At 46.9% G+C, this 72,089-nt stretch overlaps 2 protein-coding genes across 2 annotated transcripts; both read right to left on the bottom strand.

Annotated features, from left to right (window-relative positions):
• Positions 1-4,866: 4,866 nt before the first annotated feature.
• LOC144123157 (E3 ubiquitin-protein ligase Siah1-like) lies at positions 4,867-22,906 on the bottom strand. Its single transcript, XM_077656040.1, has 4 exons — positions 22,837-22,906; positions 13,029-13,158; positions 10,574-10,677; positions 4,867-7,097 (listed from the first exon to the last, which is right to left on the bottom strand). Exons 2-4 carry the CDS (start codon positions 13,136-13,138, stop codon positions 6,709-6,711), a joined length of 603 nt encoding a protein of 200 aa, XP_077512166.1. The 5' UTR covers positions 13,139-13,158; positions 22,837-22,906; the 3' UTR covers positions 4,867-6,708.
• Positions 22,907-27,007: 4,101 nt separating this feature from the next.
• On the bottom strand, positions 27,008-28,083 carry LOC144123914 (uncharacterized). Its single transcript, XM_077656626.1, has 2 exons — positions 27,844-28,083; positions 27,008-27,457 (listed from the first exon to the last, which is right to left on the bottom strand). Exons 1-2 carry the CDS (start codon positions 28,081-28,083, stop codon positions 27,008-27,010), a joined length of 690 nt encoding a protein of 229 aa, XP_077512752.1.
• Between the last annotated feature and the right edge of the window lie 44,006 nt (positions 28,084-72,089).

Here is a 72,089-nt window from a genome sequence, read left to right on the forward strand (position 1 = left end):
AGATTAGCCGGAGGTTGTCGGTGTTGAGAGCTTTGCCTAGTTTAGGTATGAATGTGACGAGAGCAGTCTTCCAATCCACCGGGAAGGCGTACCTCCCGTCCAGATGGTAGTGAAACATACGAGCAGCCGCTCGTAGGCCGTTTCGTGGAGGTTAGCGAGAAGTTTCACCGTCACCTTGTCTCGGAGCTGTCCCTCGTTTCATTTTGGCCAGGGCCGCTTTGAGGTCGTGAAACTTGAACGTTTGATCCAGCTCTGCGTTCTAAGAACCTGCATACGAGTACGCCGGACCACGCGAGTCCTGGTCTGTGTACAGATATTTATCTCGGAGCGCGTCAGGCAGTTTGGCTGTGTCTTCGTTGAAGGTGTGAATTGTTCGTTGCAGATGTTTTTGGGTTTCGGTGCGGGTTTGGGTCGGACCAATGCACGTTCTCCGGTTCGACATTTGTCGAGCAGCGGCCTACAAATTTCGAGTCGGCAGTTGGGCCGCGTATCTGCCGCTTGTTGGGTGAGTCCCGCGAAGCGGATTTTGAGTTGCCGATTATGCTTCGGCCGGCCTCATCAGCAGATGAGGCTGTACTGGGCCTCTCAGAGGTGAAGGAGGTGGTTCTCTACCGCCTGGTTCTCCTCAGAGAGCTGAACGTGCTGTTCGGGAATCTTTGAGTTGGCAGATGAGGTGTTGTGACCAGGTAGCGGAACTTTGATCCACTATAGGGGTAGGGTAAGTGTTATTTGATCTGAATTTGGTCCATTCAGGAAAGGTTGCTTTATTGCGAGGTCTTGTAAGGGGTTTGGTGCGGATTGTGGCCGCAAGAATGCAGTGGTCGCTGCCCAACGTTTCCTCGCTGTTGTGCCATTCTGCATATCTAATACGTTTGGCAAAGGTGAGATCTCGGCATGTGTCGCGTGCCACGGGGCTCCCAATGCGAGTGCGTTGTGCAGGGTCCATGTGAAGAGTAAGGCCCAACGTTGACGCAAGTTCCGACAGCTTGCGTTTTCGTTTTTCTTCATGTATGTACCCCCCTAAGGGGCTGGATCATTAAAGTCTCATTGATTATGAGCGGGTCCCTGTTCGCCACCTTTTACGCGCGACTGAATAAGTCTGCAAATGTGACGTTTGGAAGTTTGGGAGAGCTGTAAACGTTGAGTACGCCTGATGGGGGTCCTGTTTGGATAGCGGAAGGACCATCACCATCACAAACGAGAAAATCGCTTTGTAATCCAGGTCCACCGGGGAGGCCGTATAATTTTTATGTACGCAGAGGCAGCACTGCGCATCCTGCTGATATACTGAGTAATTTTTGAGAGTGGCTGCGTCCCCTGCTCTTGGAAGGCCACTACAGCAGGAAGAGTTAGGAACGTTGTTAGGAAAAGCCGGAGGTCAGACCGCTTAGTGCGGGCCTTGAAACCTTTGCAGCTCCAATGTAAAGTTTGTACGAGGGCCGAATTGCTGCGTGAGTACCATCGCGGTTTAGGAGTAGTCGCCATGGTTATAACCAGATTTTATGCTTACTAGGAAGGGGCCCACCTCTGACTCGGGTGCCCCAATGACAGCAGGTTCCGTCACGCTGGGCAGGCTGAGGGCAGGCTCCTGTTTCTTATGTGCGACTTTTGGTCTACCAGCCTTAATATTGTGGCTCCTTATACGATTGAGAGGGCCGGAGCACCTGGTAGTTAGAGTTTGCTTGGTCATGTGTGCGACTTTAAAGGTCGGAATTTTGTCTATAGCCGCCATGATGGTGGCTGCTTTTTGCATTTCTAAGGCGGAGAATGCGGAGTTAATCTGGGGCTCCAATGCCGAGCCCTTGCCTCAAGCGCACACTGCACCATTGCAGCCTGCGCGTTCGCCGGTGTGTCGTTGTGCATTTCCTCCGCCGCGGGGGGAGCGGGGCCTCTAGGCAGAAAAATTTTGGCGCGCCTCAGTTAGGGCAAGACGCTTCTGTAGGCTAGTGATTTCGTCTTTGAAGGCGGAAATTTCGGATAGCTCGGCCGCTTTCATCGACGGTTTGGAACGGGGGGTGGATGAGGAGGATCTGCCCTGCTCTTGCCGCTCACCTGGGATCCCTGGATCATGGCTGCGCCCCCGTCCGCGAAGACCCTGGTGGGGGAGCACCCGTTCGTTTCTCCACGTCGCTCGGGGCGGTGGTGGTACTGTTTGAAGCAACTCCGTCTTGCCTGCAGATGGACCGCCTGGCTTGTTCGGGGGCTGGACGGCTCCCTTGTCCTTCGTTTGGCGGGACCGCCGTTTCCGACATTTACGGCGGCCCTTCTTTGGCCTCGGTGCCTGCTCCGGAAGCAGGGGCTGGGGGGTTTGGTACTTTGCAACGCACGCGCTGGCCCTCGTCGTATGGGCTCCACCGCACAGAGAGCATTTCGGAACACACTCGTGAGGGACCCGTACCGCCTCAGCGAGCTGGGCTTGCTGGCCGCACACTCCATATGTGTCCGGTCTGGGGCCAGGGCAGTTGTCCATGCGGTGACCGACAACACCGCAATGACCGCAGGCCGGGATGGTGCGCTGATATTCATGGACTTGAACGAGCATCAACTCGTAGTGAACGTAGCCCGGCTTCTGCTTCCCGGAAAAGGTGATTTGCGCTTAATTCGACGTCCTGAGCTTGCGTACCTAAAGAATTTCGCCATGGCGCCACTAGAGAGTTCAGCGGAGGCATTCCGCTGTGTCTGAGTTGCGAAACAGTGACCACGCCGCAGCAGACGTTGCCTCCGTCTTGCCTCAGGTGGCCCGTAAGTGGGACTCTATTATTCTGCATACTGATGTCGAAGTCCACGATAATCTTGTCTGCAATTTCGTCTTTCGTGTTTGGATGAGAATCAAGTTCTGCTCCCGTACCGGGAGAACTGTGATGAATTGCGAGGAGTCCGGTCCGAGGTGCGCTATGAACGCCGGCCCATATCCGTTCTCCTGAAATACCTCGCGCAAGGATACTCGAGTTCTCGGCTTGATGACAACCACTAAGTCTTCGGGTGCCGGTTTGGGTAATGGCCGAGGCATCCACGTCGTAACAAGCCGGTCTGTGCGGTCCGCTGTGCGTTGAGAGGGCGCCGGCGTGTTGTCGGATCGGGCGCCGGCGGAGGGGGCGGCAGGGGAGGCCGCGTCGACGGACGCCGTTGTTAGGGCATGGCCCTGCCGTCGGCGAGCTACCGCGGCAGCGAGCACGGTGCTCTTGAAGCTTGCTGCTATCGGCTCACTCACATTCTGGGGATGAACGGTGCCATCGCCTCCGGGTCATATCCCTGGCTGGCTGCAAGGCCATATCGTCGCAGAGCTGCAGGGGCCCCGCCGGCCAGCGTGGTCGAAACTTCATAAAAGGGTGATCCCACCTCTTAAAAAGTTATACGCTGATCCCCTGTGACATCCGTCGAGCGGTGGTGCCGGTCTTGTTGGCCTGGGGTGGAAAAAATCCGCGGCTCCAGCACACAATCGGCAGAGCCGATGCGCACCTGCTGAACGCTCCCCAAGAACTTTTCCACTCGCGCGCGCTGCAGCAATAGGCCGCAGCGCTCATTGGGTAACCTACCACTCGCGATCAACCATTAACTGCCAGGGAAAACGCGCTGCCTAGCCAGTGTACCGATTGCGCTCAACTTTAGAAACGCCAATTCGCCTCTACATTCCCGATACACCACAGCTATCGCTCTCTATCTACGTTCAGCAGCAGTTAACTCGCAGTGTGTCACCTAATCTTTTTTTTTTGGTCAAAAGCGAAGCAGGTGTCCCGGCTGGCACTCGTTGCGGTGGGTAAGTGGTGAGAGCACTCAGCTATTTATCCGGAGGACCCAGGTTTGAACACCGGTCGCGGCGCCTGCATTTCTGTGGAGGCCAAACGCAAAGGAGCCCGTTTGTTGTGCAATGTCAGTGCACGTTAAAGGCCTTCAGGTGGGCGAACTTTTTCCGGAGCCCTCCACTACGGCACCTCTTTCTTCCTTTATCCCTTCCCTTAGGGCGCGGTTTAGATGTCCCTCGAGATGTGATGCAGATATTGCGCCATTTTATTTCCTCAAAAACTAATTTCCTTATTTTTCTGCCCGCCTAAAACCTCTTGCGCGACCGCAGTAATGACGAACTGCTTGCTGACATGTCATCTTTCATCGTTCATAGGCTCGATACGGCTGGTCGTAGCGGCGGTGCGTTTCTCGTGCTTATAAAATCGGGTTCACCGTCCATCCCTCTGGATATTGGCGATCACCGTGAAATCCTCTGTGTAAATGTTTCGCCTCCCGCAAGCACAAATGTACTGACTGCCCGGTACCGCCCACCGGATTGTGATACCTCTTTTACCCACGATCTGCACTAGGTCCCTATTGAATTTAATTTTCGCCTTCCCCACACCAATTATATAATTTGTGGCGATTTTAGCTTTCCTGATGTTGATTGGACCAGCTTATCTGCATCCTCCTGCCCCTCCAAAGAATTTATTGACCTGCCTCTGATGTTTAACATGCCAAAACAGTCAGCATGCCAACTCGCAATAATCACAAACTGAATTCATTTTTTTCCACCGATAGATATTTGATACAGTCAGTGCAAATGGTCAGTGGTGTGAGCGATCACAAAATGCTGTTATCCGACTTTTCCTTCCACACCCCTGTCCGAACACCATCCATCAAATATATACGAGACTGCAAACCGGCAGGCATTTTGGTATCAACAAACAGAAATATTTTATTATTCCTTTCGCGAATCTCGCACTTTAAAATCTGTGAACAAAAACTGGTTTTATATGCACAAACTTTTATCTCTGATTAAGAAGTAGGTTCCTCTCGTTTCTTCCGTGGCAATGCATGAAAACACTGGTATTCAAACGCTTTGAGAAAGCTATCCCGAAAGAAAAAATGCCTTTTTCTTGCATCTAGGACATCACATTCTGAACTTAAATGGAAAAAATACTTTACTTGCCTGAGGCAGTACACAAAACTTTTGAGACGCTCAAAGAAAAAGTTTCCTCAGCAGGACCTACTCTGCATCCTCCGCACCAACCCCCAAAAATTTTAGAATATATTTACTCCTCGCGAAGTAAAAGCCACAACATTTACTTATTTAATTTGGGCAGGTCCCCTGTGCCGACTGATCAGCGTTCTGATGTCATGAATTCATATTTTTATTCTATTTTCACATGTGTACCAGCCTTGAGCACACATACGCTACCTCCTGTAAACATGTCCAGATGCCCCGCCATTCACATCAGTTCTGAAGCAGTCGTAAAACCCATTTAGAACCTTAAACTCTCAAGAAGCCCTGGCCCCGACAATATCCCTGCAAAGGTACTTCAGTCCACTAATATTATTTCAAGCCTTATCTTAAAGATCATATCCACCCTGTCCTTGGCTAGCAGTTCGTTTCCGGATTACTGGAAAATAGGCAGTGTAGGCTCAGTGTTCTAATCAGGAAACCGCTCCAATCCATCCAATCATCACTCTGATTCATTAACTTGTCTGTAAGATCATGGAACACGTCATTTACTCCGAAGTTGCAAGCCACCTTGATAGTTTTTTAACGAGTCAGCATGGTTTCAATCCTGGCCTTTTATGCGAGACCCAACTTATTAAATTCACTTCTGACCTTCGCTTTAACCTTGACTCGTCTTTCCAGCATGGCGTCATTTTTCTCGATTTCTCCAAAGCATTCGATCACGTCCTCCACCAAAGAATAATATTTAAATTGCCTGTGTATTATTTAAATGTCTGTGTATTGGTCCGCTGATTTTATCCTGGATTAACTGTTTCCTCACAAGCTACTTTCAATACACAGTCATCCAAGGGTATCATTCCGCCACTCACCAAGTAATCTCGGGCCGTTGCTTTTCCTAATCTTAGTAAATGACCTCCCTTCTGGCATAGCATCATCCAGTCGTCTGTTCGCCGAAAGCTGCATGCTATAGTGCCGCATTTCTTCTCACGTTCACCAGCTAACCCTTTAAAACGATTTACGCAGAATTGAAAATTGGTGCTCAGATTGGATGATGAAACAGAGCATAACTAAATGCAAATTGCCGCACGTCTCACGTAAAGGTTCCAACATTTCCAATGCATATTCCCTCAACTCAACTATCATATCATAACTTGAGTCCAGGCGACGTGCTGATTAGTTAACTAACATGGAATGTGCATGTTACACGCTAGCTGCTGACACTTCAAGAACGCTGGGCTTCATTAGAAGGTCACTTTCACTATCACCCCATCCATTGGTAAACTTGCGTACGAAACTGTCATTCTCCCGAAGCTCGAATACGCATCGGCAATTTCGTCCCCTCATCAGGCGCACCTAGTTAACGAATTTGAATCCATACAGATACCCGCTGTCTGTTTTATGTTTTTCAAATTATGACTTTCGCTACAGCATCAGCAGTATTAAGACATCTCTCTGTATCAGCCCACTAGCCCTAAGATGCATAATTTCCTGCCTTTGTCTGTTCCATAAACATTACCAGACTGCGCAAATCTCCATGATTCTCTACTGTAGTGCCACCAGTTCACACATCATCTTGTCTGTTCAACTTGAACACCATCCGGCGCTTACATGGATCTACTAATGCATTTAACGGATATTTTTTTAACAGCCGCAATTGGCGACTGGAAAGAGATTTCTGAAAATGTAATCGAGCTTGACCCTGATAGATTTAAACAATGTCTGACATGTCGTCTGACTTCATAATTTGTTACTTCCTCTTTCTTTTCATCGTGGCGCCTGTATCATTCAGTGTGATTTTGTACAGACAAGGAGATGGTCACTTCGATGACCAGGTTTCCGCTGTAGGCGAAAAGCTGGGCCATGCTGCTGTCAAAGACGAGGCAGTCGCTGTTCACGATGACAGCCTGGACACCCGTTCGGATGATGCGTGGCGGGGCCTCCCAGGTGAGCCGCCGTTTGTGGCCGTTGAGCTCGAGCCGGTAGATGAATTTGTCTGCCTGTGCTTGGGACCCCATGAGCTGGACCATGGCGAAGAACTGCTGGTAGCCGTCGTACTTCTCCTGCTTCTTCAGCACCACCATGAAGTGGTGGCCAAAGCAAGACTGTACCATTACCCAGTTGAGGGCGTCCGGCACGTTGATGTCTGTCGCCTGGAGCACAATGTGCTCACCTGGCAGAAAGATGGACAGGAGAACACATTGTGGTGCATCATATTCTCTTAATTTCTGACTTGCTAGCACACGCTTCAGATCTTATGGGTGTTCACAGACTGAAGCCCAACTTCTAGAGCAAGACATTTGTCAATGTCCACATTAGAGCACTGCACGGCCCACATTGCGAGGCCCGAGGTCGCGACTCAAAGCTTGAGCCCTGCCCGAGCCCGTGGCATCAAGCCCGGGCCCAGGACGGGCCCGCTACATTAACACTTTACTGAGCCTAGGCCCGGGTCACCAGGCTCGATGCAAAGCCTGGGCCAGCCCGGGCCTGTTCCCTGAGCAATCGTAAATTGTTCACCTAGTGCGGATAGTAGACAGTGGTAGCGTAGTTAGACAGCCGTCCGGTGAATTCAGCAAAGCGTTGACGTTGCCCAGCCACAATTTGCGTACGGCAGCAGTTGCGGTGTTTACGGTACGGTGGTGTTAAACTTCGCCTATCTCAGGCTTCGCGAGTAAAAAAGCGGCGAGCAAGGGCGCTAAAACCGCTGTGACCATGAATAATAATGTCTAGGCAAATACAAAAAGAGAACATAAAGGCGGGCTCGCCCGCTTTGTCTTTTGAACAGTAGTTTTTTTTTTCTGTGGATAGCGCCGAACTTAAGAGAGTCAAATGAAAAAGTTTGCATAAACGCGCAGTTAATTTTGCATTATGTCCAGATTTTTCATCAGTCATTTTTAATTGCCCGGGACGTCTAAATAATAAAACGATCTCAAAACCGTAGCAATGACATTTCCTTTTTAATGAGCACGATTTCGTGTGCTGAATAAAGACCACGCTGGGCGCTTTTCTATCATGAAGAAAAGTAATAAAATCGCCTCTTTATTGGGTAGTAGGTTTGTATAGCCGATGTTCCCTAAACCAATATACTCTCCTCAATGGCGTTTCTCGTAGGGTAGAGATGTGGTTTTTGGGAGGCGACAATCGAAGATCATCTTGGGACAGCCACCCGTCGACTGTCGAACGAAAGCCCTTTCCAGCGCTTCTTATGAGACTTGAATTGCTCAAACGTGAGCAATAACACAAAAATGAACCGACGGAGAGCACCTTCTGACAGATCTGATGGCGTCTGCTACTGGTAGCTGAAAGAGCCAAGTCAGCGGTATTCGGAACTTCAGTAGGCGAGCGCATTCGTGCGATGAGCTGTCAGTCACGCGTTAGAAAGCTTCGACAAGAGCGCCGCTTAGTGCAGCCCACTGCTGGGTTTTGTAATTTATATTCTTATCTTTTGTATCGTTCAATGTGGCAAGACATGCGCGTCCGAAATTCTTTAGGCATAGCACAGTGAGTGACGCTGATAAAAGTCTACATACGAGCTGAGCTTTCTCTCCTTCCGCGTGGGCAAAAGAAAAAAGGAATAGCAATAGAACAGCACTCGGCAGCTTGATATATCCGTTTTACGGCAAAACCGCGTCCGATATATAAAGAAAGAATTGAATATGTTTGTTACATCGAGGTTTGACTATACCTGGCGGCTGCTTTTATTGGAAAAGAAGGAAAGGCTACAGGGGTGAAGCATCCGAACTGTGTCATTCCATCCAACAGTTCGGCCACAGAAAGGTGCGTGTAGCTGCCTGGCGCGTTGTTCTCTCCTCCACACAACTTTAGCATCATCGGTGGGGCAGCTGGCGCCATCAACGGAGGCTTTTTGTAACTATTGTGCGTAGCAAAATTCCTAAGATATCAAAAACATCTTTCTTCCTTGGCTTTCAGCATTGAAAGCTGGCAGTTGCATAAGAAATATTGTAGAAACGCATGTAAAGGCCGGAACCTGTATTCCCGAAGGAAATATTTAAAAAAAATATCCCTGTAAGCGCCACACCCAAACTTTTCACAACCCACACGGAAATAGCCTTTGAATTGCACAGGCAATGGCTTCCGCGATCAGCTCCGGCTGCGAGGAACGGTCCGCCCGCATTCTGGCCGCGAGCTCCCCCTATCTACAATGGCATTGGTATCACCAGATCAAGCTTTTTGTGGTTGCCAAAGGCACGGGAGTTGTGGTAACATGTTAGTTCAACGTAGTTGTGGCTTTTGCATGCTGCCGCCCAGCGTCACAATTTAACATAAAAGGCAAGCCCATCAATAGCTACACGGCTGGAAATTTGCTCTCGAAGACGGCAAGCGTGAGGCGGGCAGAAAATTTGACGTGGCCGAGAAGTGCGTCCGACGATGGTGCAATCAAAAGGTTGCATTGAGGAACACAAAATGCTAAGAATGCACGTTCCGAGGCAAGCCGTGCAAGTTTCCCTAAATGGAAGAAACAGCTACGCGTTGACAACAGACATGCTGCGCGACTTCTCGTGGGATGAGCGTACACCAGAGTTCAGCGCCAGCTCAGGGTCTGAAGACTCCGCGAGCGACGACTGAACGTATAATAAATGCCGCTCATTCCCCGAGTGGTGTGTTTTTACTTTTAAAAAAGTTCTGAACATCGCGTGTATGGTTCGCGCCTCGAAATTGGCCCTCGAATCTGGGGAAAAAAAGTGCGGCCCTTACACTCCTTTGTACGGCAAGCCTTAAATAATGAACATTGAAAATACAAAGCAATCCACTTATAACGATACCAGATATAACTATATATCACTTCAAGAGAAAGGTAGCGCGAACACAAGACGATGGACGAAGACAGAACCCACTGCACGAGCGCTCGCGGTGTGTGTTCTGTGCTCATCCATCGTCTTGTGCTCGCGCTCTTTTTCTCATGAATCGATACCGCCTCGCCCAACTTTGGTACCAACTTGGGTACCAAGCGCTGTCGTAGTCACAATTGCTTTAGGGAGCAGCTTGCTTGGCCACTGCTGAGCAGCCGTCTAACACAAACGTACTAGTTTATGACCGACATGGCTGAGAATTTACTTTCTTTTAAGTGTTCGCTTTTGCGCGTTCCCGCGTTTCGCTCAGTCCGCATCGCAGTCCTTGGCAGCGCGCCAAGATGCTCTAGGCCGATAACATCGCGGCCTATTTATCTGTTGATGGGAGCTTCGGGGGAGGTGGAGGTGGCTCGCTCACCGAACTTGGCAGAGCGCCAAGACGCTGTGCGCCCTTGACAGGAGCACAGGTGGTGGTGGCTACATGCATGGGCCAATGTCTACATGCATGGGCGAATACCAGGGTGTGTTCCTTCTGCTTTTTTTCTGCTGGTCCAGATAAAACGATAATCGGTTACAACGATCGGATTTTCCGGTTTTCTCAATATCGTTACAAGTGTATTGCACTATATACCGTGTTTTAAGAGGAGAGCAATAAGCAAGGATTATATTTCGCTCCGTAGGAAGAGAAAATGAATTTTGTGCTCAGTGGTTCCCACTCCACAACCCGAAAAAGTTGTCGTGGAGCATAGCTGCCGACGATTTCCACTAAAGTGACAAACCTAGTCAACAGTTTCTAGCCATGCAGGCATGATGAATGTAGCTGGTTCTACTCACTCACCTTCACATATCGGGGACTCGTGCCAGTGGACGAGGTGTGACGTCACTTGGTCGAGCGAGCCTTGCCACTTACATGATCCACCGGGGAAGGGGCACACGTACGGCCTGCGTCCGCATAAGGACAGAAACAGTAGAAGAAAGAACATGATCAGTTTAATGTCAAAGATGAGCCTTTGCAAGTTGTGACTGGTTCGTCATGTGCTGCTTCATGGTCATATGCAGCTCAGCCATAGTGATGCAGAGAAAGCAGACTATAAAACGAATTCCGCAGAGAAGGAAACAGAAGTGCCTTGCCTTTAGGCAAATTTTATTTTGTGTGTTCAACAGTGAAATAGTATGAGGCCACTAATGAATTCAAAAAGTCTGACATTTCAAATTACATACCGGTACCTACTTTGCAATAACAAAAAATGAAAAAAACTCAATCCTCAATCTTGACAAAGTAGAAAGTGTAAACGTTCTCCTCTGTGAACATATAAAAAAACATATGCAGGTTTACAAACATCAAGCAAATTGCTGGCTTCGTGATGTCAGATTTTACTAGCATGTTAGCATCTGACCAGGCTGAAAAAGAGAAGGATAATCAAAATACATTTGAGTGATGTGATTGGATGAGGTCCCTTTGCAGCAGCTTTTGGAGCAAGCAAAAGTGCCTTTTGGAGCAGAAAATTGAGCATTTGGTGCAGATATATGCAGAATTTTCTGGTGTATAAGTTGCGTTATTTGTTAGCTATTGCATCGGTGCGACTCACGTACAGAGAAAAATAACACGCACAGTTTTTCGCCGTTCAGTATCTGTGTTTGAAAAGAAAATCGGTCTGTACAAGAGAAGAAGCTTGTTTAGGTTTAAGGGGGTTTAACGCCCCAAAGCGAATCAGGCTATGAGGGACGCCGTAGTGAAGGGCTCCGGAAATATCGACCGCCTGGGGTTCTTTAACGTGCACTGCCATCGCACGGTACACAGGCCTTTAGAATTTCGCCTCCATCGAAATTCGACCGCCGCGGCCGAGATCGAGCTCGCGTCTTTCAGGTCAGCAGCCGAGCGCCATAACCACTGAGCCACCGCGGCGGCTAAAAAAGAGAAGAATCGAGTTGTTAGTTTTAGCACAGCGTAATCCGTTACCGTGATCCGAATCGACGGTGAGTTGAGGACCCAACTACGTTTGTGCAATGGTCGGTGTGTGTTCCTCAGCGCCATCTGCGCATGTGCATATAGCTAACCGTGGATGCTGTTAACAGTAGTGGAACGTATATTGCGCTATGCTAAAACATTTTTAGGTATTATCCTTCGGCTAGAATCACATAATTTCGCAATCTCCGGACGGAATTTGGCAGCGTAACAAAGTGCAAGGCAGTAATTACTCATGGGTATCTACCGAAGTGCAGCCTTACGGCTACAAAGGAAAGCTAGGCAGCTTTCTCAGGAACTTATAGTTAAAAAAATTTGTCCTGGTCCAGGATTCCAACCTGGGGCCACCATTTCACCGGAGCATTCGCTCTACCAACTGAGCTAACCGGGACAGCAAGCCTATGGTAGGGCGAGAGAGAATTGATCAATAACTCGAATTCGGAACAGAGTTACAAATCTACTCCACCTAGGGGTATTTCCTTAAACAATTGACCAGAACAAAGTGTGTGATGCTGCTGTATCTAGTCCAGTTAGAGTCTCAAAAGTTTCGAATTCAGCGTCGCATCCGTATGGCTTCGCGCACATTAGGAGTTGTTCTTACTAACACGATGATGCCTGTGAGGCAAGGAAGCTCCGATGTAAAACTGAAGTTGAGTGCCGTTGATTAAGAGAACAACGCAGCAGGGATACAGTTTGAGGTGAGTGAGAAAAAACTTACCCGGACTATCCACCTCTATTTTATAGAGCAACAAAGCGAACCCTAGAATCGGCGCCCACTGACAACTCCGCGGTAGCGTGCTGTTTCCCCACTTCAGCCAAGCGTGGAAGTCAAGACCGGCGCTGTTTGTACATGTCTCTGGAATGCGCATTTTGAGCACGGCCTCCACAACAGAGGATAACCATACTAAATTCTTGCGAGCAGCAAGCCTATTTCACTTCTCTGTTGGTCTGGCCAGCATGACATGCAGCATGAGTACGTACGTTCACGTAGGGTCACACGTGGCGCCCGATAAGTTTGTTCTTAAGGAAATACAGAACATTGGCAAAGGCTAGGCGCAGATTACTCGTAGTTTGTCATAATGTAGCAGCATGTAGCAGGCTTTGTCTTCCAGCACAATGGGCACAGGAATAACGCTACTGAAGGCATGCCTACCAGCTGTTGGCTACCTGAGCTCATTAACAGATGCTGTGAAGCCTGGCAGCTGTTTCCGCCACTCGAACCCTGACCAGCCACCTGGTTGCACCATGTGTGCACAAGTCAAGGCAAACATCTACTCCTGGAGAACAATGGCGGCCACAAGAACAAAAAGTTGGAGGTGAAACAGACCTGAACTCGCAGGCCTGCTCGTGTTCGGGCTTGTCGATGTATGAGAGCAGGGCAGCGCAGCCCTTCAGGGAGAATTTGCAAGGAAAGACCTTTCTTGCCAATCTGTCCATGGCCCGGTTGGGAATGTTGCCTGCACAGAAAACAGTTATACAGAAAAAGGGGGACAATTTTATTTTATTTATTTATTTTCGGCCCTCGTCACGAGGGTATTACATAGGGGTCGGTAAAACTTCGAACATGAAGATACACGAAGGAACATATAACATGAGGAACAGAACAAAAAACGAAAAACGCAATAACTGATAGTCAGAAAGTACCAAATTTGGCAGAACAACCAAACGAAAAATGGCCGACCCCAATGGCCGACAAATGATGCCTAGTGACAAGTCACGGCGAAGCACTTGATTTTCTCCTGCAATAACAACCGTGCGCACACACCAAAACATACAACATGTAGAGTCTTTGTCAAAAATAAACGGGCAATGATGAAAAAAAGAAGCAACCGTTTCAGCATGTTACAATGGGTCTCCTACTGCATTACAGTGGGTCTCCTGTTACAGTGGGTCTCGTACTTCTCCACACACACAAATGGCGGCCACCAAAAGTAGACAGGGCACATGGTATACGAGCAAAATCAATGCTATCACTATGCCTAGAAGTGGGTGTGCGGCTGCGTTTCTGCACTGCACAGACAGCGAACAGTCTCTGTATATAGCGCTGCAGCATGCAAGCAGCAACACTTCCCAGCTGAACAATCCTGCCATGCTTACTAAACATGCATGCTGTTTATGTGGCGGCCAGAGTGGCTGTAGTTCTCGTCGCCATGCTTTCAGCCGAGAAGCAGCAGTAAGACCACAATGGTTTGTAATGCAGAGCATTACCTGACAACTTTCAAAGCACTGCTACAAGACTGAAAAAGGCAGTCAGTGTCTCCTGCACGATTCCGTACTTTAAAAGGCATCAGAAAAGGAGGCCATAATTGCGTATCTACTGCTTATGGTCATTAAACCCATCGTTACTAAGAAAAACACATTTCCACGCACAGTTTCCAGTTGACATGTATCAATTAATACAATTACTGGCGTTCTCTGTGGCAGGCTAGCGTAGGTAAAAATGCGATTGGATTGGTATATTAGCACCTTCAGTCGAACGGATGTTTAGCCTTTACTAAAGCACTACACATCATCACGTGCAGATGAAACTAGTCAGAAGAAGTCAATGCAGAACTATTTTTGACATACAAGCTCACAAAAAAAAAACCAGCTTCGCCAACATTTCAAGACATTAACATAAGTAACAAAGAAAAAGATTACTTGGCACCACGGCCTATATTTTTGAAGTTGTTTCTCAGCTGCTTGTGAGGATTTATACAAAAAATTAATACGAAACATAATCTAGTCACGTTACAAGAAATATTTTATAGTCGTAGCTGTATTCGGGACTGTCTTTGGGGTTGGAAACGATGTAACGAGTATTAACTGAAAACACAAGGTGCTGCGTTTCACCCAGGGGCATTATTGTGCAGGCTAGAGACAGATACAGATTACAAATAGATGTGCCTAGAGATAAATACAAGACTAGAGATAGAAGAAAGATCGACCCGACAGCGGCGGCCACCTGTGCGTATGGACTTGTAAGAGGGGGAGAGTTGAAATATCTGCAACTTCATCATCAACTCCTTCGTGCCTTCATCGGCAATATCACTGTGCCACGTCAGTGGCCGGGTTGTATAAAATCCAGCCCGTAATAAGGCGTTCGTTCTGTAGACAGGCTGATGATAATTTGCTGGTAATCTGCCCAAGCATTTCAATGTATTCGACAAATGCTCCCACTTTCGGGTCAGATGACGTCTTTTTATTGACTTCACGTGCAAGAGCAGCAAGCTCAATGTCAATACCTGCGAACATATTTGAGTCTACTGAATCATGTCAACTTGAATGCTAATAGCGTCTCAGGCCCTTTCGCAAAGGAATGAATCGTCATCTGCAGTTGTGTTCAGTAATGCGGCTTACCAAAGCTAATGTTCGGTTATAAGGCTTACCAAAGCGAATCTGGCTATGTGAGACGCGTATAGGCCTCTGATAATTACTATCCAAGTGGTTTTTGACGTGCACGCGCATCGCACAGCCCTTAGGCATAACGGCATTGCATCATCCATCGAAATGCAGTACCCTCTCGCCGATCAGCAACCTCAGTTTCGGGGACTGCTGGCTTCGCTCTTTTATATTATCCGGAATCAGAGCGGATCCAGCACCAGAAAAAGCGACCAGCCTGGCAGGCTATTACAACGCTCTATGAATAGGGTCCTGTGAGTGATCGCTTGAGCTTCCAAATGCATCGTCACACAGCCCGCTTAATGCTGGAGTCAATGACATCGATATAAAGCAAAATTTCGTGATGAGTTAAACATATTCTGATTTCTTTCTAACTTATGCCAAGTGTTGATGATGTTTATCAGTTTTTTAATAAAAATGGATGTAGAGTGGCGCAGTCTGCGAACAGTTTCCCGCGAGACTCATTATGAGAGAACTGTGGTCAAGAAGAATGACATTGATTTTATCGGTCTCCACATAGATTAGCAGCTGCAGCAAAGTATCTAATCCGCCTCACACCGCACGCACATAAAATGAAGTCGTTCTCCGCTATCCACGTCAGTTGCATGGGGTCATTGCACGCCAAACATCCCTGACGTTGCGCTCGACCATCTCCAATTTGTTCTAAAAAATCATAGAAACTTATCCTAATGTGCGTAATGAAACTCTGAAACACTTTTGCCGAAAAAAAAAATTTCTTGAGGTGAGGGCGGTGTGAATATTTAGAAAAGGCGACAAAGCAGGCGCTGCTCAATAATTACTAAAAAATTGAAAATTTTATAAAACACTTAACAATTGTTTTCATTGACATTTGCACAGATCCTGGCTTTCGATATAATTCAATACATGCAGTTTATACGGTATATTTAAAAATCGAAGTAAGAAAATGCACCATTTTCGTCGTTTTTTGTTATAAATATCAGCTTGCTCTCGAAAATTCAGAAACCGCCGTTTTAATTCTCTAGATGTCTGGTATCTGTATTAAATGTTACAAGGATTAAACTGCGTACATCGAAGTAAAAAAAATAATAAAGTTGCACAAAGTGCGTTTTCAGCCAAACAGTCGTTACTTTCACCCTTAGGTGTTCTAAGTAAAAATACAAACGATAGCGGTTTACGTAGAACAGTTTATTGCCATTCATTTGTGAAATTTTTATCGAGATTTTATTTTAAGGCGAAAATTTTTTTTTGAATTTCAACTCTCTAGCCGTATTTTGCTTCGCCTTTCAACGCCTCTTCATAGCAGAACACGCCACGTGGTATGGCACGACACTTACCGCCAGAGAGCATCTTCAGTTTTCCGTCGTTCGCTGTCGTGCATTTTTAGGTCTGGAGGTAAAGAAGATATCTCGTGACATTCGGCGGATGGTATGCAATAAACGAGATCGTTATTGCTTTCGAAGTTCGAACAGACCTGCTTTTGTACGGGGCTGTCAAGAAAAGAAAAAATGCTGGTAGTTCAGGTCCGGTTAACCCTGGTCGAAAGCGCAAAGCTGCATCTCCCTGGCTACGTTTGTGGACGAGCGATTGGCGGTTTTCACATTTTTTTATTTGTTAAGCATCTTCTTTTCATCCAAACGACATTGAAGGCGCTCACACAAGACAGCATAAATATTTAATATAGCTTCGGTGATATTTACAACTGTATTAGTGCTCGTTGTATGCGGAGATATGGAACCAAATCCGATTGCAAACGACGCCCAAAGCCTGCCGAAAATTTCAGACAGCCAAATTGAAAAATTCGCTTTTTTTGGTGGGGGGAGGGGGGTAGATGTGGCGCAATGTGAGGCAGGCGTCATTTTCGTTTCTTAAAACCAACCTTGATTTTACTTCGCTTACGGCGCAGTTCGCGTGCCCACCAGGATACGTGAAACAGGCGTAAATTCCTTGTTTGACCTCTAGCTACAATCAAGGTCATGTTTGCGGCCCCGCTTGCGTCTCAAAAATCGGGCTAAGTAAAGCTTTTCGCTTCAAAACAAGGATATTCCGCGTGCTGTCTCGCATGGAAAACGTGGAGGGATGGCGAGCTGGCATTGCAGCCGTATCACAAGTCCTTTAGTTATACCCGAAAAATATCGCGAAGAGCGCGCTCCTCGGTCGGCACGTGAAGGAGCGAAGTGCAAAGCTGTGGCGAGTAAAGCCCCAACTCGATGGACACATCCTAAGGGTACGGCCTAGCGCACCTCCATGCACCCTCTGCTGGCGCGTTCACCCTCTCGAGCCGACCGAAGGAGTTTCAAGCGTGAAGAAAGAGGATTTGGGGGGCGATGAAAGGACCACTTAAACCGCGAAGTTCCAGGAACCTGAGAGAGCTTCAAGCCATGATGAAAAGAGTCCCCGAGAGCCTCGCTATCCTCCTATTGTTGTAAAAATTGAAAATTGGTTTTTGTGGAATGAAATGGCGCAGTAACTGTCTCTGATAACTCGGTGGACACCGGAACCGCGCCGTAAGAGAAGGAATAAAGGAGGGAGTGAAAGAAGAAAGGAAGAAAGAGGTACCGCAATAGAGGGCTCCTTAATAATTTCAACCTCCTGGGGATCCTCAACATGCACTGACATTGCACAGCACACGCGCTCAGCGTTTGGCCTCCATCGAAATGCTGCCGTGTTCCACTACTACCTTTTCGCATGCTCACCTCATGATCCGGCTCGCTTCTTTGTCTCCCCTTTGTAGACGGAGAGAGCGAATAACTTTTATCGAAGAAAACAAAAGAAAGTGTGGTGGGGGCCTAAGCCCTCAAAGGGAGGGAGACAAAGCTCACTGGTCGAGTGGTAGAAGAAAGAACGCTTATTAGGCGAAGACACCCATATTTAGTCTCATGACACCTATATAGGCCAATTACAAAGTGCACACCTAAAAAGGCAAAACAATCCACTCAACTTAATCAAGAATGGAAACCATCTAAACCACACATACTGATTTGGTTGCAGTTGTTCTGTTGCCTTGACTATGTCTGCTGACTTGTCGCCAGACGCACTTCTGATGCGGACGGCGTTGCATATGTCCTCTCAACAAGATTGTACTACTGAGTCAAACACCGGAGCGTCCGCCACTGTTTATACTGCCTCGCAAAGCGGACACCCGTCTATAACATCACTGATTATCCCGGTACCAATAGAGTTTCACGGACTCTCAAAGACGCCACTCCCATAATGAACTGGTCGCAAGGTCAGACGCGGCATAGTATCACGCGTTCACTAAGTCCCGCAGAGCTGTAACATACTCAGAAATTGCCCCCCCCCCCCCCCCCCCTGGCTCTTGCCATTTGCGTTTAAAACGGTGGCACTCATGATGAAATGTGACGATAGGGAACATATCTGCTTCAGTATGGTGATCGTAGGTCTTCGTCTGTGGCGTCCGGGCTTGTTGCGTTAGTCGTCGTTACAGGTGGCTGAGTAGCTTTTTGTGCATAATAATTGACACCACCCTAATCATCGAGGGGATAAATGAGGAGTGCACCTTAGTGCTCTGCTGGCAGTCGTGACCCTCCTTAGAGCGACGTTTGGTACCAACTGATGAGAAGGCCGGCCCCGCTTCAGTATGAACGCAGGTGGCGGCTACTTGTTGAGTTTCGGTTTTACCGCGTGGTGAGACATTTCCAGAAAACTCTGGAGTATTCCTCGAAGAAAAAAAAATGAAAAGTTACGGTTTTTATGAACGCTGACTTCCCAGTCTACAATGAAGCGTAAAACTCTTTTGGTTCCGTTAGGCCTCGCGTCTGACCGTTGCCGAAATGCGCTCTCTGCCCGTCGGGGAAGTGGACGCCGCTGTCCACTGTCCAAAGATATTTTTTGTTCCCCACAAAACTACTATGTTCTTGGCCCTATCCTTCTACTTGTCCCTCCATCATGCCATGAATTAGGACCGCTTGGCTGTATTTTGTGTCGATGAGAATGGATTGTAGAACTGGGATATCGTAAGCCCGTTCTAAGGAGACACCATATTGTGCGCAGTGAAGAAAACGTGTCCACGGACGACAGCTATTGGAATGAAGCACTCAACATTAATTTCGAGGTTTCCATTCAAAATACTCGTAGCTAGACAGTATAGGCTTTCTATATATTCATTAGATTATTCAATTTATGCTGTAATTCGGATCTACTTCCCGATGTTCATCGATTTCGAAGTGATGCCTTCGCACCGTGGTTACCACCGAGTACGAACTGTGCTCGCCAAGGCAACCATGAAAATTTGAAGAAAAAAAACTCCATCAAAAGAACAATGCCGATGAGCATGCCACATGAAACGGAACATCGCTGTAATGAATCATTTTGATTCCTGCTGGAGGGCGACGCTCAGTCCAGTCGAACAAAGGAAATAGACGTTAAGGACTCACATTAGCTGGAGTTGTGTCGACGAAGCTTGAAGTGGCACCCCAAGACTACGGACCCAAGGAATACGTTGCCATTATTTTGCAGCGGCTTGTGCAGTACGACCAAATTATATAATTCGGGGCCAACGACGAGATTTTGAACGCAGGCCTTCGTGGTTAACGCGCTTTAGATGTGCGCTGCGTTGTTCGCCACTCACTGCCTGATTACTGCGTGCCCCGCCATCCGCAGACAAAATTTAATTTCAAAATTGGTTTTTGTGGAAAGGAAATGACGCAGTAACTGTCTCTCATAACTCAGTGGACACCGGAACCGCGCCGTAATGGAAGGGATAAAGGAGGGACTAAATAAGGAAGAAAGGTGTCGTGGTGGAGGGCTCCGGAATAATTTCAACCACCTGGGGATCATTAAAGTGCATTGAAATCGCACAGCACGTGGCGCATTTGCGTTTCGCCTATATCGAAATGCGCCCGCCGCGGTCGGGTTTAAACCCGGGTACTCCGGCTCAGTATAGCCGCGCCTTAACCATTGAGCTGCCGCGGCGGGTGGCAAAATTTAGAAACTAATCAAAAATAAATGCTAAGCGTTCTACAGCGGTCATCGAATATGATGAGCTGAGCCGCGTCCGCGTGTATTTTTCGAGCGGCGCGTTTCTCAAACGGCCGCTCCTCAAGAACACGTTAAGCATTCGCGGAAAGCGTTTGTACCTGAACAAATCTTGAGCGCTTCTGCTATAAACGCCGAACCAGCGCCTCCTTTATCCTTTCAGAGGAGGCGCTGGCCGAGCACGATCAGGTTAACAGACAAGAGAAACGGCGATAAAATACACAGCACGCGTTACTTTTGCTCAACACGCTCACCGGAAGCGTTCCCTAGAGCAACAACATCGTTGGAAAAGAAAAACACTGTGAATTCAATCATGGGGTTTTAAGGTTTTAACATCCCCAGCGACACATGGGCTACAAAGGATCCACGTGAAAGGCTCCGGATTAATTTAGACCATGCACCTAGGGATACGTGCACCGACATACGTGCCTTGCGCGTTTCGGCCACAACGGCACGTAGTGACCCTGTTCCTCCAGCTAAAAAAAATAACAAAGTAAAAAATTCATGTGGATTAGCTCAGCTAATCCAGGATATACGAAGCGAAAGATGTCTGCGTTCACTGTGTTCATTGGCGTTGACAATGTTCTAGACGGCGATGTCTTTGAGGAAAGGAAGGGCGCATGACTGGCTCCTGGATATGCGGACTCCTCATTCGTGCTTTGATACAAGGTCGAGCTCACTCACCAGTAGTAGTTGTCTATCAGCGGCAGACTAACATCCCTGCGGGAAGAATATGAACCTAGGAAGGGACGCATTGAAGGACCCGAGCCAATGGCACAATGACGGGACACGCGCGGGCTGCGGCTCCTATTTTGCGGGAAAAAATTACAAGAAGCCGATAAATAAACCTGGAACTGATTTCGCAGCAATCGCTGTAGCGGAAAGTCGATCTGTTAATTTGCGGGTGAAATGTGCTAATAGTTATCGAGGCAAACAGGTCAAGCTCACTCACCAGTAGTTGCTGTCTGTCGGCGGGACACCAACATGGCTGCCGGGAGAACCCGAACGTAAGACAGATGGATGTATTCGAAGGACCCGAGACGGCGCGGTTCGGGTGTGCACCGAGGTATGTGAGACAGTTACTGTGCCATTTCCTTTCCTCAAAAACCAAACAAAACAAGTGAGCCGACGGCGTTCATTGGCGTTGACAACTATGCAAAGGCCGTTAATTTTCACAAAAGGATAGGCGCACAACCGGCACCGTGAGCACGTGAAAACCTCAATCACGCTTTTATGTACATGGCGTTGGTGTCCACATGCAACAGCCTGCTTTGATTGCGTTCCGTACACATTGGATAGGCAGCGCGCCCTCCCTGCCACCCTGGGAGTAGGCTTGCAGTTAATGGTTGATCGCGAGAGATTGATCACTAAATGAACGCCGCGGCCTAGCTATTGCTGCAGTGCCGTATGTCAGCCACAACGCAGTCAGTGCTAATGTATTCAGGCCACAGCTCGCTCTCACCACCGCCACATGTTTCAAAGCACGAATGTGGCGTCCGCATATCCAGGGTACAGCTATGTGCCTTTCCTTTCCTCAAAGACATCGCCGTCTAGACCATTGTCAACGCCAACGCCAATGAACACAGTGAACGCTGACTTCTTTCGCTTTGTATATCCTGGATTGGGTGAGCTAATACACATTTTTTTTTATTTTTGCCGATGTGACCAGGGACGCAAGCTGCATGGTAGCTCCCGAACGCAGCCATCGAAGGCAAGCCGCTAGCACTTTCACGTCGTTTTTTTTGCGAGGAGCAATATTGGCGCTTGGTAATATTGTTTAAAATAAGGTTATACAGCTAGTGGATTTTCGCCTCGCTATCGGTGAAGTACCTATCTGTCCATCACCAAAACAGTGCAGGTCTGGTAGTGGTGACGGAGATCGACTTGATGACGCGCACGCTGACAAAGCCATCAGTGTACGTAGCAGCAATTAATTCCTGCAGTTGACAAGCATACAGATGGTTTTGACTTTTTCTGGAAAAAATGGTTGACACCATCTAGAATGCTAGGTGTTGCAGGCTGCCAGGAAACTTGTGAGGAAGTCGCACGCGCTGTATCGCTGTCTGACAAGCGATAGCAATTGCTTTAAAGTTTTCCATACCAGAGTTTAGAGGGTGCAAATTCGCATGCACTCATTTCTTTTACTGTACTGCAAGTCGTACTAATAAAAGCCCAGACCACACATATGTGTGGGTTCAGGTTGAACATAACGAAGTAAATATTTTCATTCTTTGATCATGGAGGTTAGTTCCGAGGCCCACACAAAAAAAAATACTCCCAGGAAAAAAATGTCATTTCTCCGGCTGTTTTTGCACCAGCAGGAAAGGGTTTTAAGTTTCCAGCAACACATATATTTCACCAGCATCGTGGCACTGAGAAAACAGGCCACTGAGTTGCAGGCCGAAGCGAAGACAACGCGCTGCAATGAGATAAGTGCGCTTTCCCTCAACGCCGTATCGGTGGGCTCGGACGCTGTCTCCACACAGTCTGGTGCGCTTCACTGCAATGCAAGCACAGTGCTCTTCTTCACCGTCGCAGACGACACGAAACACTCCTCAGGGCCTCTGAGCGCCTGCACCGCTTTGTTTAGACGCTCTGACGCTCCGCAGAGCGCGGCCACGCGGGGCCGCATTCGCAAATATGTTTGACGACCCTGTGCAACACATGCACACCTTGTGCCGGCTTCTCTACTACCGCACATTATTACAACCTCTTGACACAAAACCCTGAGGGCCTTTTTGCTACACAAGATGAAAATTACGTTGATTATAGCTTACCTTCTAGAAGGAGGGAACTTGAGCTTGATGATGTGTATCCTCGGCCACGTTGTGACAGCTCGCACACAGATCGAGGTGTCGGACAGTACTAACACCAAACGCTACCTTCACGGCCTTTTTATAAGCACGGGCAAGGGGGGAGAAGGTTACACCGAACGCCATCAGCAACGCGGTCTGAAACGCGAGCGCTGCAACCGGCGTCGCATAAAACGCTCAGTAGCGTTCCACCGAACGCGTGTAGACCGCAAAGCGCGGATGCAGCATATGTACCTCAGCACAAACTCGTGGAGCAGCTCGTGGTTCTGCAATAGGCCACCACGGTGGAGAAGCGGAACATTAGAGCACACGCCATATCCCAGTAAACCTTGAATATTCAGAGGATATCAACAAATGGTCCTAACGTCCATTGTCCATGTATCGATATCCTCTGCATCTTAAGGCGACTATTGGACTCAAATATCCTCTGCATGCTAAGTGGAGAGGATATTCAAATATGCATGATGTTCTTACAGCCCATTGAAAGTTTTGTAAATGTGCTAACAAATTACCAGAAACAGATGTGTTTGTTTTTGAGGGTATGAACAAACTGAAATTGTTACCTTTGGATTTTATTTATTCCTGCGTTCGCAGTCCTGCATTTTCAGGAAGGAATTATTTCAAGCAGTCAACTATTACACGCTTTCATCCCATTTTATATGTGTGCGAATGCATGTACGACACGATTATTTGAATAATGTTCTCAATTTAGACCCACAGCCACAAGCGCGGCGATTTCAAAGCCAGAACAATAAAACACTAGAACATCTGCTCCTTCGCTGTTCCGCGTTCGCCGATGCTCGTCGCGATATGCTCGCGGCCTATAGGGCGCAGGGCATACTACCAGACTCCATCAAGACGCTATTGTGGCCGCAGGGCAGTGCGCGCACTCGTGAGCGAACTTTGGTGAGCCTCTTTGCATTCCTCGAACACACGGGCTTGACGTCCCGTCTGTTCTCCGTCAGGTAGTTACACGCAGTGACCGAACGCTCCGCGAGTTATACCTTGAACGATTAATAACTGGACGCCCCACTCTAGTTGTAACCAACACAGTGCTGTGCGCGTGTGTGATTTAATTCCTCTAAAATGAACTAATCACGCGCACAACCTGGACACATTTCTTATTGTGTAAATAGTTTGTACATATTACTTCTCCCCTTATCCTCTGTTCCTGTCCCCTCACCTCTTTCATTTCATTTCTCCATTCAGCCTGCTGTCCTTTATTTCCGCTGCCCCAGCTCAGGTGCTTCAGTATCGATGGCAGATGCAGGGGCTAGCAAAAATCTTTTCCTTCCTTTTTACTATTATATTTAATAAAGCCACTACCACCACCGCCAGAACAATAATTAGAACTCTCTTGACTCTGGGCAGCCTAACGGCCATTGGCATCGCCATTATCCGCGTCATGAATCGTTAGTCCTACATCCAAATCAATCCAAGCGCCTCTACCAGGGGCCCTATTCTCGATATACGCCGATCCGCCCTGAGCGAGGCGTACCCGTGACGCGTACATCGGGGAGCTGGCAAGGTTCGTAAACGCAGAATCGCATGACGAAAGTGGAAAAGAAAGAAAATGTGTATTAGCTCAGCTAATCGAGGATATACAAAGCGAAGGATGTCGGCGTTCACTGTGTTGTTTGGCGTTGGTGTTGACAATGTTCTAAACAGCGGTGATTTTGAGCAAAGTAAAGGCGCATAACTGGCTCTCTGGATATGCGGACGCCTCATTCTTTGATACATGTGGCGGTGGTGAGAGAGAGAGAGATGTGGCCTGAGTGCATTAGCGCTGACAGCATTCCGGCTGACATGCGGCACTGCAGCAATAGCTAGGCCGGAGCGTTCGTTTGGTGAATCTCTCGCGATCAACCATTAACTGCATGCCCCCTCGCAGGGTGGCAGGGAGGGCGCGCTGCCTATCCATTGTGCGGAACGCAATCAAAGCAGGCTTTACAGTTGGGCACCAACGCCACGTACATGAAAGCGAGATTGAGCTCTCCACTGACCCACGGAGCCGGTTGTGCGCTTTTCCTTTCGAGAAAATGAACGGCCCTTGCAAAGTTGTCAACGGCAATGAACTCTATAAACGTCGTCGGCTAACTTGTTTCGTTTGGGTTATGGGGATATGAAATGGCACAGTAACCGTGGCACATATATCGATGGATACCCGAAACGCGCCGTAAAGGAAGAGGTAAAGGAGGGAGGGAAAGAAGAAAGAGAAAATTGAAAATTGAAAGTTGGATTTTGAGGAAAGTCGCGCAGCGGCGGAACACCTTTGGCTTGGTGCTACTAGTGGCGCCTGCGCAGTAAGGTCTAGGGAGCGAGAGAGAGAAACAGCAGCGAAAGGTCAGGCGACGGAGTCGGCGGGGGTCACCTGCACCGTGCGTAACGTCACTCGTGCTCCGACATACGCCGGCTCGCGCGAAGCGCGGTGTTGACTAGCGTTGTGAAGCTTTTCGCTTCAAAAGTATGACAACAATCGATACTGTCGTCTGCTACTTGGCGCCAAGTTCAAAAAACACCGATGTCTTAAAGCGTGCCTGAAGCCGAGCATCTCCGGCGCGTACGCGTGGTTTACAGCCGATGAACGAAACAGGGAAATGCGTTGCTGCCTCAGCTTATCAGCCCATACGTTTGCGTTGGCCAGCGAAGGAATATATGGATCTGGCGTTGGTTCTTAACGCGACGCAAATAGTCTCAAGAATAGTGAGGATAGGTGAGCGGCAACTGCGTGAAGCAATGTTCTTCGCGACCCTGCCGCTGCTATACCCGCAGGAAGTGACGAAACTTGGCGGCAGAGCACGAAAAACGCTATGACTGAGGATTATTTGGCGGTCCCTGACTGTCGCTTCACCAGCACATGCGGCGACAAGGGGGAGAGTCTTCGTGCGCCCATAAAATGAAGGCAAAACAAGTATATATATTGAAAATTTACCCCTTTATAACTTAACTTCGTCGCATGAAAAAACTGTAATAAAGACAACTTAACTGAAAATTCTGTACCTCTGTCCATTCACAGAAGCACGAAATCGCGCCAGAATGAAAATGGACTCTCCAGACGGAAGCAGTGAAGGCGATAGCGGCACGGCGCTGCGGCGCTATTCAACTGGAAGCTCTGTTCAACTTTATGCTGAATCACCGAGCGTTGGCCCTCACGCCCGATGATAGTATATCGGCCGAGAAAAAGCGGGCGCTGTGGGTGCAGCTGGCAAAGGAGAAGTTTAATGGATACACATGGTAGAGGCCCTTGCCCTGCATTGGGCGTATTCAGGCTGATGATGATGATGATTGGTCGTTTGATGGAAGTTAACACCACAATGCAGAATGAGAAACAAAACTTCTCACGCAGAGCCCAGTGATTCATTTATTATAAGGCTACCGTTATGCACCTGCTGCAGCAACAGTAAGCTCCTTTTAATGCAGCAACATTCCTAGTAAGAGAGAAAAGTTTAATATCTGGAAAGGTGAAGAGGTCACATGGAAAAAAAGTATTCACATATGCTACTCAATCGTAGAAAACGGGACGAATACAGAGGTGGAGAGTGAAGGTGGAGGGTTGTGCCATATTACAAACAGCTTCATGCAGTGTGCAAGACACTTGCTTTATTCGCTTCATACTAGTTGATATCTTAATGTGCACATACACACGCATTATCTAGTGCACGTGGCACATTAAGCATGAAAATGTGTCAGGGTGAGGCGAAGGAATCAAAGCAGAATAAAAAGAACTGTGAAGTTGCAAGCACCAGAATTAAGAAGGAAGAAGAGCAACACGACAATAAAAAAGCACAAGCATGACAGCCACAAGATAACACACAAAGAATGCAAGAAATGCAAGGCTAACGTGGCCTTTAGCACAATATTTCAGAGAGGCATCATCACACACAAGCAGTGGTATTCTGGCAAAAGGTTCATAAATGCTGCATGATAACACTGGATGTATATTGGTTTTGGCAAGCCCTGTGCACTCCACTGTGAACAGGGCGGCAGTCAGTGAAGAACAGCGTTTTCTGCCGATAGAAAACCGGTTTGTGAAGAGACTGGAGGGTGACGTAATAGGTGACAATGCTAGGTCGCTGTCAGCGTGACGTCAGAGTCACTCAGCTCTGCTACATCTTTGTTTTCCTAAACAAATAGTTTAACGTCTCGCCGGCAGTGGGTAACGGCATGGCTGTAGACGTTGTCGTGTACTTCGCCGTAGCTCTGAGGGGTCGAGTGCGACGTCTGGGTCGCCAGACGCTGGAGGATCGTCTGGCCGAGGGGTTACGTCGCGTATGTGCTTCCGGGTCCTCCTGATCTCCCGGCCGTCTACCGTTTTCAGGATTGCGGAACGCGGTGTCTCCGCTGGCCTCAGGAAGATAGCAGGTGCCCAGGTCCGATGAAGCGTGTCGTACGCAGTTACCTGCTGTCCCTGCGATAGGGGAGGCAAGTGTCTGGAGCCACGGTTGCAGTAGCTTCTCTGGCATTGGCGAGTTTCCTGGAGTCTGCTGTGCACGGTTCTGCTGGGCACCATCTCTGGAACCATGTGTTGTGCCAGAACCGGGAGCAGAGTTATCGTCTGCCTTCCCATAAGCCTCTGCACAGGAGACTTCACCACAGTATCCCTGGCGGCATTGCGCCACTCGAATAAAGGCATTTGGAAGTCTGGCATCCCACACGAGCACTTATTCAGCACCATATTAGCCTCTTGGACTGCCCTCTCAGCCATTCCGTTAGAGCGCGGATGATAAGAGCTCGAGGTGACGTGTGCAACACCTAGCGTGGCTAGAAATGCTTGGAATTCTGCGCTGTTGAACGGTGGGTCGTTATCACTGCAAAGCTTTAAGGGCAGTTCATGAACAGCGAAAATTTCCGCACACCATGATTTGAGCAGTTTCGCTGTCACATGTTGGAATTCGCGTATTTATCCGCTCCCGAATGTGCGGCGTGAAGAGGACACAAAATTTCTGCTCTCTTCAAATGTGGTATGATTACCTTGTTACTGCGAAATAAGAGGCCGTCCTGGGTGTGTATCTCCTCCCGGTATGACCAGTATGGGCGGACGGCTTCGGGGACATCACGCTTGTCGTCCAGCCAGCTTGTTTCCGCATATACACGTAGCTGGAGCAGAGAAGGATCGCCATCGGTTGCAGTAAGGAGGTCCCCGAGACGTTCATTTGAAGCAGAAACGAAATCTAGCACATTCACTTGAATTTGCTCTTTCTCTTCCGCCATGCACTCTTTGCTGGGAAACTGCGACAAACCTTCTGCGAGAAATAGTTATTTGCCCGGTTTGTAGATAACATTGATAGGATAGCGCTGCAGGGTTACTCTCGTGCGTTCCAATCGAAGAGGACACTGATGCCACTGCTTCTTGAATATCGGCATCAAAGGGCGGTGATTGGTCTCAACGGTTACCCCTGGCTGGCCGTTAATATAATCGTGGAATTTCGTGCAACCGTGCACAATATCAAGCGTCTCTTTTTCAATTTGCGCACAGCACTGTTGTGCGCCTGTGAGCGACCGAGGCGAAAAAGCGACAGGGCGGCCTTCTTGAATAAGAAGCGCGCCAACTCGCAGTTCGCTGGCATCGACTGAGAGGATGGTAGATTTACTCCGGTTGAAGTACGATAGCACAGGTGCTTCTACCAAAGACTGCCGCTACCTCTTAAAACTTCTTTCCTCCTCTTCGATCCACACCCACGCAATGTTTTGCGGAATGTTCGGAACGGGGCAGTCACATCAGACATGCTAGGAATGAACCGCTGCACAAAAATAATCAAGGCAAGAAATACTTGTACCTCCTTACTGTTCTTGGGCGCTGGCATTAGTAGGACATCTTGAACTCGTTGTGGGTCTACTCGCAGGCCTTCTGCAGGGAAGATGTAGCCCAGGTAACGCACTTGGGGCTGCGAAAACGCGCATTTCTTCAGGCTCAGCCTAAGATTGTTCTCTTGACAGCGAGTCAACAGGACTGTCAAGTGGTAGTTGTTTTCCTCTTTAGTTCTTCCCCAGAGCAATATGTCGTCCATAATTACCACCACGCAAGGTAATCCTTCTAACAAGCGGTTTATTGCTGCTTTATTGAGGCGATTCCGAACGGCATGCGAAGAAACCGGTGGAAGCCGTACGGCATGCCCATCGTGCAGAGTTTTGAACTTGCCTCGCCCAATTTAATCTGTCGAAATCCTGATTCGGCATCTAAAGTAGAGAAAAACACAACCCCGGAAAGTCGCAGAAATACGTCCTCCATTGTCGGCATAGGGTATTTTTCTTGCAAAAGCAATTTGTTTAGCTCTCTTGGATCGAGGCAAATGCATACTTTGACCTTTTTTCACTACTGTGATCATGAAACTAGAGCAGTCAGTAGGCTCGTTTACTTTTGTTAAGACGCGCTGCTCTTCCATGCGCTGTAGTTCTGCTTTCACCTTGTCTTAACAGGCCACCAGAACTCTTGTAGCTGGCACGATGACACCCCGGCACCAGGCTTCAGCTTCATGTACTCGAAGTCATTTAGCTGCAGAACCAGAAGCCTTTGAAGACTTCTGCAAATGGCTCTGCTGGTGGGTAGAGTTGGTCGTGCTGAATGCTCTGCAAGCGGCTGGTAAACCTGAAACGTTGGGCTGCTGTACCACTCAGTGTTACCGGAACGTCTTGCTCCACAATGAAAAATGTTTCGTCGTGAGCTTTGTCGTTTGAAGAAAGCAACAACCGTACTTTCCCGCGGGAAGTGGTTTTGTGTCCAAGAAATGCCGTAAGCGTGACCAGGCAGGTCTGTTCTGTCTTATCGGCCAGTTCTTTAATGTCCTTTCTTGAAATAACGCAGCAGTTTGCTCCCGTGTATTATTTGCACTTCATTGGTGTCCCTTCAATGTCCACAATCGCACTCCAGTTGTCTGCCGTCAGTGTGTGCACTGTCAAAGCTTCTAAGAAGTAATCCCGTCTTCTACATGCAGCTCCTGCAATTATGTTCTTCTCTGAATTTCACCTCGTGAATGCGGCTACGACTTGCATACTTCTGCGAAGTGGTACCGCCTGCCGCATTTCTTTCAAGATTTACCGTTCGCGAGGCATATTCCGCTACAGTGCGTCTGATAACCGCATCTATTGCAGTCGTCATTTTTAGCACCTACGACATGAACTCTCATTTCATGGGTGGTTCCTGCCGCTTCGCTTATCTCGCGGAACTATTCTTTCCCTTGTTCTAGGGTGCGGCAGATTTCGACAGTCTTCTGATAGGACGGGTTCCCAAAGACCAACTTTTGCTGCAATTTTCTGTCTCGAATGCCCAAAATAATGCGGCTGCACAACATACGGTCTTCTAGCTCACCAAATTTGCAGTTCTTTGCTAGTATTCGTAGCTCTGTCAGCCATTCAATGAATCTTTCGCCTTCCTTTTGGTTTCTCGAGCAATAGCGGAATTTGTGAAATGTTTGGTTGGTTTTGGGCTTACAGAAATCCTCAAACTGTTTTAGCAGGACCCCGGCGTCCTTTTTGTCTTCTCCTGCTTCAAACTTGAACGTGCTGTACGATTTTCTAGCTTCTTCACAACCCGTCACTAGCAGTGTGGCTGCCTGCACCTCTTTGCTCTGCTTGTTCAGCTGGGTAGCAGTAGAAAACAACGTGAGCTCACTCTTCCACGCTTGCCATCGTAGCCAAGCGTTGCCTGATGTGTTCAAGGGCTTCGGTGGCGGATGAAGAGACGCTGGAAGGGACGCTGGCGTAGACATGCCGACTATGGACCGCTGCCATCATGTGAGCAGGGCGCCAGTCAGTGAAGAACAGCATTTATTGCCGATATAAAACGGGTTAATTGAGAGACAGGAGGGTGAAGTAATAGGGGATGATGCTAGGTCGCTGTCAGCGTGACGTCAGAGTGAACCAGCACTGCTACAATAAGGAACCTACAACAGGCTTCAGCAATGTTTGTTGCCTGGTGTGCAAGTGTATAACCTTCACTGTGTACACTCCTTATCACACACATATTAGGGCTGTTTTTTTTTTCAAGCGGTATATCACAATGTGGTTAGGCAACTTTTACATAATACACTGATGCAATGAAGACCATGTGATGGCACTAATGTGCACTGCAGGAGAGTAATGCTTCATGAATTGCGTCCACTTTCGAAGTAGTTTACTTTACTGTGCATTAAAATAAACAACCTAAACTCTCTATGCACGCTAAAAACACGATGTCCACAGTTCAATGAAGGCCACCGTGCCATGTGTAGGCGTTGCAATGTCGGCAAAAGTCTGAAAGAATGCTGAGGACAAATCTAAGTTGTTCTGTAACAATACATTACCACATTACAATAAGAGAGCCCCTGCCTGTAACGAAAACCAAGCTCCTGTGCAGCTCATATATTATTTGATCAAAGAAGCACTGGAAGTGCAAAAGATTATCGTCGTGAACTGCATTGGCAAGAATGCTAGTACAGTCCTTGACTACGTGAAAAAAAATGGAACACTTAAGATGCACAGCGCGGTGTGTACATGGAGGGTAAACATCGGCAGCGGCTGTGACATGGAGCGGATGTGCTAAAGACTGTCCTGTCATCTATTGCAGTTCCCATCGCTTCACCTTTGCCAAAAGCCGGAAAGGATCTTCAGCAGCTCTGTTTCTAACGGCACACCGAGCGCTGCAGCCTATCTTCGAGGTGCACGGGACGAGTAGCGATACAAGCAGGCCACGACCACTGGCGCCACTACGCTGCTGTTTTCTTCAACTTATCGCGCTTTGGCCGCCACGCCCACTTTACTCACATCAGCAGCGGCGGTGACATGGAGCGGATGTGCTAAAGACTGTTCTGTCGTCTATTGCAGGTTAGTCTTTTCTTTTACTTCACCTGTTGATTTTTATTCTGCTCCCGCCGCTGCCGAGCGTGCAACACTCAGCGTTCTTTGTGGTTATATGTTGTTTTTGAACTCCTCCTGTATTTCACCATGTCTGGATCTGACAACGACTCTGCAGCATGCTCAAAAGTGCTCTCAGCTCAAGGTCGTTTTATGCAGTGCTCGGTATGTGCTGGTTCCTATCATCTAGGCAAGTGTTCTGGGGTGACAGATGCGGCGGCTAAAAACAAAGCGGAAACATTCTTTCAGACATGGTCGTGCACTAACTGCTATTCATCTCGACTTAGGGGAGCGGGTAGCGGGAAAGATAAGCAACCTATGGACACACGCCAGATTTTGACGGCAATCCATGCTAAACTAGAAAAAACTAGAAAATCTCCCTGAAAAGGTTGATGGCATCGAGAGAGCTGTCACACTAATGTCAGACAAATACGATGAAGTACTGCAGGCAGTAGCTTGGCATGATGCAGAGCTGAAGGAACTCCGGAAGCGAGTTGAAGCTGTGGAGGCCCGTGATTATAATGTCGAGGTTCAGCAGCTCAAATTGGAAGTAAATGATTTAGAATGGCGTAGCAGACGCCACAACTTGGTTGTTCATGGCGTACCGTTCTCTGATAATGAAGACTTGCTCTCGAAAATCAATGAAGTTGGTAGCACAGTAGACCTTCCAAATCTGAATCTGCATGAAGTTGAGGCCTTGCACAGACTGCCATCGAGGCCAGATGAGATTCCTGGGATAATCATTCGTTTTTCTCAGCTACAACAGAAAGACAACTGGATTCAGAAATGCAAGAAACTGAGAGACTTGCAATCCAGGGTATCTGTCACTGAGAACCTTACTCAGCGAAATAGGTCGCTTCTCCTTGTTGCCAGGAAATGGGCTAACGAGAATGGCTTTGAATACGCTTGGCACACCAACGGTAAAGTTCTAGTCCGAAGAACTAATGGAGAATCCGCACATATTGTTCGTGTGGAGGATGACCTGGCAAAGCTCGTCTCGTGAGAGCACTTGCTTGTAGTGTGTTTCTTTTAAATACAAAAACTGCTAACCATCATGAACAGCTACTTCAAACCAAGTGACCTGAATGCGACTGTTGGAAAAGAATCAGCATTGTCACTTTTGCATATTAATTTGCAATCGGCAAGAGGTAAAGAAAAAAATTTACATGAGTTTCTAAACGAATTTCAATTCAATTACACTGCAGTTATGATCACAGAGACGTGTCTTAACGATCATGGAGGTTTTTCTTTTAGCGGTTATCATACCTTTCACCTGAATCGAGTTGGTAGACGGGGCGGGGGCGTTTGCTTGCTAGTGTTAGATAGCATGCATTGTGAGAAGGAAGATGAAATAACTGCGTCAACAGCTCATTACGAAATCCTTTCTGTGCGCACTGGCAGAATTCTATTTGTTGTTGTTTATCGTCCTCCAGACGGCAATATCGATGACTTTTTTGAATATATGGAGAATGTCCTTGAATTTGCACATGCTTGTGGTTACACTATTTTTGTAGGCGCGGATTTCAACATTAATATAGACGAAAATTCTCCCCCGACGAACTCGTATGCTGCTTCTTCTGGAATCTTATTTCCTTCAAAATGTCATTAAACTGCCCACACGCGTAACTCCCTCGTCAGCAGCAATGCTCTACCTGTTAATTGTCAGCAAGTCGACTGCACTTATATCGGCAGGAGTCATTGACAGTTCCCTCAGTGACCATCTTCCAGTTTACGCAATTTGTACTTATGATGTCACACATACTAACCCTAGCATGAAAATACAAAAGAAAATGCAGCATATTAATTGTGACACGTTAGATACTTTCAGAAGTGCTGTTATCAAGATTGACTGGGGGTCTGTACTGAAATATAAAAATGCTGATGAAGCATTCCATTTTTTCTTAGAACAGTTCATTTTAATTTATAGAGAATGTTTTCCATACAAGACGGTTAAAGCAGCTAAATAGGCTCGGAAGCCCTTGGTCACGGCCCATATTCTTAAAATGATTTCAAAGAAAAACAAACTGTATCAGAAATTCCTTAAAAGTTGCGACTCAGAAGACTTCTTAGTCTTCAAACGACATCGGAATAAACTAAATGCTGTCCCAAAAAAAAGCGAAAAATGACTATCACATCAACCTATTTTATGGCATCAAAGATCAAAAGATCGTTTGGAAAAGACTAAACACACTGTTGTGTAAGGAGCAATCTAATGTGCCTAGCAGTTTAATTATTGATAACGAAACATTTACCGGTAAAGACCTAGCTGACAAATTCAATGACTACTTCGTTTCTCTTGTAGATTCTGGACATGATCCTAGTGCTATTGATTACATAGACAATTATAAGTCCAATACTCTCTTCCTTACTTCGTGTGACGACACGGAGGTACTGTCAGCCTTCAGGCGTATGAAGGTTAGTAAATGTGAAGACCCATTTGAAATTAAAATGCAACCAGTTATGCATGTTATAGATGTTATTTGTCCAATTCTAGCTCACATTTATAACTTAGCTCTAGATACAGGTGTATTCCCTTTTGAAATGAAAAAGGCAAAAGTGATTGCCTTACACAAAGGCGGTTCTAAAGGTGCTCTCAATAATTACAGGCCTATATCTATTTTGCCAATATTTTCCAAGGACTTAGAGCGAATAATTTTTGTACGCCTGTCTGATTTCCTTCAAAAATATGTCATTACAATGAAACAGTTCGGATTTAAGCAGCACTCACCTACAGAACTGGCACTGCTCCGACAAAAAGAATTCATTCTCACGAACATCGAGAACAAAATGATCACTTTAGGAATATTTGTAGACTTCTGAAAATCCTTTGACAGAATAAATCATACTACCCTTCTCTTAAAACTTTCTGCATACGGTATTAGGGATAAGATGCTTAATTTAATTTCCAATTACCTCAGTAACCGCGAACAGTTTGTCACTGTCGATAATTTTCACTCTGCTTACAGGCCTCTTAAGCATAGAGTTCCCCAGGGAAGCTTACTGGGTCCGCTGCTATTCAATATATATATTAACGATCTAATAAATATAGAGAAAGAAGATGAATATGTATTGTATGCAGATGACACCATTTTCTTTTTAACTGGCTCAGACGTAAATGGCTTAGTGGCAAAAGGAAATGAAGTCTTGGATAAACTGCATCTATGGTCTATCAAAAATTCTCTCTTAGTTAACTCAAGTAAAACAAAAGCTGTATTTTTCAGAGCCAAAAACACGAATTGTAACATTGAAAATCCTCTGAGATTGGGGGTGATTGACATAGAAATAGCTAAGGTTGTCAAATCCCTGGGTGTTTACTTTAATGAATACATGCTGTGGGATGCTCATATTGAGCATCTACAGACCAAGTTGTCTCGAACAGTTGGAATTCTTAGAAAAATGCAATATATGCTACCTGTTAGAACCAAGCTTCTTCTGTATATAGCACTGTTCGAATCCAATATAAGATATTGTAACTTAATCTGGGACAGCACTACTGCCACCAATAAAAACAAGCTGTTAACGGTACAAAAAACCGCGCTGAAAGCAATAGCAAATGTGCCTTCTTATTCGTCTTCTGAGCCTTTATACTCAAAATATAACATAATTAAAGTTTCCTCGTTTTATGATTTTCGCCTCCTTCAACTGTAGTCCTTGTCCGAACGTCGAATGCCGTTCTTAGAAGAAACTATCAGTTTACGCGAAAATACGCACTCCCATCTAACTCGCCATCATGAAGATTGGTATGTTCCACGTCCTCGCACTAATTACGGATTTCAGACACTAAACTACGCCTTACCTACTTTGCTTAATCAATTTCGCCTACCCAGCTCTTCCGTTAGTTTACCTTCGAGCCAACAGATGAAAACTTTATTTTTATAATTTTTGCTAGCCTCGCCTTTGCGATGCCTTGATTGCTCTTTGTGTTGGAATGTGTTTGCTTTGAAATACCTTTTCTTTTTGTATATGATGTAAGATATATTATGTTGATTGCTTTTCCGGTTGTGGATAAACCGTACGTTCTTATTTTTTCGATTTCTTTTTTGTTATGTTCAAATTGTGAACTAAGTGCTTTGTATGTTTGTATGTATGCTTTATATGATTTCATTATCCCTGCCGCCGATGTAGTTTAGGGGAAGGGAACGTTGTCAAGCCGCAATATTGCGGCTTTTTTTTTTCCTACTCATCAGCCGTGTGATTTTCTTTACATGTCTGGAATAAAGTTGACTTGACTTGTTTTGCAGCATTATTAAGGCAGTTTGAAACATGGTAAGCAAGTTTGACTCTTAGTTTCCAAGAGGCAAGAACAGAAAGTATTCATCTACGAATATAATGGTAGAACAGGCTGCAAAATGACGATATTAGAGTCATTTAAATTGCTTGTGCATTAAATTTATGCTTCCTGAAAAATTACCTTGTTGTACAGATTTTCTGGCTTTTCTCTTCAAGTTCAAGCAGAAGTATGAAACCAAACCAAGTAAGGTGGAAATAGGCTGCTATTTTTGTTTTGGACTGCCACAAAAAAAAAATTATTTTCTTAGCGATTAGTACCAGGCAATACCTTTACTGGTGTGTGGCATGTGATGGCACCGCAATTAGTGTTAACATTTTATTGGGCGATATGTGCAACCAGAAAAGAAAGGTATCGAAAGCTTGCACATACCACTGTCAAGGAGAGCTTTATAACACGGCATCGTTAAGGCTGCCATTCAGCAAAATCCCAGCTTTAGCCAGCCGGCATTGTGTCAAAAAACCGCGCCACGGGGGTATATCTGCAATAAAAGTCACTGAAAACAGGATTTGTACTTTAAATCAAATGTCTGCATATGTCTCAAACTACTTCACCTCATAAAGCAATAGATTTCAGCTACAAGATTTATGATTAAATTTTAGTCTGGCTACAAAGACCCTTGGGTCACCAGCCAGGCACACACTACCAACCACACCGTGCTGGCACATTGATTGTACTGAGGTGCAAAAGAGGGGGGGGGGGTGAAGCGTGTGTGCTGTTGGCTTCATTTGAAGCTTAATAATGTAATTGCGGCAGTGAACTAGATAAGTGCTAATCAGTGAGAAACCAGTTACAATAATATTATGTAGGTGAAGTGCAGTGTGCAAGAGTTCAAGGACAAGAGTGTGAAACCTGTGTTGAGATAATTCTGATACATGTGCGAACATGAATGAACAACAGTGAGTGTGTGTTGAAGAGAAACCACCGCAGGGAGCCATTAACAAAGTCATTAAATGCCCTTAAATTCTGAGCTTACGTGTCCTCCTACTACATCGGGAAGCGAGACAAGTTCCTATGCCTTTTAGGTGTAGCAACTTGTCTGAGAAAGGTGTGTTTTATAAGTACAGCGAAAAGTTACTGGAAGCCTGTATTGCAAAAATAATTCATTTTCATCACTGTCCTTCATAGATCCTAGAATTCATTATGCAGCCATACTGCGAATTATTACCTAGTGCAACATTACATATTGAACAATATGCCTCGTGTACAAAGAGATTTTCTGACAGACCCTCCTTTCAAAAACGTTCAACAGTGGTGTATCCGCACATTATTGTTGCCTGACATGCAAAGAGGAGTACCCAGTAGTCACCTTTGCCAAAAAAAAGGTGGAAGCACGTAAACTGACGGTCCAGTCACACTGACGATGTAGAGGGTAAACAGGTTGTCGGGGATTGTTCTTAAGGCCGCCGAAAAATATCCCCAATATAAATGAAGCAAAATGCAAATGGCTGAGTCAGTGAAAATGAGATTTTACACAGTTTCACTGGGAGTTTGATAGCCCAGCACAGAAATTTATCCTGGACCCCAGATCACGGAAAGAGAAAAAGATCCCGGACCTGGCAACACCACAAGAGTAACCCAGAAAAATCAATAACAAAGTTCAGTACTATTATTATTACAGTCAATTTCCAGCTGGATTACTAAACTTGATCATACCCTTCCATCTGCAAAATGCCATTTGGAGCATTATTATTGAAATTACGTCCACCTGTATAATTTATACTTCCAGTTACATTCAACTGAATTAATGTAGAATTTGTAGGTTTCCGTCACGGGTACAAATTTCAGTTCGAAGATGGGAATGGGCAGCCTGACAAAACTCTGCCCAAGCCTTGCATTGTCACCTCGAAGATAATGAACATGAAACAATCGCCTCACTTTTCCGTCAAGAAAAACACCATTTCTGTATAACCACATGAAGCATTTGAAAGAGACAGTCGAAAGCAAGCACACAGAGGCAACTAAATGCCATGAAGTAAAGCACGTTGCAATCTTACCACACAAACAGTGCCACGCAGGGTGTGTTGCACCCTGAAGAGATGCTGTAAATGACTGCAGACGCAGGGACCGTGCTGTAGGTTGAGCATGTTATGGACTGCTAGCTCTCCAAAAACACCAAAGCAAACAGAAAAGCACTGGTGAAAGCATGTCCAGTCAACACTGTGATACTAGAAGGAAAACATTTTGGTGTCTTCCTGTCTCTAACTGAAGCACCAAATAAAATGTGTGTTGTTCACAAACAGAGCATGTACGGAGGCACTACAAGGAACGGCATTTCTTCAAAATCACCAAAGCCTCTGTTGAATTGCACACTCGGGAAGTTAGCGGACGGTAGGCAGAAAGTACTTGGGACACTTCTTGACTCACGAAAAAACTGCAGCACCTAAGAAAAATTCAGGAGGTCACTTTGTCGACCTACAGTGGGGTGAAGCGAAAGCCTTTAGCGTAGTGCCGTGGCTTGCGTCGCTGATGTGTGGCGAAGGAATTGATTAACGACTACACAACTGTTCGCTTCACAACACTTTCGCATTAGCACGCGCACGCTTGGTTTCTGGAGACACATGAGAGCGCTTAGGCTGCATCCTTCGAGATCAGCATTCAGGAAGCATCTGGAAAGATTGCCTGGGAAGCGCTCCTTTCGAACGATGGTGTCGCCACTCAGTGACGTCACACGCATGCGCAGTAGGCTGAAGCGCAGGTATTAAGAAGTAGTATTGCTAATTAATTAATTAATATTTAACTGTGAGGACACTTGCCTGCTTACGTGGAGGAATGTGAAAGCATGTGTCTTGAAGAAAGAAAAGGTTTTTGAGGGAAGGACCCAGAGATCATATCTCGAAATCTTGGTGGAGACCTCAACCACGTTTGATCGATAGGTATACTGTAACACTTTTCTGAGAATATCCCTGCTTGCAGGTAATGGGCCTATAAAAGGCTTTCGCCTTGAAAGTAATCTCTGTTGTCATGCATACCACTATTGAATTGAAAGCCAAAAATATGGTCGTGTTTATAGAAGAGAACCAAAATGAAGAAGGGTTGACGAGCTTCTTAGCAGTATGCTGTTAAACTTGAAAAAAAGAAAAGGTGCACTGACTGCTTGTGACAAAGCTAGATGTGAAAACCATTGCAGTGAGTGCGATTCCCACACGCAGCTGATCGTGCACTTCCTGTCTGTCAGGTAGAACCTGAATGGTCTGTTTTCTCCTCCTTGTTGTAGATGTTGATGCTCCTGCTATTATCACCACTCGCCGGTGGTGTCAATATCCTGCAGCTGAGTGTACATGAATGCGTTCGGTTGCACAATGCAAGCTGTGCTGATCTTCGAATAGAACTCTTGACCATGCCGTGCAGCCCTTGACATCTTTGCAAAAAGCTCATGTAATCAATCAGGAGCCTGGCATGGCCACCGAGCTAGGTAACCAGTCCAGCTGAGACGTGAGCGAAGGTGCATTTGGCATCAGGGCTTTTGAGCACGAGATCTCATGGTGAGAGTGCTCCATCACATCTGCATTTGACGCACATCATCACCAGCAAGTTATGTTGTACACTGAAATCTTCGAACAAGCTAGACATTGCGTTCCCAAATATGTGAAACTGTTGAAGCTGCAAGTCCAACTGCAGTCTAGTTTCACGTATGACTAAAATATGCTCAGTGCAAAACCAATTATTAGTACCAAAATAACTGTTTCCATAATAGCTGCATGAACTTGATTGCAGATTTTCCAAACTGATGGCCACAAACGATTTCATATTAGAGTCTATTTATATTCAGTAAAAGAAACCACTACAAAATATGTTGCAGGGAAGGGTACAAGTTCAATTTTTTATGACTGCCTTCAGTTTTAGTATATGCATGATTTTGCATTTTGCACATATCAAAATGAGGCTACATTGTGGTCAATAAGAGAAATCCAAAATTACTGAGCAGCACTGCGTGTAACCCACACCTATTTCTGCTGTCATCTGAAAACTATAAGTCATGATTCATTTGCATTATTTTGATAAGCAGTTCTATTTACACTGTCCTTCCTTGCTCAATAAACTATGTATAAATGCAATCAGACATCACTAGCTGTATGCAATCTTACTCCTTGTAAACACGTTAAACCTTCACGCCTGCCACAATACACTAAGCACGGGCTCACCAGTTTGACGATTTCCATGCGAGCAGTAAAGCATAATGTAAATATTCTACACAAATGGATCATGGATGGATCCCACGCGGACTTCCTGTGTGCTGGTGCCTTCACCGGCAGGAGGAGCACACCTGTATAGAAAATGTAAAAGACTCATATATTTTTGTTTTCCGCGTGGCTTTACAGAAATAATTACATTAAAGAAATTTCGCCCTCCTGCGGTCATTTACACGTGACTGCTATATATCTGGTGCTGTAACACTGCTATGAAAATTTCAGCTTGAGTAGCGAAATCACCTTTATCTACATCATTACTAATGCTTTGGCCGGGTTACAGTATTCTTTTAAGCTTTCACGCATTTTTTTCACGCTTAGGAAAACGAGTGTGTGCTGCACATACTCATTTGCTGCTTTGAAATCATTTTCAGCCGGCATGCAAAAGGAATGAGAATGATGCTGCACAAGCTTTCACCGTTATAGCTTTCGTTTAAATTACCTCAATCATGCTGGAGGCGTCTCGTTGTACCTTTCCCACAGACGCTTACGTTGTCTTGCTGACGCCGCCGTGATCATATTGTCACGTAGTAGTGACGGCAGTAGAAGCAGCGATGAAGACGGACAGAAGGGGTCTTCTAAAAGAAAACTGTTTATTGGGCTTACTTGCGCCCAAAATGGACTCAATAACTCGGTGGCGGCGAAGCGAAAAGTGTGCATGGCGGTCGTCGAACAGAATGCCCGCCGCTGTCGGTCGTGCTCAATTTAAAGCTGATAGCGAACTTTCGAGATAAAGCGTGCAAAGTTACTAGAACATTCCGGAACAACGTGGAATCAACTCTGCCTGGCTGAGATCAGCCGAGATAATTCTAGTCGCGTCTTGCGTCGCAAACAAAGCGAAAAGTTCTGTGGCAGCAGATTTGAAGAATGAACAAACACTGCAAATTTTCGTGGCATTATTCCCCTCTCAAGGAAGCATCGACCCGGTGAATTAGACCAAATAATGCGACTAGTAAGTGATAAAACGGATCTTGCGAAAATAGAGTATGGAAATGCAGCGTCGTTTAGCGCACAAATTGCGGCTTCAGACGAACTACATGGACAACTTCTGGACGTACGCGGCGTCGCTGGGATGCAGTCATTGCGTCAGAGAGGACTTCATAATCCAGTTCACCTAGCCGACGAAGAATATTGTACGGGCCGAAATTGCGGCGCAAAAGCCTTTCACTCAATCCACGGCGGCGAATGGGCGTCCAAACCCAGACTTGGTCTCCTGGCTTGTATTCGGCGTTGCGTCATCGTGGGTTGTAGCGTCTGGCATCGGACCGCTGCTGATCTTTGATCCGTAATCGGTCAAGCCTTCGAGCTTCTTTTGCGCGTTGAAGGTAGGCGGCAACGTCGACGTTCTCTTCTTCTGTAACGTTGGGCAGCATGGCGTCTAGCGTGGTCGTGGCATCCCTGCCATGGACGAGCCTAAAAAGCGTCATCTGAGTGGTCTCCTGCACTGCGGTGTTGTAGGCGAAGACGACGTAAGGCAGGATGACATCCCAGGTTTTGTGTTAGGCATCGACATACGTGGCGAGGATATCGGCGATGGTTTTGTTCAGGCGCTCGGTCAGTCCGTTGGTCTGCGGATGGTATGCAGTTGTCCTTCGGTGTCTGGTTTGGTTGTAACGCAGGATGGCTTGCATTAGTTCCGCCGTGAATGCTGTTCCTCTGTCCGTGATGAGCGGGGGGGAAATCCGACTGTGCGGCCTGCCCGTGGCCCCCCCTGCCACCGGATACGGGCCGGTGTAGTTTCGGCTACTAGGCTTTGTTCCGATGCAACGCACAGCGGTGGGGATGGGCTGGCCGGGGCCCGTCCTCTGAGGATGCAAAACCCCATGGGAGTGGCAGCGACTCCCAAGCGACTGAGTGGGCCAGTCGCGCACGTGAGGTCCGATGCCTGTGCGGAGGCAGGCCTGGTTTCATAATCAGGTTGGACTCACGGAATTGGACTCAAAAACTGCTCGAAAATCAAAAAGCCTCTGCACGCGGGGGCGTGCGTGGCTACCGGCTGGCGCGTCGGTTTCTGGCCACGGAGAGGCCAGGTCCGCGCGGGGGTTTCCAGCAGAAGGGCTCCTTGGGAGCGATGTCCTCGGGGAAGCAGCCAGGGATGGCTGACCGCGGGGCCGTGAGGCTAGAGCGCGGGACGCCAAGGTAAGGGGACCTTAGTAGGACCGATGCAAAAACCGTCGATGTTGCGGAGTACCGGTGGAGTAGGCCCGGGTTATCTCACCCTCGGCCAGGTTCTTGGTTTGTGGCCCGGTCAGCCCGGCCCTGAACACTCCCTCCTCAGTAGGTGTGGAGCAAGCCAGGGGAGGAAATAAGTGCAAGGTTGGTTGGTTGGAAGCACAGGTGGGTCCCTGGATCCACCACAAATACTTCCGGAGTCTGAAAAGCCGCGAAAAATACTCGACGGCTAGTAGCTGGGAGCGTAATGCAAGTCCGAACCGGACCCCTGAAAGTCGTGGAGGAGCCCGAGGCAGCTGGCCCGGGTTAGGATTCCCTGTCTCCGAGTCGGAGCTATTGCGTCGTTGGGTGGTCGGGCATCCCGTGAGTGGAGCCGCACCATTGGAGAACATCGACGCCCTCCCTGTCCTGGCCAGACAGGATTCGAGCGATGATAAAATGAGGGTCAATATCTCGCTGTCCCCATTCCCATCACATTACCCATAACCCTTCCCTCAGTCCCATTCCCACAACATATGTCCCACCCCCTCCGCTACGTCCCAGGGGAGATCAGGGTAGTCTCCCCGGGCCCGCTCCTCCGGCTGTGGGTCGCTTAGTAGCATTACCCTATTTTTTTATTTTCCCACCTTCGGGTGGCAAAAGCACAACATTGCCTTCGGGCCTTTTCATTTATATTACGATTGGGTTAAGCCTGTGATACTTTAGTGGTACAGGCAGGAGCTCATTGGTTTACGTTTTTTTATGGCAGCTCCACCATACTCTTTGTCCGTGATGAGCACATCGGGGGCGCCTGTCCAAGAAGAATGCACTCCACGCCCAATTTGCGACTTCTGCTCTGTTCCGTTCGGTAGGGCTTTAGCCTTGGCGTAGCATGTCAGGTAGTCGGTCGCTATGATGATCCACTTATTTCCAGACGTTGACGTCGGAAAAAGGCCAAGCAAGTCCATGCCGATCTGCTTGCTGAAAGGGCCTTGAGGGAGGTTCAATGGGGTTCACAGAACCTTCTCGCCGTGTGGCAGGGGTCTTTCGTCGCTGACAATCTCGGCAGGTTTTCACATAATGTGCGACATCGGCATACAGTTGGGGCCAGTAATACTTGTCTTGAATGCGTCGGAGGGTGCGAGTAAACCCGAGATATCCAGCTGTCGGCTCGTCGTGTGAAGTGTGTAGAAATTCTTCGGGGAGACAAGCAGGTACAACAAGGAGATAGGCTGTTTTGTTCGCTGCAAAGTTCTTCCCAAGGACCTCATTCTGCACACAGAAGGAAGACAGTTCTCGCTTGAATGAAGCGGGGGGTGAAAAAACCTTGCGTTCCAGGTACTCGATGAGGCGTTCCAGGTCGGGGTCCGAGCGTTGCTGCTGTGCAAAAGAGCTGGGGCTGATGGGTTCCAGGAAGGCGTCCTCATCGTCGTCCGGCGGCGGTGTATCTACTGGGGCTCGTGAGAGGCAATCGGCGTCAGAGTGCTTGCGTCCGGGCTTGTAAACGACGGTGACGTCAAACTCCTAGAGAAACAGACTCCATCGAGCGAGTCGGCCAGAGGGGTCCTTCAAATTGGCGAGCCTGCACAGCGCGTGGTGATCGCTGACCACCTTGAACGGTCGTTCGTACAGGTAGGGGCGGAATTTTGACGTAGCCCAGATGATGACAAGGCACTCCTTCTCAGTTGTCAAATAGATAGCCACGGCCTTGAAAAGGGAACGGCTAAAGTATGCGATGACCTTCTCCAGCCCGTCGCTTTTTTGAACGAGAACGGCACCTAGGCCCACGCTACTTGCGTCGGTATTAACTTCAGTATCAGCGTTCTCATCGAAATGCGCGAGGATCGGTTGGGACTGTAAACGGCGCTGAAGTTCCCTGAAGGCTTCTGCTTGCGGCGCTTTCCATTTAAACGGCACGTCCGCTTTCGTCAGTTGGGTCAAGGGCCCGGCTATGCGTGCAAAGTTTTTCACAAATCGTCGGTAATATGCGCATAGTCCGAGAAATCTGCTCACTGCTTTCTTATCAGCCGGCGGTGGAAACTGTTCAATAGTAGCTCTTTTCTGCGGGTCCGGGCGTACTACCTCCTTGCTAACGATGTGGCCTAGGAACAGAAGCTCTTCGTAGGCAAAGTGGCACTTCTCTGCTTTCAAGGTTAGGCCAGACGACTTGATGGTGTCTAGTACTGTTCGAAGACTTTGAGGTGCTCTTCACTGTTCGAGGCGAAGACAACGACGTGATCTAATTATACCAGAACAATTTGCCACTTCAGGCCTGCCAGCACTGTATCCATTACTCGCTGAAACGTCGCTGGTGCGGAACAGAGACCAAATGGCATCAATTTGAACTCAAGCAGCCAATCCGGAGTGATGAATGCTGTCTTCTCGCGATCTTTTTTGTCGACCTCAGTTTGCCAGTAGCCGCTCTTGAGGTCAATAGACGAGAAGTATTTGGCGTGGCAGAGGCGGTCCAGTGTGTCGTCGATGCGAGGAGGGGGTAGACGTCCTTCTTTATTATGTTGTTCAAGCGGCGGTATCAACGCAGATTCGAAGTGCGTCGTCTTTCTTTCTCACTAGAAGAACCGGTGCCGCCCATGGGCTGTTTGAAGGCTGGATGACGTCGTCGCAAAGAATTTTTTCGACTTGGTCCGGGATGGCTTGCCTTTCTCGCGGTAACACACGGTAGGGGCTTTGACGCAGAGGTCGGACGTTTTGGTCCGCTATAATGCGATGCTAGGCAATTGCCCTTTGTCGGACCTTCAGCGATGTCGAAAAACACTCACTGTAGCTTCGAAGCAAATTGCGGATCTAGCCTTGTCTGTTCCGGGGCAGGGCTGGGCTAATGCCGAATGTGGGCGAGTTCTCTTGGTCAAGCGCATCTTCTGCGGAGGGGTCGGAGAGGGCAAAGGAGTCTCGTACGTCAGATATTTCGTCGAAGAAAGCAATCGTCGTTCTTCTGTTAATGTGCCGGTATTCTTCGCTGCAGTTAGTCAGCAGTACATCGGCCTGCCCATTGCGGAATTGTGCGATGCCTCTTGCGATGCTGATTCCTCGGTCTAGAAGCAACTGCATGTTCCTCTCGATGATGGCTTCAGCGTTAATGGCTTTCCTGGCGCCTACGGTCGCGATAAAGCTTTATCGGGGTGGGACGCTCACTTCTTCCTCTAGGATACTCAGGGCAAAGTGATTTTCCCGAGGTTTCATCGAAGCGATGGATTCGTCCGTCGAAAGCGTGATCAGCTTGGATTGCAGGTTGATGATCGCCTGACGGTCATTAAGGAAATCCATACCCAAGATCACTTCGCGGGCGCATTGCGATAGATCAACAAAGGTCGCAGGATAGGTATGTCCTTCGACAGACACTTGCGCTGTGCATCGCCCTGATGGCGTAATGAGATGGCCCCTCGCGGTGCGAATTTGTGGGCCGTCCCAAGCCGTTGTGACTTTTCTCAAATGCTCCATTCATCACCGAGTAACCGGCTCCTGAGTCGACTAGAGCGGGAACTTTCCGGCCGGCGATAGTCACGTCTAAGTCGGGGGTCCTGGCTCATGCATTGCAAGTCGCTCTTGGCGCCGGGTGATGGCTTCATCGCGTGTGCGAGCCGCAGGTGGGCGTCTGGTCGAAGCTTTTCTGGGTGGCGGCGTCGCTTTGAAGGCAGCTTGCATCGTGGTCGCGGTTGTCATTTTGTGCGGCGTCGGTGCAGAGAGTGTAGGTTCTTCATGCAGCGTCGTGGGTGCAGCGTCTTCATGGGGCGTGGTCGGTGGAGGATGTTCGGCATTTCGCTCGTGAGCAACCTCACCTCCAGAGGTTGCTGCTTTTAGTTTCCCCTGCGGGGGCTGGGAGACCTTCCTCGCACCGCGGCAGCGTAGCGACACAAAGCGCGAGGTTGACGGCTATGGTGAGCGCGAAAAGCGGTTCGGCGTGTACTCTTCTCGACGCTGGTACTCGTCGATTTCCTGCGGTCGTTGGCCGAAGCTTGGTCGTGGAGCGTTAACAGCATATCCTCGAAGACCGATACGTCGGTACGGGCAGTGACGAAGAAAATGGCTGGCCTCCCCGCAATGGAAGCACAACGGCCGGTTGTGGGAAGTCCTCCAGGCGTCGCATTTCCTGGGGCTTGAGCATCGAACGTAGGCTGGGTGGGTGGGGGCAGGGAGGTGGCGTTCGGGAACAAGTTGTTCATGTCGGACAGGATGCAGAGGTTATCGTTGGGCTGAGGAGTCATTACTGCAGCGGCGTAGGTCATGGTCTGGGGTTCTGTGGCCGTCGGGGCGCCAAGTGCCTGTTGCACTTCTTCCCTTGCCACATCCATCAGAGTCGCTGCTTTTGGCTGTGGGGAGGATGGCAGTAATCGGCGTAGCTCCTATCGGACGATTTCGCGGATAACTTCCGGCAAGCTGTCGCTGGTAGTGGCCATCGTGTCCGAGCGAATTGCACAATCAGAGGAAGGGCGATTTCACTTCCGAGCTCGGACGTCGAGGCTCTTTTCAATCGTGAAGGCTTCTTGTATAAATTCCTCGACTGTTTTTGGCTGCTTGCGGACGAGGCTACCAAATAGTTGTTCTTTTACGCCGCGCAATAAAAACTGAACTTTCTCTTTCTGGGTTATGTCGGGGTCGGCGCGGCGAAATAAGCGCTTCATCTCCTCGACGTAACCGTGGACGGGCTCATTCGGAAGCTGGATCCTGGACTCGAGGAGTCGTTCGACTCTTTCTTTCCTCACGACACTGGTGAACATTTTCAATAGTTCTCTCTTGAATAGCTTTCATATCGTAAGAGACGACTCGTGGTTTTTGTACCGCGTGCGTGCGGAGCCATCCAATGACAAAAATACGCGTCCTGTTTTTTCCGCATCATCCCACTAGTTGAATGACGCCATGCGCTCAAATTGGTCCAACCATTATTCAGGGTCTTGCCTAGTGATCCATTGAAAGTTGGCGGCACCCGCAGCTGCTGCAGTATGATTGGCGTCGACATCTTCGGCGAGGTTGCTCTGCTCGTAGCAGCGTCTTTTCGCTGTCTGGTGCGGTCCGGCAGGGTCCCGAACTCAGGCTCCTCTCCCTGGAGACGTCGGCTGGATCGCTGAGCTGCTGGCTCGTCCTCAGTTGCGAAGCGCTGAGGGCTGGCTTCACGACTTGAACGGTGGCGTCCGGAACATGGAAGGCTACCAAGCACCTCCCCCAGATGTCACGTAGTGGTGACGGCAGTCGAAGCAGCGACGAAGACGGACAAAAGGTCTTCTAAAGAACTGTTTATTGGCTTGACTTGCACCCAAAATGGACTGAATCACTCGGCGCCGGCGAAGCGACAAACGTGCTCCGCGGTCGTTGAACAGAATGCCCGCCGCTGTCGGCCGTGCTGAATTTAAAGCTGATAGCAAACTTTCGAGATAAAGCGTGCAAAGTTACTAGAACATTGCGGAACAACGTAGAATTAGCTCTTCCTGGCTGCGATCAATTGAGATAAATCTAGTCGCGTCTTGTGTCACAAACAAAGCGATAAAGTTGTGTGGCACCAGATTTGAAGAATGAAGAAGCACTGCAAATGTTAGCTGGAATGTGTTGTTGTGGTAGTCGTGTCATTCAGGGAAGCGCTAGTGTTTGAGAAATAAGACAGTGCTTGTGTATTGTTCTTATTGACATGGAGAAAAAGTGATGTTGCGGTCTGATTGTGGCGGAGGATTCTACATTTGGGCACCTCCGCGGCTCACAAAACTGCACAACTAAAATCTCTCTTTCTCTTGAGAGGGGTGCCATACGGGAAACTGATGAGATACGTGTTCACGGACTCTACATCCACGAACACAGACGGCCAGACTCTAATTGGCCAAACTTCGTAAGGTGGGAGACAGGGTGGGCTGCATGATCCGCCGGACTTCCACCAAACGCCAGGGGAGGGGGTTACGAAGTAAGGATTACTTGTGGCTGGCAAATGCCTTCGTAACCAGTCGAATATTCTCTTCGACTACTTATCTCTACCTATGGAAGCAAGAGGAGGATGCCCTTGAGGTCATCATTCGCAGAATTACTAAACCTGCCCTGGATCTCTCCATCACTACTTCGAACAGCTGGTTTATCGCGTTTGGGCTGCTGAATACTTTCCGGGAGCTCCTGAAGGCGCACCTTAGAAATCAATACACGCGCCTGTCGCAAACGGAGTCAGGTTGCCGCCTTCTTGCTCAACTCTACCCATAGAACACTGAAATATACTGAGGACATTCTTTATCCTCAGGACGTCCTCAAATGGTCCTCAAAATGTACTAAAAAGGTCCTATACCCGGCCTTAGGACATCCTAATAATAGCCTCAAAATGACAATTTTTGATGTTTTGAGTACATTCTGAGGAGGTTATAACTAGTCAAACTGCATAAAAGAACGCGGAAAATTTGTGCAAATAATTTATTCCCTAAATTCCTCAGCTGCTTGCTGCAATTTGTTGTAATCCCGGTGCGCTGCCCAGACTTCTTTAGTGCTCTCCTGAGCAGCAGCTGTCTTCGGTGGTGCCTAAAGAAATAAAAAATGGAAAATCAGCAGTTGAACACATGCAATTGAGTTCAAGCACACAGTTTTTTTATAATCCTAGTGCCTCCCCACAGGGGGGCGCCTGCAGCTTGCAGGCGTCGCGACGGTGAGTGGCGTCACCGCGGGTTCCCGAGCATCCGCAGGGACATCCCCGCAAGGGGATGACGGTGAACTGTGCATCACCACGGACCCGAGCACCCGCGCCTCGCCGTGCGTGGCATCGCCGTGTCCGGGGAAAAGGGGATCCTGGTGGTTGAGCCGATGCCGAGCGTTTGGACCCTTAAGGCCCCTTGGCAGAGGCAACACACCACTTTGGCCCCAGCTTCCTGCAGACGGCACCTCCGGCCTGACCCGACCGGGGGGAATCGGCAGTCGCCTTTTCCTATCCTCCTCTCCATCTTTCACTTTCCTATCTCTGTCTCACAACTCTTCTATATCCTACTCACTTCTTGGTTTTTCCTGTTTTCCTGGCGGCGAGGGTTAACCTTGTGTGACCAACTACCCTGAGTTGAGTCATATTTGGTTATAGTTAAGGTGTACAGCTGGCGTGGGCAGGACTTGCTTTCAAGTTCCTGTCCCGTCCCCTTGTTGGACTCCGTGGTGGGTGGCTGGCACCATGACCGAAAAACTAAATTTTTTCATGGCTCCACCCTTATCCAAACCTGATCGCTCTCTAAAAAGAGGGCGGAACGAAGCAGCTGATTTTTTCTCAAAAAAGAGACAAACATTTTCAAAGTTCCACGTAATCCACAGTGAAAGTGACAGAATACAGGCAAGAATAATATCCCCATTCCTTGTGTCAAAATGCTTAACCGATACCTTGGGCCCTGGCTACAAGGTCTCAAAAATGTCCAGCGGCGACTTACTTCTTGAGCTGCGCGACAGCATCCAGTGTTCAAAACTCTCCAACATTGCGTCTATAGGGGACATCTCTGTCTCTGTAACCCCCCACCGATCTCTAAACACAGTCCGAGGTGTAATCTCGGAATCAGACTTTATCCATATCACAGAAGCTGAAATGCTTGAAGGGCTTACCGACCAGAATGTAATCGATGTTCACCGAATCAAGATCCGCAGGGATAACAAAGAAATAGATACCAAACACATGGTCCTCACATTTAATACCAGTACCTTGCCCGAAACGATCGAAGTTGGATACTTGAAAGTCAACGTCAGACATTATATACCCAATCCCCGCCGATGTTTCAACTGTCAAAAGTTTGGCCACGGCTCACAAAGTTGCCGCGGCCGCAAAACCTGCGCGAAATGCGCTTCGAAAGACCAGCATTCTGAGGAATGTGACGCAGCACTGCGCTGCGCAAACTGCGAAGGAGACCATGCAGCGTACTCCAGGGCATGTCCGTCCTGGAAAAAAGAAAAGGAAGTAATTACCATAAAGACAAAAGAAAACATTTCATTCAAAGAAGCAAGGAGGCGTTTTGCGCTTACGAACACATTCTCTTTCACAGCAAAACCCAACTTCGCTGATGTGGTGCGCGGGGGCGTAGCACCACACAGCTCTACGGCACCTGCCGAGGCTGCTTTCACAGAGCCAGTGGCAGGGCCATCCACGCCCCAGGCAAAGACAGCGAAGGCTGCTCTGCCACCCTCAAAGCAGGGAGCGCCGGTCCATGGTTCGGCATCCCGCAGGACCTCCCCCCGTCGGGAGAGGCCTGAAACTAACACAACCGTGGGCCCTCCGCGGTTCTCCAGCACCTCGGTTGAGGTGATGGATACAGCACCCACTCCGCCTCCACTACAGAGGCGGAACAGCTCTCTTGAGCGGAAAAAAGACAGGCCCCTCATAACGGGCCCACCACATAAGTAAATCTCCTTTCATTTTCTCTCAAACATAAACATGGCTTTTTTAATCCATTGGAATTGTAGAGGACTTATGCGGAATTACAGCGACATAACACATATTTTAGGGTCAATGTTACCCACAGCTTTATGTCTTCAGGAGACCAATCTTGGTCCACAACATGTACATATCCTGAAACATTATAAAACTTTTAGACGCGATCGAGAGCAGGCAAATCGGCTATCGGGAGGCGTCGCGATAGTCGTTCAAAGCGGTGTCCCTGCTCAAGAAATTAAACTCAAAACAAAACTTGAGGCGGTTGCAGTCAGTATCGTAAGCTACAAAACATTAACAATCTGTTCCGTATACATTCCTCCACATTTTATGTTAACACTCCATGATCTACAGCAACTGATCAGAGAACTTCCGGAGCCATATCTGTTACTTGGGGATTTTAATGCTCACTCCTCCCTGTGGGGAAGCGAACGCTGTGACGCTAGAGGTCAAATAATCGAAGATTTTATCCTGACGAATAATGTATGTCTTTTAAATACGAAAAAGGCCCCATACTGTTCCCCAACGTCTGGGAAAATGAGCAGTCTAGACCTGTCTTTTTGTTCACCTTCTGTTTTTAGTGATTTTAAGTGGGACGTTTTAGACAACCCGTTTGGGAGTGATCACCTACCAGTTTTTATAAGCCTATCACCCTCACCTGCAGTCACCCCAACCAAACCACGGCGATGGAAGCTACATCTAGCTGATTGGGCGTTGTTTAGAGAAAAGGCCAGATTAGAGGACATTTACTCAGAAACACTTAGCATAGATGAAATCAATGAAATTCTCACAAAATGTATCATCGATGCTGCACGGCTAGCTATTCCCCGGTCCACAGGCGTGGTGCGCCAGAACCACAAGGTATGGTAGACGCGAGAATGTTGGGAAGCCAAAAAACAACAAAATAAGGCCTGGGGGGTATTTCGTAGGTATCCTACTCACGAAAATCTAATAGCTTTCAAAAAGGCAAAAGCTAAAGCCCGATATATACGGCGGAACGCGGAAAAAATGTCTTGGCAAAATTATGTGTCGTCCATAAACAGCTCGGTAACATCAAAAAAACTGTGGGAGCAGGTCAGAAAAGTAAATGGCAGCTATTCCCCATTCACCCTTCCTCTGCTGACGGATCCTGGAATTCAGACAAGTATTAAAGAACAGGCAAACATTTTGGGGCAACATTTTTTTATAGTTTCTAGTTCTTCCCACTATACACAGTCATTCTTAAAATGCAAAAACATAACCGAAAAACAAAGACTCCCTACGGCAGGCAGCACAAAAGAGCCTTACAATAATTTGATTACACTTCAAGAAATACAGAGAGTACTGTCTATAGGTAAACAAACTGCAGCAGGCCCCGACAAAATTCATTATGAAATGCTGTCCCATCTATCTGAGCAATCTATAGAAGTTCTGTTAAAATTTTTTAACGAAATATGGGTAGTAGGGAAAATACCAGCTGCTTGGAAAAAAGCCATTGTTGTTCCATTTCTAAAACCAGGAAAGCCACCAACCTCCCCTAACAGTTACAGGCCTATAACCCTTACAAGCTGTCTTGCCAAATCTTTTGAGAGTGTTATAAATATTAGATTAATGTTTATTCTGGAATCCCGAGAGCTTCTTGATGTCCACCAATGTGGCATTAAAAAAACATGTTCCACAATCGACCATTTAGCCCGCCTGGAAAACACAATCCGAGAGGCCTTTATACACAGACAACACTGCCTTTCAGTTTTTTTCGATATGGAGAAGGCATATGACACGACCTGGAGGTTCGGGATTCTTCGCGACCTGGCAGAGCTTGGTATCCGCGGGAGGATGCTGAAATATTTGAGCGACTTTTTATCCAACCGTTCTTTCCAAGTTCGTCTCGGCGCAACCCTCTCAAATAATTTTACTCAGGAAAACGGCGTTCCTCAGGGATGCATTTTAAGTACTACATTGTTCATAGTAAAAATGAATTCTTTAACCAGTATAATTCCACAGTCCATTATGTACTCGGTCTACGTTGATGACCTTCAAATTGCATGCACATCTTCTAGCCTGGCAACTTGTGAGAGACAACTACAACTCACAATAAACAAATTAGCACTTTGGGCAGACAGAAATGGATTTAGGTTTTCTCCACAGAAAACTGTTGCGGTTCTTTTCTCGCTGCAGAGAGGACTGCAGATTAATCCCACCCTCCACTTGAACGACATCACACTTCCAGTAAAACAAGAACACAAATTTTTAGGCTTAACTTTTAACAAAAAGCTAACGTTTCTACCACATATAAACACCCTAAAAAAGAAAGCCACCCAATCCCTGAATATACTTAAAGTACTCTCACGGAAGCGTTGGGGATCCGATAGGAGGTGCCTATTGCACATCTATCGCTCTCTAGTACGCTCTTCGTTAGACTATGGATCCATAGTGTATGGGTCTGCGAGGCCATCATACCTTAAAAAGCTAGATCCAGTACAAAACCTCGGGTTGCGCCTTTCAACTGGTGCTTACAGAACATCACCCATAAATAGCCTTCACGTAGAAGCAAATGAACCGACCCTCACCAACAGGAGAACAATGCTTACCTGTGCATACGTACTGAAAATAAGGTCGCTACCGAAACATCTTTGTTACACCATAGTTACAAAATGCCCATCCAGAACACTGTTCACCAACAAACCTCAAGCTGTAAAACCATTGCTCCTCCGCTTTGAAGAAATATGCCAAGAAATAAACATACTAGATGCACTTCCTGATGTTGCCCAGAGACCCGATAGGTTGCCACCTTGGTACTTGTTTCCTGGTGTATGCGATTTCGCACTGACACACATTCAAAAAATACATACCCCACTGGAATATATACAGCAAGAGTTTCTTGGAGTAAGCGAAAAATACAAGAATTGCACAGATTTCTACACAGATGGATCTAAGACAGCACTCTATGTAGGGAGCGCGATAGTGCAAGGGAAATGGGAAAAAGTAGTCAGGCTGCCTCAGTGCGCTTCAATATTTACAGCAGAATGCTACGCCATTGCTCTAGCTGTAGAACAAATATTGAAGAAAAACATACAGAACAGTGTTATCTACAGTGACTCCCTCAGCGTAATTACAGCAATAAACCCCAGAAACGCAACTGAACCCTTAATAGGAAACATAATACATAATGTAATACGAGCTGATTCACAAGGACATACAATAAAGTTTTGCTGGGTTCCCAGTCACGTGGGCATCAGCGGAAATGAGAGGGCTGATGCAAGCGCCGCACTTGCCCTTAACGCAAAAATAAAACCAGTAAACATACCGCATAAGGACTGCATCAAGTCAGTCCAGAATAAATTGAGAGAAAAATGGCAGGCCTCTTGGGACAACGAGGTTAACAACAAGCTGCACTTTGTAAAACCTGTCCTGGGTGAATGGAAGACCTGTAGGCACCAGGGACGATTTATTGAAGTAATTTTATGTCGTCTCCGCATTGGACATACACACATTACACATAATTTCTTACTAACGAAACAAGACAAACCTCGTTGTGAAAGATGTGGAGACGAACTAACAATGAACCATATTTTATTCTCTTGTGCAAAACTCGAAAAACTAAGAAATAAGCACTTTACGAAGTTTTATAATGAATACATTCCTTTACACCCAGCGCTGCTTTTAGGCGAAAATGCCATTGTTAACATATCTTCCGTTTTTAGCTTTTTAAAAGAAGCAGATGTTCTTCAGAAACTAAACTTTGATCCAGAGCTTTGCTTTAAAATGTGATGCATTTCAGCCATTTTCTCATTCCATGAGAAGAGGGCTGAGGTGGGTATTTGAATTTTTGGGAGCCTCAGGATCATTGCCCAGCCAACGATGGCTACTGAGGTTATCTGACCTTCTTGAAAGCGTTTATTTTTAGCAATTTATAAAATTTCTTCTTTTTCTTATTACTACCAGAACGTAATAGCAATTTAAGTCCTCTAAACGACCATGTTTCCTCCCACCTACAGAAAAGTGTTCATATACCTTGAGCCTGGCGCATGATAGCCTTAGCTGCTTATGTGCCATTAAACCCAACACAACACATAATCCTAGTGCCAATTCGAGATGCAAATATGACATTCAGTATCTGAACTTACAACTTGCAGTGCAACACAGTGTTCTGCATAAGCAACTGCCATAAAAGTTAATCACTGCAACAGGTATTCATGGGCTCATATGAGAATAAACTGACCTCATGCACTGAAGCAAAGTTCATCCATAGCAAAATAGTTCTGCTGTATGACCCTACGACGCAAGAACTAGTTTTTTATTGGGGTTTAGCATCCCAAAGCGAATGAAGCTATGAGAGATGCCGTAATGAAGGGCTCCAGAAATTTTGAGCACCTGCATTAGAAAGTAAAAAACAAATAAAAACATTCCCCTATGCACCTTGGTTTCGGTGACTGTTGGCTTCCTTGATATGTTTGTCAAACGAGCCTTTTATTTCGTTTGCCTTGTCTGCTAATAGCATAACGGGGGTGTCGGTTCTGGCAATTTTGATGCCATAGGTAGCATAAGAGGGCTCTCACAGTTTCCGCCCTCGCCGTTAGATGACGTTCTACGTCACACTTGCGGTATTACAGGACCTGCTACGTCTACCGCTATGGACGAGGGTGGCGCTGGTGAACACTCTCAAGCTTCGCTTACACGCAAAACATAAATACCCACGAAAGCAGCAGATTAGACAGCCGTCGCCGTAGCTAATTTGGTAAGAGCACCGGACGCGATATTCGGAGGTCGTGGGTTCGGATCCAACCGGCGGCATGGTTGTTTTTTCTGCTGCTGTATAAGTAATTTTCTTTAAACCAATTTATTGGCACTAGAATTTAAAAAAATAGGAACATTTTTCTATGCACCTTGGTTTCGGTGACTGTAGGGTATATATATATATATATATATATATATATATATATATATATATATATATATATATATATATATATATATATATATTGTTCCGTGACGGTCAGCAGAAGTACGAGATGAGATGATGGATGGCAATGAGATGTTTTTAATGGCCACTGGTCTAGCGAGTCCGCTCCGTCTCTGCCCACCGCACCGCCAACGCCGTCTTCTTCGTCACAATATATATATATATATATATATATATATATATATATATATATATATATATATATATATATATATATATATATACAAGCATTATTTTTCTGATAATTTCGTGCATGCATGTTCACAAACATATGTACACAAACGACATTTTGAGGACCACGAAGCCGTTGGTATGACTTGAGAACATCATTCTGAGAATGTTTTGAGGACAATCCAACCTGGGACATTATGAGGACATATTGAGGATGTTTTAGAGGACCTGATGACGTTTGGATTATTTGAGGACGTCCTCAGGATGTCTGGTGTTGTGTGGGTATATTCAACACACCACTCCCATGAAAGACAGGTTTCACATCCTAGAACTGCGGAGACGCACCCTCTATGTGCGATCTCTTCCAGCCAACATGTCACACGGAGACCATAATGGTCGGCGCTTGGCACGAGCGGAAGCCCTAGCCCGACATTATGGCAACAAAACAGGTGTATACTACGTAGACGCCTCCGGCCCTCGATCACCACGGGAGATGGTGGTAGCGGTAGTTCACAGCAGCAACACAGTTAATGGCCTTACCTTCAGAGCCCGCAGTGCAACACAAGCAGAAGAGGTAGCGATTGCTCTCGTGCCCTCTCATTCCGGTTCAAAATACATAATCACCGACTCGCGCGGGGCCTGTCGGAACGTCGAACAAGGTTGCACACCCTTCATAGCCTAATGAATCTACGAAAATTGCATACGGGATGCTGACCCCGCACACCGTTACCTTATATGGGCCCCTGCTGTTGAGGGGTTGGCAGGAAACGAGGCAACACACGCAGCCGCCCGCGCGCCCTCTTGCCGGGCTGTTTTCTCCTCCCCCACCAGATCAGGAACCAAATTTAAACCCGGTCTATATCGTCAATGATGTTGCAACTTGCAATCAGATTAGTCATCGCCTTTGCCTTCGCCCATGCAAAGGCCTCAAGAAGGCGGATGAGCGGCGCCTGCTGCGCCTTCTCACCAATACATTAATGTGCCCGGCAGCACTAAAACATTTTGACCCCTCCTTTAACGGCAGCTGCCCACACTGGATAGTGGTGTCTTCTGACACTTATCGCATGATGTGGGCCTGCCCCTCCAACCCGGCTGTTCCCTCCATCCCCAACCTAGCCCGGGAGGACTGGGAGGTTACCCTGCTCGGCTGCCACGACTTACGCCCGGGCAGCGGCCACCGCCACTGGGGTCCCAAACTCGGGACCTCCACCTAGTGCTCGTAAAGATCCGCCCCTTACGGGAAGATCCAAACATACCTCCTGTGCCTTCCTAATAAATGTTTTCACCTCCACCACTACCCCCTTATAACAAAATGGAAGAAAAACACTGAAACTGGTGACAACGCGCAACAAAACACAGCTACAGCATACGCAATTCAAAATACAAATAACAGAAAGGAGGATATAGCAATGCTAAGATAAAATGTAAAAATTTACTGTAACTAATGATATTACCCAATCACATAAATTGGGGATATACTATAAGCAGTGATATGTCCTGATCAAAGAAAACGCTATAAAAACCACAAATAAAAAAAATGACAGAGAAACAACGATCGAGCAGCAACAATAGCGATATCAGATACCCAAGACACCGTGATAGCAACACAAAAAATATTTCTAGGACAGTGGAAAGCACGAGCAGAGCCGAGGTGAACAAGAACAGAATTTAGTCAAGCAATAACTAATACCTCCCGAGAGTACCACTGTTCTAGAGTAAAGATTTTAACATTATGAACAGGAGTTTCTGTAGCCCATGCGTTTTCCATGGTCCTATACCTTTCGAGACTGAAAGACCTTTAATAAAGGGTGGTGAAGTTCTCTTTAAGTTGTGAGCTAAAATTCTCGTGCTCTAGGCAGTCCAGTAGGAGATGACATATATCCTCATCATCGTGACCACGTGCACATCCTGGATCGTTTGCACGCCCAATTTTATATAGAAAAAGACACGTGTTGGCTGTTCCCGTTCGTAACGGTAAATGAGAGTTTCTAGACTTCTGTTCAGTGGTAGTGGGATTGAAAACCATGAGAGGGAGCCAATCTGATAGAGGTTGGAAGTTCTATAATTTGGCTGGGACCATATTTTTTTCCCTCATAAACATTATCATTTATCTTAAAAGACGGCGGAATTCACAACCTGACAATGGTAGGCTAGACGTTCTAGATTAGCATTAACATTAGCAGTAGCGATATGGCTTGCAGTATCGATGCAGAGTACGCAGTTTGTTTATATACGAGAGCATTGTGCACGTCGAGCTGAGCTAATGTCGAACTGCCCTAAGACGAAACAGCAAATCTGCGAAGCACATTTACCACTGAGCTCACCTGCTCTTCTAGAGCTTTGGTTGCCTATTGTTCACCTTTGACCGTGGGTATGCAGACAAAGTCGTCGTGAACGGCTTCCGCCGATACTCCTAATAGCCGACTAGTCACGATATTATGACTTGCAATGTTGCGTTGGTAACACTAAGTGAAGCTGGCGCTTTGAATTTCCCAGTCTTATTTGTTTGAAAGTTGAACGCGGCTCGCCTAGGATGCCAGCAGCGTCCAGGAGCCGCGTCCATTCGAAAACACATACCTGCTTTCAAGTCGACATTTTATTGTGTGCTGTTTTCGCACGTTCCGCTCTACCTTCATTCACTGCAGCCGTCGCGCAAACCTGGGGTAAACTCGGGCAGGCATAGAACTCGGCGCATCGCGCATAGCCGTCTTGATGACATAGACAGTTAATGTAATAGGACCGCTAATGTGGTCCATTGAAGGGACATGTTGTAACTGGCATTGCGGGGTGAACAGAAAATGAAGGTCACCTAGATAATCTCATGGAGATAGTGTTCTATACCTTCTGTCGTTGCATTATGGATTTTTTGGATCACAGTCGTTTCTCTACACCTGAGTTCCTGCCAGCTGCAAGCATGCTCTTGGGAATGCTCAGGGAGTGCCCTTTAGTACCACAGAGGCTCCAAAAATTACTGCCACAGTTTTCGCTCGCTCACTCACTCACACATTCACTCACTCACTCAACTACTATGCCAATTTGTGCAGATGCGGCTAGAAAAGGAGCATATTTCGTCCCTTCGTCTCGCTTCATTCCTTGAAAATGAATAAATGAAATTGCCTATCCGAAGCAATGTGGAGTCTAAGGCATGTGTCGGGGTTCATAGCTCTCCAACTTCTAATTTTTTAACAGCTTGTGTAGTGTGAATGCAGTACAATCGTGGGATTATAAGTTATGAATTTGAAGTTTAAAATCACGCTATCAGGCCAATAGATGTATTTAGAATGGAAGCCAGACTCTTTCCTTTTGACTACAGGGAATCTCCACCTAAAAAAAACACCTTTCAATTCACATTAGCGTGTTTATGTAGTGCTCCCTCGAATAAAGATTACGGAAACAATATATCTGGCTTCGTCTAGAATGGCGCCTCTAGTTCGGATTGAATGCTTTCCTTTTTTATGTGAACAGAAACGCGACGTCTTAGGGAAGATTTATCTCATTTAGGAAATCACTCACTGCCATTTTGTATTACAGAAATTAGAGGCAGCGAATTCCTCATGTGTGCAGCAATAATGCGTCTGGCTCTAGATCAAGAATAAAGAATATTAGTGTGTTGTGAAAAAGCGTGTTCGGATCATTGCCATGGCAAGCATTTCAATAGTACAGCGTTGAATTTTACCAGAAAAGTAATTTTTTCTTTCATATAAGTTTAAATTCTAAATGGGAGAGCCACGTTTGCATTTCCAACTTTATACCAGGCTGGTGTGTCATAACCGTACCATGTAACCATCCAGCTTAAACATATTCTTATAGGAACAGCGTTGAGGTTTTTACCTTAATCTATTCTACTAATCGGATGTCTGAAAAGTGCAATTTACATTAGCATAGTGGTTTTCAAAATGGAAGAATACGGTCAGGATTAGCTGCCGGTTCAATTCTTCAGTTCTCTAAAGCCGAAAGCCGTAGTCCAGAACTTTTCATTTCTTCTGCCATGCCTCTACAGGAATGCTACTCCGAGCTGCTGGCGGAGGACGAGCAATGCTTGCAGGTGAGTTATACATGCTCTCATTTTGAGCAGGACAAGCTTAGTTGAATAATTCTAGGTATTCTCCGTGCGAATATGTTTCGTGTTATGTTCATTGGGCTATCTTCAAAACCTCTTGCTGCAGTGTAATCGTGCCATAAAGAATGTTCTGAAAGCAGAAATTAGTCGGCCACCAGTTCCTATTGGTCCATCATAAGAGGGATATCGCATTCAACGCTGTGTTATGTATAAATTCATGTAGCACCGAACTATACAATAAAGCTATAAGAAGTTTTGTAAGTTGCCGTAAAGTTACGTTCTACATTAGGATTTTGCATGAAGATTAGAAATGAACATATAACGGCGTATTTTACATCGAAATCTTTAACATTCAAAGTAATGGTTACTCTAATGGTGTGTTTGAAAATATTATTATAAAGTTAAAAATTGACAACTAATAATGTATTTTGTATAATTAACTTAATTACTTTCTAATTATACAGTTCTGTAAAATATCTTTCTGAATAAAATTGTAATGTTCGAAGCAAAATTTTAAAACATTATTACAAATATACTGAGCGCACTGGGTCCCAAACTATTCCCAGTACTCTTACAATAAAAATTACAACTAGCAGTACTTTTCAACTGCATCTCAGACTGTGCCTGCCATACATTGAATATACTGACGAATTATTTTGCTACGAAGCTTGCTTATTACCCATCTGCCACTTAAAATCGTGAGGCACCACTTAGCAATGAATGCATAAGCTTGACATGTGACATAACTAGTATATAATTTTTCAGTCTTAAAAACCCGTTTTCTTAAAATTTAACAAAGCGTCGGTATTATTCTAAGCTGCCTGCACCATCGTGAACATGCGGCTTTCATTAAACTGTGTAAATGTTTTTGGCGGATTATTTTATTATTTGACCTTAAACAGATTCTCATAGTTTGATCCTTACTAACCTCTTTTATCACTGTCATTGCTTGTGAAGCTTTTCTAGCAGCCTCCTTATTTACTCCTGGAAATCTAACTTCTCCGACACAGCTGACTCTCCAAATAGCGTTATGAGTGATTAAATCTTTGTAGAAATCATCCGCCTCTTCTCTTTTAAGCTAATTACCAACATTGCTTATGAAATTGCGGTCGCAGTCTCATCTGCGAGTGGGAGCTTTCCACCATTCCTTCTCCAGTCTAATTGTAAACTTGAATGTGTAGTTCTGTGTCCCCTAGCAAGAAATACACACACAGAAGAGCTACAGTGGTCAACAAGATCAGTTGTGTGCCTTAAGGATTGTTATGAGTTCGCGCAGGAATGTTATTTGCGCATCGTACCACCGGTCCCATGAAGGAGACACCAAATCTCTATCGGATGAGATATGCAAAGGTGCTTACGCACGCATCATTTTTTAACTCTAAAAAATAGTTCAGGCTTCCGCTCTTGAGCGTCCTCCAAATCGCGTTTTCTTTCAAGTACTTGACAAACGATGTCAATCTTCGTGGAGGAGGAATGATGCTCATCTACTGCATGCCCATCTACTGCGTAGCTCATTGCTGAATCTTGTACCGTGCGCGAAATGCAGTGCACTGAGCTGATGACTGCGAACATGTTTGTTACTGTGGTTTGTAGTTTTCTGCATTAAGGTGGGTTATATTTAGCTAATTTCAATAGCTTACATCGTAACGTACATATTTGATCTTGGCGGTGCGCAGCTGCAAGCTTCAGCGCCTTTGCTCCAAATATGTGATTTATCAAGTGGTGAGAAAGTATTTCTGAAATTTTCTTGAGACAGGAGAGGAAAAAATACTTTGAGCCCCACGCCTAGGCGAGCTCAGCCAAATGGCGCCCGGGAAACGCGGCGAAACTAAGGTAATGTATGAAGCCGAACGCACAGCCCAACATCTTAAAGCACTCCAAAGATTTTCGTCGGATTGAAGTACTGTAAAAAAAAGATTATCCAAAGTTCATACGGGATTAAAGCCCAACGCCTTGTTCCTATATGTATCATCTCCAGCTTCGGATTCGAAATAATATTTTTCACCTTTCATTCCCCCGTTCTGCGCTTTCAAATGCTCTGGAGCGGCGTTAATCCTGCTGACGTGGGAGCGTATAGGAGCTGAAGCAGTCAAGAAATATAAATATTTGACATTCCCGAACATGAGCTTTATGTTCCCGCAAAAGAAGGACAAATTGTGGATTAACCCATCGGCAAGGCAAATTAGCAGCGGCAGAGCACTATGGCGCCTCACGCATTGAATACAGCGAGTGACGCTGAGCGGGCTAGCTAACGCGAGAAAAGCGGCTGAGCACGACAGGACATTAAGCGCAAACAGCGCCGAGATGGCTGTCGACCTGGTAGAATAACAGGTGATTGAGGCCACTCTTCTGAACTCAATGTATAAACACCATTCGCGCATAAAGTTTATCTATTCTGACTGATCCTGCCATCAACTAGACGTCCCTTTTTTTCAACTGCTAATTCCCTATGTAAACTGTCCATCTTTCCTTTGTAGCTGTGTGGTTGCGTCTGGGTGGATGGTTATGAGTAATTACAAACTTTAAATGAATAATTACCGTGCAACTGTAGCCGATTGCATGACCATCAGCACGCGCGGACAACACGACCACTGTGGATATCTCAGCCTAAATGCTGCCGGTAAAAATGCCACAGCACTTAGCAATAATTGTTCATTCCTCGTTTCCACATGCTTGCGTATTACAGTAACAATGTTGAAAATTTAGAGCACTCCATTCATTTTCCTTTGCAGCACAAATGGGTGTGTAGCTTTGGCGAAGGAACCGAGGCACTTTACTCATCATGATCAGAGGGCACTGGGAGCGAAGAAGCTTACTGGGGGTGGAGAATCATATATCAGCACTTTAGTCAGGGTTATTTGGTGAAGGGTATGATGTGCTTCTTACATTTTTGTATCGGATATACATTCCACCTTTTTTGTGACCAGTGATTTATCTCGGAATGGAGACCTGAACTAGCTTGCCTTTAAAATCATAGTCCTCTCATTTCAGCTGCTTTGCGCCATGTTAGAAAAGCAACACACGCTACCTAGTTTCGGCAAGGCGGAAATTTGGTAAGTGTTCATTTTCGCTCTCAGCGCAACACGAACGGGACACAAGACGAAGGACTAGCACAAACAAGCGCTGACTATCAACTGGTTTTTTATTGAAGAACGCAAAGCATATAAATACAAACACTTAACTACTTATCAATCGACAAAAGTTATCTGGAAGGCACTTGGGAGGTTAGATAGCTCAATTCCCTCTCGGTTAACGTTATGGAAGGGCTGCTGATACATTTTGCGCCGTTGTGGTAAATATATAAAGCTTCCATAACTTCGCGTGTTAATTTATTGTTATGTCGGAACAGGATGCGCGTGTTCTTGTAATCGGGAACACATTGGCATTTTTTTGCACCGGAAAGACGCCTGGGCAAGGGGGTCCCCTTTAGCTCTCCTTTCTGCATGATCCTTTTCATGCCTGCATTGGCATTGCCTGCTGTGGGAGCCTGTGTGAGACAGGGGGTCATTTTTTCTGGTGTTTTCATGCTCCATTAAGCGTTTATTAACGCACTTGCCAGTCTGGCCAATGTACATGGCACCGCAAGAGAAGGGGACCTGGTATACCACCCCTAGCTCGCAAGGTATAGATGGCGACACATGACGCACTTGACAAGCACCCCTCTTGCTCTTGCCGTAGTGCCTCTGATTCACCTGTTTGCACATTGCGCTAAGTTTTCTAGGTGCATAAAAGACGACATCAAGGTCGTATCTGCCCGCAACTTTTTTCAGTCCATGTGACAAGCAGTGTGCATACGGGACCACAGCCGGCTTTTTCTTTTTGGCTTCGTTCGGCTGAGCCCCATTCTTGAGCTGCCTAAGAAGTTTCTCCGCTGCCCTGGAAATGAGCTGATCTGGGTACCCGTTCACACGTAACCTGCCTGTTTGCGCCAAAATGCTCTCTCGCGTCCTTTCATGGCAAGATTTCCTGAGAGCTGATTGCAGGCAAGATGCGGCAATGCCCTCCTTTATGAGCTTAGAATGGCCAGACCGGAAGTTTAGCAATGGTTTGGCAGTCCTCGGGCGATACCACCAACACAAGTGTCCCCCCCCCCCCCCACACACACACAGTGCCAAATCCAAAAACTGCAGTTCTTTGTTGCTGGGAACCTCAGTTGTGAACCCCAGCCCACGTCCGCATTCCTTAAATGTCTTCAGAACGTCGACTAGACTTCTAGGCAAACTGCCTGTTCGGGTGAGCACCAAGAAATCGTCGACATACCGAAAAATTCTGACAACTACCCCATCCAATGCCTTTTCAATTTCCCTATCAACCCTGCTTAAAAAGATGTCGGCTAACACAGGTGCCACCCTGGAGCCTATGCAAACCCCCGACGCTTGTACAAAAGCCTTTCCCTCCCAATCAACTACTGTTGCAGATAGATAAAATGACAATATTTCTAAAAACCTGTCAACCGAGACACTGCATCCATCGATAAAAGCACTTTCATCATTGTCCTGTGTTATGCACATCTTCACAGCTTTCATGACTTCACAATGTGGCAAGGAATAATAAAGGTCCACCACGTCAATGCTGAAAAACATGCAGTTACCGGGGTTATCCGTTTTGAGAAAATCGACCAGCAAGTCCGAGCAAGGCTTTGAGCAAGGCTTTTGTACAAGCGTCGGGGGTTTGCATAGGCTCCAGGGTGGCACCTGTGTTAGCCGACATCTTTTTAAGCAGGGTTGATAGGGAAACTGAAAAGGCATTGGATGGGGTAGTTGTTAGAATTTTTCGGTATGTCGACGATTACTTGGTGCTCACCCGAACAGGCAGTTTGCCTAGAAGTCTAGTCGACGTTCTGAAGACCTTTAAGGAATGCGGACGTGGGCTGGAGTTCACAACTGAGGTTCCCAGCAACAAAGAACTGCAGTTTTTGGATTTGGCACTGTGTGGGGGGGGGGGGGGGGGGGTGGAGGGGGGGGGACACTTGTGTTGGTGGTATCGCCCGAGGACTGCCAAACCATTGCTAAACTTCCGGTCTGGCCATTCTAAGCTCATAAAGGAGGGCATTGCCGCATCTTGCCTGCAATCAGCTCTCAGGAAATCTTGCCATGAAAGGACGCGAGAGAGCATTTTGGCGCAAACAGGCAGGTTACGTGTGAACGGGTACCCAGATCAACTCATTTCCAGGGCAGCGGAGAAACTTCTTAGGCAGCTCAAGAATGGGGCTCAGCCGAACGAAGCCAAAAAGAAAAAGCCGGCTGTGGTCCCGTATGCACACTGCTTGTCACATGGACTGAAAAAAGTTGCGGGCAGATATGACCTTGATGTCGTCTTTTATGCACCTAGAAAACTTAGCGCAATGTGCAAACAGGTGAATCAGAGGCACTACGGCAAGAGCAAGAGGGGTGCTTGTCAAGTGCGTCATGTGTCGCCATCTATACCTTGCGAGCTAGGGGTGGTATACCAGGTCCCCTTCTCTTGCGGTGCCATGTACATTGGCCAGACTGGCAAGTGCGTTAATAAACGCTTAATGGAGCATGAAAACACCAGAAAAAATGACCCCCTGTCTCACACAGGCTCCCACAGCAGGCAATGCCAATGCAGGCATGAAAAGGATCATGCAGAAAGGAGAGCTAAAGGGGACCCCCTTGCCCAGGCGTCTTTCAGGTGCAAAAAAATGCCAATGTGTTCCCGATTACAAGAACACGCGCATCCTGTTCCGACATAACAATAAATTAACACGCGAAGTTATGGAAGCTTTTTATATTTACCACAACGGCGCAAAATATATCAGCAGCCCTTCCATAACGTTAACCGAGAGGGAATTGAGCTATCTAACCTCCCAAGTGCCTTCCAGATAACTTTTGTCGATTGATAAGTAGTTCAGTGTTTGTATTTATACGCTTTGCGTTCTTCAATAAAAAACCAGTTGATAGTCAGCGCCTGTTTGTGCTAGTCCTTCGTCTTGTGTCCCGTTCGTGTTGCGCTGAGAGCGAAAATGAACTACCTAGTTTCGTTTCTTAGAAGGGGAAGAAGAAAACTGACTTTTGTTCCCTCTGTTTTCCATGTTGCCAGGGTGCAATCGAATTTAACGAGGGCGGCCTACGACCGAGTAGGGGTAAGCGCCTTGTCGCAAATCATTAACCTTGATTGAAGCTTTTCAACTTGGTCGGTGCGATGCTACTAGTACCACATTTCAACATGACTCTCTTTAAATTATGCCGCACACGGTAATTCTAGGATGCCCGCACTGTTCATTAGCGCCTGTTCTGTTAACGCAATCAGAGGTCGCTGATCTCTGCAGGTCTATCTACAGTGATGTTATGGCTCCCGCAGAACAAAGTCTGGTGAATCCCGCCCGCCCGCCTGCAATAGATTTCATTCAAGCCTGCCCATAGAACAAGCGGTTATTAAATATGGAACTACGGGACACAAACAAAAGCACAAGAAAAAGAAAGACACAAGCGCGCTTTAATCGTATTTTCTTCCGCTGTCTTTTAGCTTCGCACCGGTTCTCTTGCATCATGAACCTCCTCGCCCAACTGTCTCTTATTCTGCAGTTAGTGAACCACGCACGCTGAGCAGTTTGGAAGCGCTAGAGTAACCTATAGCGTCAAAGTGATTTGGATCCACCCACTCACGATGCGCTTTCAAGAAACTAACTAGGCATGCCAGAGTCCATAAGCAACGGCTTCTGAAGCAACCCTTAATGGCTTCGAAAACAGCCCGCAGTGCCAAGGGCAATTCCATTTTAAGAGCTTAGCTCTCACTCATTACGTTTCAAAATTTCGTGGGGCCAGCTACCACCCATGGTCTCAGCGCCATCTGTGGCAGCAACTACTCATCACGTTGAGATGTTGTAATGTCTCCTACAACCCTGAGATCAAAGCTCCATCTTGGGCTGCAACTAGAAAACAGCCCATGCCGCATTGAGACATGTAGCGCCATCTACAATAGCATTGTAGAAACAACAACCTACCGCGCGCCAATGATGACGTCACGGTCGAATATGGCGGTTAGAGGTGGAACTATGTGAATGCGACGTCAAGGAACGAAATGATGGCGTAGTTTTGGTTTCTCAAATCCAAGGTGGCGGCCATTAAAATTGCTTATGCCCTTTTATCCGCTTGCCCCCCCCCCCCCCCCTCACCAAAAATATCCTTAAACTGGTGGAAAACTGCCAACTTTCGGGACCGCTATACATGTATAAATTCGCTACTACTGCTACTGCTGTTGCTGACAGGAACAAAGAAAAAGAAAGTGCACGGGCCTGGCTACTGGCTCAAGCCGAGCCACGCTCACTGCCGATTGCTGAAAGTAGGAGGGTTAAAGGATAGGAGAGCAAAGATAGAAAAGGCGCGCGCTAATATGCCCCGGGCCGATCCCGTAGGCAGTGCAATACCGGGCCGTCCCACGCTAAAGTGCTTCAAGCCAAGTACTCCGCCATATTCCAAAAAAGTTCTCGGGACCATGGGCCCGCAGGAGATACTAAATCAGGCATAACATACACATTCGTTCCGCTGTATATACTCCATCGACAACAGGCACCCATCCGGGGACAGTTGTATACCGAATTTGGTATGCAAATAAAACCCTATTGTTGGTGGTATAGAAATGAAACCACAATTAAATAATAGGTAAACATTACATACATGGAATTTCTAAATGAAACGTTACCATATCGCACCGCAAGCCGAATTCTAGGCCCACCTTGACCCACCAAACGAAGCAAATTCCGTTTGGAACGGATTTTGAGTGGGCGCAACTAGACAATGGGTAGACGCGCATCGTCATTTTTCTGATAGATGGCGCTAGACGGCGACCGTTGCGCTCTGGGTGGCGTGCGTACACTTAGCCGAGCATGGTGGCAATCCACCCCGTTTCAAAGGGTATTACATTCCGTTTCTCGAGACGAGCGGCGCCTTCTTCTTCGCCTTCTTCATCTAGTAAACTAAACAGCTAACGCTCCTTACTTCAACGTGTTCCAGCCTGTGGCGGCTTTTTCAAATTACAGTAATCGAGGTTCGCAGCTCTGATGCCCCGTATTCATTAATTGCAAAAGTGGGCGTCTGGCTGCTGAAACAAAAAATGTTTTAGCGGGTTCTGGTGATTTAATTAATAATCAACATCACTCATAAATTTAATTACGACCGCCAACGTCGCTCTCAGGATCGCAAAACAATCATCGTTCTACAACCTTTCGTCATAAATTTTCGAGACTGATTTATTTTCTTCTTTAGAAATGATTCTCCACAACAAATGTTGGTGCGTATTCGTAGCGCCAACTTTTCAAGCTAACCTGAGCTCTTTATGTTAATTGTTGTGGGAGCCGCTAGAAGGCACTACATGTAGAAAAATACGTTGTCACTAGTCGTCTGCGCATTCTACTGTGTGTGAATGGGGAGAGATGGACGTCCACCCCGAACAGCGTGTAAACATAAATATCTGTGTGAAGCTTGGCAACACAGCCACACAGACGTATGAGCTCCTTCGTGACGCTAACGTCCACGAGACATTATCGCGGGTGCCAGTTTTCGAGTGGCAGAAGAGGTTCGTTTCAGGGAGAACGTCGGTGGAAGACTACAAGAGGCAGGGGCGCCCTTCAACCTCTCGGAATGCAAACAATGTGGCTCGGATCAGGAAAATCGTACAGCAAGCCCCGACCATTACATTCCGCATTCTTTCAGATGCTCTCGACATTAGTAAGATAACATGCCACCGAAGTTTGCGAGACAAATTGAGGAAACGAAAGCTGAATACCAGACTTGTGCCGCACTCCATCACACAGGACCAGAAGGACACGCGGGCATCAGTGAGTGCTGATTTGCTCTCCGAGGCAGAGAAGTATGCTGCATTCGTCGGCAGCATCATTGCTGAAGACGAAACATGGTGTTTTCAATACGATCCTCAAACAAAGAGGCAGAGCGCCGCATGGCGGTCCACAAGCTCTCTGGCGTCGAGAAAGGTTCAGCGATAGAATACCAAAACAAAGACGATATCTATAGTTTTTTTTTCAATGCCAGAGCTGTAATACAACAGTTGTTCGTCCCACAAGGGCAGACAGTCAATCAGGAGTTTTATATCCGCGTGCTCCAGCACAAGCGTGATGCACTGCGATGCCGTCGCTCTGACTTATTCGCATCTGGACAATGGAGCCTTCTCCCAGATATTGCACGGACACACACAGCTCTCAGATTGACAAAATTTCTCTCCAAGCACCGCTTTACTGTGCTTCCCCATCCGCCATGCTCGACTGACCTCTCCCCACGCGATTTTTTGTTTCTTCGTGTGAAGAGAGTCCTAAAAGGTCGGTTGGATAAGGAGCTTGGAGGCCATTCAAGACTCCACTACAAAAGAGCTTACAACCCTGCCAAAAGAAGCGTTTTCTAACCGTTTCCAAGACCTCAAGAAGCGCTGCAAGCTGTGCATAGACTTCATGGGAGACTATTTCGAAGGGATGCTGCACAAATGACTTGAATGTTAAACGCATTTTTTTAACGAACTCAGTCTCTCAACTTTACGGGCAAAGGTTGTATTTCAAAAAATTACGCAGGCCAGTTTAGAATGCTTAATTTTGATTGCTTAGTGTGAAAGTCCTGGGTTAAAATCCCCGCCCCTCCAGAAGAGATATTACTTTTCTTTGATATCACGGTAGCGTCATCTTCGATTTTTCGGACTGCTGTTGCTGGTCAACGCTGACGTCGGTTTTGTTTTCGTAGTACAACAGCGCAAGGGCACGATGCAAAGGAAAAGAAGCGGGATTTGCAGTACGTCATGTCAGACCAACGTTCCCTGCAGCTCGTGCTGTACACAGCTACATATAATGTGTTCGCTTTAAAATACGGTTTGGAAAACTACTCAGTCTTCTCGCGAACACTCTACATAACTACGCGCCTTGCTGGCTTACCAAAATGGCCACGAAGTGCACCTTGTGCCCGGTCTCTTGAGGTGTCCGCTTGTATGTCAGCTTGGCTGCTTCCACGGGAGGTGTTTAGGGTGCATGACCCCAATGGCGACCACCCCGACGACGGCATCGTTTAAAACGAACACAGTGCTCAGTCTGCACGTGACACGCTTGTGTGGTCGCCGTTTGCAGTTGGCCGTAAAACTTGGATGTGAGTGGGAGCAGGTCATCTCGAGAACTAACAGGAAGGCCTGGTCGGCCACTACGGCGACCTGTTCTTAGCTGGATTAGTGCTTGGCGAGAACGAGTTATATACAAGGCCCCCTTCTTGCCTTTGAGGTGGAGCGTTCAAGGCGCGAAGGACACGCGCGCAGTAGCAGAGCTGCAATATCATAAGCTTGCCTAGACAGCGCAGTGCACAGAACTTCGCAGAAAATGAAGAAAAATAGAACAGGACTAAGCAAACGAAGAGAAGTACGCGGACCTACATTGGGTGTGGAATGCCCGTCTGCGATCACCCTGTCTTCCTAAAAAGCAGCAGCAGATGCTTTCGTGCCACGAAGACGGAATACCACTTCAATTTCCGATTGTTGTTGATGGAGAGTCCTCTACACTCCGAGTCTGAGTGATTTGGGGCGTCACAAAAGACCACATACTTAACCATAAAACTTTATAATGCCCCTTACCGTTACAACTTTTTTATTTCCTGATACAAACGACTAAGTAAAAAAGAAACTCAATACAAGATAACTACGTTTGCTAGGACCGATTAAGCTTGCTTTGCTCCTCTTGCGATTTTGCCGTTAACGAGCATTTTTGGCACTGCTTTGCAATGCATTATTTCTGTATCAGTGAGTCTACCTGTTTGTGTGTCAAGGCAAACACCCAGTGTGTGCACTTTGCGACCATACGAGAGCCCGCCACGATGGCTCTGTGGTTAGAGCACTCAGCCACTGGGCCGGAGTACCCAGGTTCTAACCCGACCGCGGTGACCGCATTTCGATGGAGGCGAAACGCTAAGGCAGCCGTGTGCAGCGCGATGTCAGTGCGCGTTAAAGATCCGCAGGTATTCTAAATTATTCCGTAGCCCTACGCTACGACATCTCTTTTTCCTCTTTTCGTTCAGTCCCTCCTTTATTATTTCTCTTACGGCGCTGTTCGGGTGTCCGCCGTTATGTGAAACAAATACTGCGCTATATCCTTTCCCAAAAAACAATTTTCAATTCAATTTCGAACGACAGTTTTAAGGCGTTTCACGTGTTATCCGCTACGTAATCTAAAACGATGCAACCATTCCGCGAAGATAGAAGACATGCACTTATTTCAGTCTATAAAAAAGCGTTTAAGATACGAGCCGTCTTTTCCCACGAACGTATTTTCGCTTAAACAAGACGAGCTTGGCAGCCTTGAGATTCACTCCCCAAATGGTCCCTATTTGCTGGGATGTTAGCCATGCGCAGTGCGTTGTCAAAATCATGGATGCCGCCGGAAGAGTGCGACGACGTGGTCCTTGAATGCATTCTTCTGCCAAGTTGGGAATTGAGTGGGCTCCGGCATCAACGCGTGCCTTGTGAGGTAGTTCAAGAATATACAGAGTGTGTCACCTAAGACTGTGCAAAGTTTATAAAAGTAGGCACTTTAATTAGAATAGCATTTTTTTCAGCATAGCATTGTCTGCGGTGTTCTTTGTCAGAATATAGCCAAGACGTGCTAACTTGCAGGCTAGCTGGCTCGTTAACTAATTAGAAATAATTAACCTTCAAACCGTGACTGGTGGGTTCCCTAATTATTGAGAGGTGTGCAGGGCAGCGCAAGTAACATCCATATCAATTTTTAGAATTTCGAAAACGTGGTTACCCTCGGCGCAGTGGCCCAAGAAATTTTGCCTACATCTCGCTAAAGTAATCAACTTTCGAGGCGCTTGCAGGCAAAGCATCCTCTCCAGCGCGTGCAACTCGTCGAAATAGTCAAAATTTGTTGGGCCACAGCGCCGAGGGTAACCATCCTGCTCACTATCACGATTATTAACTCATACTGAATATTCTTGGCTGTATTCTGATGTAATACACCGCAGATAATGATATGCCGAAAAAGAACTATTACTCAAAATTCCAATGTTTAAATATTGTCTTAATTGAAGCCTAAGCCTTAGCCTTAGGTGAAACACCCTGCATAGTCGGTCAGTGATGCTCCACGAAGGAAGTTCAGTCGGTATCAAAGGAAGCGGTTTTTCTTCCTCTCCGTTACGCTCCATATACTTAACAGAGAAGCCAACGAAATCCTTTCCGTGGAATCCGTGTTGGCGGTGGTGCTATATACGTCA

The sequence above is a fragment of the Amblyomma americanum genome, chromosome 3 (genome assembly GCF_052857255.1).
Source record: "Amblyomma americanum isolate KBUSLIRL-KWMA chromosome 3, ASM5285725v1, whole genome shotgun sequence".
Taxonomy (NCBI): domain Eukaryota; kingdom Metazoa; phylum Arthropoda; class Arachnida; order Ixodida; family Ixodidae; genus Amblyomma; species Amblyomma americanum.

Bases quoted from the DNA above. Each gene is read 5' to 3' on its own strand.
- LOC144123914 (XM_077656626.1), bottom strand. From the start codon at position 28,083: ATGGCGGAAGAGAAAGAGCAAATTCAAGTGAATGTGCTAGATTTCGTT. The intron at 27,458-27,843 runs GTAATCATACCA...ACTGTGGTGAAG, and splicing joins TCTTATTTCGCAGTAACAAG to TCTCCTGTGCAGAGGCTTAT.
- LOC144123157 (XM_077656040.1), bottom strand. From the start codon at position 13,138: ATGGACAGATTGGCAAGAAAGGTCTTTCCTTGCAAATTCTCCCTGAAG. The intron at 10,678-13,028 runs GTCTGTTTCACC...ATGCGGACGCAG, and splicing joins GAGCAGGCCTGCGAGTTCAG to GCCGTACGTGTGCCCCTTCC. The intron at 7,098-10,573 runs GTGAGTGAGTAG...TCTTTCTGCCAG, and splicing joins CGAGTCCCCGATATGTGAAG to GTGAGCACATTGTGCTCCAG.